Source organism: Pelobates fuscus, chromosome 5, assembly GCF_036172605.1.
Source record: "Pelobates fuscus isolate aPelFus1 chromosome 5, aPelFus1.pri, whole genome shotgun sequence".
In the NCBI taxonomy this organism is placed as follows: Eukaryota; Metazoa; Chordata; class Amphibia; order Anura; family Pelobatidae; genus Pelobates; species Pelobates fuscus.
In genome coordinates, this window is record NC_086321.1 from 334,467,155 (window position 1) to 334,539,243 (window position 72,089).

At 42.3% G+C, this 72,089-nt stretch overlaps 2 protein-coding genes across 2 annotated transcripts in view; both read right to left on the bottom strand.

The window, feature by feature from the left end:
- Positions 1–20,337: 20,337 nt before the first annotated feature.
- Positions 20,338–39,105, bottom strand: CHMP4B (charged multivesicular body protein 4B). The gene is made up of 5 exons (XM_063455726.1): positions 38,746–39,105; positions 29,552–29,729; positions 28,362–28,476; positions 23,106–23,232; positions 20,338–22,456 (listed from the first exon to the last, which is right to left on the bottom strand). The coding sequence occupies exons 1-5, from the start codon at positions 38,927–38,929 to the stop codon at positions 22,389–22,391; spliced, it is 672 nt and encodes a 223-aa protein (XP_063311796.1). The 5' UTR covers positions 38,930–39,105; the 3' UTR covers positions 20,338–22,388.
- A 28,827-nt stretch (positions 39,106–67,932) lies between these two features.
- Positions 67,933–72,089, bottom strand: part of ZNF341 (zinc finger protein 341) — a 16,418-nt gene continuing 12,261 nt past the window's right edge. Inside the window, exons 13-16 of the mRNA XM_063455727.1 lie at positions 72,042–72,089; positions 71,679–71,749; positions 71,305–71,492; positions 67,933–69,852 (exon numbers count right to left, since the gene is read on the bottom strand). The exon at positions 72,042–72,089 is cut by the window's right edge and continues 64 nt beyond it. Coding sequence (XP_063311797.1) covers positions 69,562–69,852; positions 71,305–71,492; positions 71,679–71,749; positions 72,042–72,089 — 598 coding nt within the window. The 3' untranslated portion in view covers positions 67,933–69,561. The remainder of the gene's footprint in view (positions 69,853–71,304; positions 71,493–71,678; positions 71,750–72,041) is intronic.

Consider the following 72,089-nt stretch of genomic DNA (forward strand, 5'->3'; position numbering starts at 1 on the left):
CTAAAAAAGAGGCGAATACTTCCTGCAAGGTGCTCCAGAAAGGGAGGGCCAATTCCTGAAAACATCAAATTGAAAAACAAGAAACCTGAAGTTTCTTCTAAAAGGCAGTCTTTGTTTGAAACAAGGAAGTGGAGACGATGTTTCGGCTGCAAACTTGATAAAGGCTCAGACAGGAGCCGAAACGTTGTCTCCACTTCCTTGTGTCAAATAACGACGACCTTTTAGAAGAAACCTCAGGTGTGCCTGGACATTTCTTTCTTTCCATACCGTAGAAGATCATGAACATTCAGAAGGAAACCCAACATTTCAATTAAAAAGTTTACTCAAACCATCATGACCACTACAGCCGGCTATAGTGGTTTTCATGCTAGGAGTAATGGAGAAATCTGTTTTGTAACGGATTATCCTCTTACCTGGGTCCCTGTAAAGATCCAAAGCGGTGGCAGAACGAATACAGAAAGGGCCCTGGTGCAAGGAATTTTAGGCCCCCCTTAGTGCAAGTGTGGCCAAAAGGTAGATCCTCAACTACAACCCCAACTATGCTTTTCCAGCTGGGGTCTACCATTTGCCTCTGAAAAATTAGCTCAATGACCATTCTTTCAGTGTAATGTGGTGGATAGGGTAGATAAGTTTAATATAGGGAAGAAGGTTGGCAACATGACTAGACATATATCAGCAAAGCAAAAAAAGTCATTTTTATTCAAGAACAGGGTCAACATATCATAAATCACTAAATTTTATGAGAGTCTGAAAGAGAGCCCCCACTTTAATCTAAAACCTCATTGGAAAAACTATGCAGATTTCTTTACTTGGGCTGCCAGGGCTACTCTGACATCACAGTGCTGCTCTGACATCACAATGCCCCTCTCAGCTAGCAATGCTGCTACTGCTTAGCAGACAGAACATGAGGCTAAGAGAGCAGTAGCAAATTCATTAACTGGTATTACACAGAAATTGACACCAGCTAAATATATCAGGCTAGATGAATGCCTAAGAAGAGTGAGCCCTCTGAGCGCTAGGAAAAATATCACCAAGGCCATCACCCCACATAATATGGACTGGAAGTTCACAAAAAACACAAGTAACAAAGTATTAAGCAGAAGGCGCTACTGGAGTGGGACGTGTGTGTACGACGTGGGAGATCGCCTGGCCTTCAAGGTGGGTGATTCTGGGAGATATCTTGTCTACACTAGCCTACCTGCTTATGGATTATTATTATTATCAATACCCACATCCATCTCCGTCAACCAGTCAGCCCTAGCGTAAACATGTTAAAGAACTCGTGATGTGTAACTGCATAGCCTTATTTTGGTTTCTAAGTCAAGCAAAGCCCCTTCTTCAAATTTTATTAAAGGGACACTGTAGACACTTTAGCAATTTCATCCCTTTGGAGTCATTATAGTGCCTGCAGTCCTACCACCCAAAACCCTTTAGTTCACTAATTAGAGGCCTTGGAATTGTGGCTTGCTTATGCAGCCTTAGCCACACCTCTCCTGGCTGTGACTGACACAGCCTGCATTAAAAAATAGTTTCATTTTCAATCAGATTTTACAGTCCAGCTCCGAAAATCAGTATTATAAATAAATGTATTTATAATGCTTGAGGATTCCATTAATGTGGCATAAAAATGTTCAGTAGTTTGATTTCTTCACAATTCAACTTCTGTTTTTCGTCTATGTGGGTTTTTTGGGGGGATTTTTGTTTCTCCCTCAATCTACGAAGCCATGCCATGTTTGTTGATACAGTATGTTTATATCTTATATGGTTTGCTTTTTCTAGAATGTCTTCTTGCAGACAGAAGATACTTTTACAGCTCATGTAGAGAGATAATTTAAAAAAATGGTTTCTAAAATAATCATACGTACATCAGTGTTACCATGGGTAATGAAGAATTCACATTGTTTCCTGTAAGAATGGAAGTAATAAGAAATACTGCCACATGAATTGAACAGAACCTGCTGAAATGTAGAAGTGACAAAGCAACAACGTTTATGAATTTTAAATTGTATTGTTTCGATGCACCGTCCTTTCAGCCGCATAACCTTTTATACATTTTATAGATCTGTGGTTCTTAACCTCTGAGTTGGAACATTAAATTGTTATATATCACATAACAATTGAGAAATGGGTGACTAAGATCATTTTACAATTGAACAATGGGTCGCCAAGGTAATGCCATGTGCGTAAGAATCACTGATAAAGATAATGCATTCAAAATGGACAAAGAAAAAAAAAGTACATTTAAAATTCCTGTTACTTCAGCTAATACATCGCAAGCAGTAAAAGCAAGCAGGCCCAGGGGTGAGGAATTCCTATCGCCTGAAGCCTGGAACGTGGAATTCCAGTTACCAGGAAGGCCTATTTTCCTGCTTTTAGCTGCTACAGGGGATGTGGGTGGTCAGTTCCAGGGCGGGGAGCCAGTGATCTGCACCTCCGATGCAGAATACACTAATCACTCCCTCACAATGTGGGCTTCACTAATGAGCCAAAGCGCAACCGCCGGTATTCCCAGCCAGCACTCTAGGTCAGTGAGTGCTGTGAATCCCAACCCACCCACAACTGGACCACCAGATAATTTAACCTCCACTAGACCACCAGAGATTTGGCTTTAATTTGTTACAATTTGGAGTTTAGTGAATAACTCCATGGCCATGTCCTTAGCTCTAGGCAGGAAACAAAATCGGAAATACTTTTGTGTTTTAGGACAAGTAGATTGGGCTACCGCTTTAGTCCCTTAGACAAATGAAGTTTAGTACATTTTAACATCCCTGATGCCCCTGCTGGACCAGAAAGAGGCACATTCTGCTCTGTGGGCATTTATCTTATCCATAAAGCACTATCCAACTGGAGTTAATGGCATAAGTAATTTAACCCCTAGTGTTTGTTCCTTTCTTCATGATTGTAACTGCTGGATGAGATGATAGCAGCCATATTGCAGCTGCCACAGCCTGTTCACAACATGGTTTTGTGCCGGTGTGTCCCTCACAGCTGACCACGCATGCAGTTCTGACTCAGGTGGGGGTAGGTAAATGGGCAGCTTGCGTTTGGCCAGTGAATGAGTTAGTTATATGTTGGACATCAAAGGATGAAGTACAATTCCTTTAACATCAGATCCCAGGGTTGAATTGCTGCATTTACAAAGCCACACTGTGCATCTGTGTTCTGATGCTCACCTACTTATACCCAGCTTCCTGGTGCCTCATTATGACATCATATGTGACATGGAACAATTCCATTGGTCTCATTTTATAATGTCAGTCTATGTGGCGTTTTTTTATGATGTATACACACTTATGACATCATGGCCCTCTGTAATCAATATCAACCCAGTATAGGGTATACATACTTCCTGGTTGTCCTTATTTCCTTGCCCTGTCAGAGTTCTTGTTACATGAGAGTGTGTTTATACTGTGAATTGGATTTACTGTTTTCTGACCTCATCTTGTTTGACCATTTTGGTCCCTGTAATCCTGACTTTAGCTTGACCTTTGATTCTATGTATGTCTGTTATCCTAGACCTCGGCCTGTCTCTCGTTTCTGCTTGCAGACATTTAATTTATCTGTCTTGGGCACTAGCCCGGACACTCTAAGGCCCTCCAGATGTTGCTGAACTACATCTCCCATGATTCTCAGCCTATCTATTTCATTCATAGAATCATGGGAGTTGTAGTTCAGCAACATCTGGAGGGCCGGAGTTTGGGGAAGCCTGTTCTAAGGACTGGCAAGTGTTCCTTTACTGTTTCCTTTAGGTGTGCGTGTTTGGGTATCTCCACTCCTGACAGGTTTGTATGTGTGATTACATGACTGAAAGCTGAATTATGTTCTATAAAGCGGAAAACTGCAATTTTTACTGTTTTGTTAACTGACAGGTTTTTTGAGATGGACCATGACAAGAGTAGACTAGCGATGAGGTTTAGTGATATGTTTTGATACTGTCAGACATGCTTGCTTGGTTTATCCTAAGGTTCCTGCATTTTGTCATGGGAATTTAACCCAGCTCTGTTTAGAACAATGGCGTCTATGCTCTTACTCCCTAATAGGAGTGGACATGAGGAAGAATGAGTTTGGAAAATGCACGGTCAAATTTTTGTTGGCACATTTCAGGTTACATAGTTACATAGTAATCTGGGTTGAAAAAAGACTAAAGTCCCCCAAGATTAACCTTGAAATCCATTATTTTATGCTGTTGATCCAAAGGAAGGCAAAGAAAAACAAAAAGCTTGCATCTTCACTTTTTCTAGTTCTGCAATATCCTTCTTCGAAACTGGTGCCCAAAATTAAATCACATATAAAGAGCCAAATTTTAATTATGATTATGTAAATCAATGCTCTTTTTAAACATGCATTGCATACAGTTGCATATTTTCTTATCTTTAATTGTTCCCAAGTTCTTTTCATTTAATGTTACCCATAAGTCAACCCCATTTAATGTATAATGTATAAGTGGCTTTTGGGTTCGTTATTCCAAAATGCATGACTTTGTATTTATCTGTATTAAATTTAATCTGCCACTTGCCTGTCCAGACCACCAATTTATCCAAATCCATCTGTAGATAAGTTATATATGTTCACACGGTACTTAATTACCAAGCTTTGTTTCATCTGTGAACACTGACAAATGACAAATGACTTACATCAAGATCATTTATAAACAGATTAAAGAGAGGCAGATCCAGGACAGAACCACTGTCCTGAAGGCACTCCACTTACCGATTTAACATTTTTCAACTTCAACTACTCTCTGCACTCTATCTCTAAGCCAGTGTTCTATCGAAGAACTTGATTTTTCATCTAAACCAATTGATTTTAGTTTTTTATAGTAACCTTTTGTGTGGAACTGTATCAAATGCCATAGCAAATTCCAAGTAGATCACATCCACCGGAACTATATTTCTACTAACTTCTTCATAGAACGCAATTAAAGCGGCACTGTCATGGCCGAATCCAGTTGTTGGTTTTTAACCCTCTTCTGACTCCACTACATCTAATTGCCCCCCTTGTCCCCCCCCCCATTGTCTTTAAGAGCCCCCACTGCCGCTCACAGGTGGAGGGAGGACAATAGTTCCCCCCATTGTCTTTTAGAGCCCACCACCGCTGCTCAATAGATCCCTCCCATTGTATTTTAGGGCCCCCACCAGCCGCTCATGGGTGGGGGCCAAGGGGGACCCTATGTCCCCCGTTTAGTTGAATAGCCCACTCGCAGGGCACAGGTGGAGGCTTGGAGTGGACACTATGTCTCCCCCTCTCCCCCCCGCTAGTTAAGAGATGCCACACCATGGGGCCATTAATTGGAATTAAATTTTGAACCAACCTAAAAGTACCGCTTGTCATCCTAACATGAATAAACAAACATCTTAATGGCAGTACGTTCGGGAAAAGTGAAAGGAGGCATCGCAAGATCACAGAGGAAATGTGAGAATTGTGGAAAATTTCTCTGACCACAGGAAATGGAGCACACTTTGTTCCTCCGCTGGTCATAGTTGGTCAGGAGTAGGAAATATACATAAGACAAAATAGTGCCTGCTTTGTCTTATGTTTTAAAAAAAAACTAGAGCAGACAGGAAGAAATTAAGAACAGATCCTGAGAGAGGGAGAGCAGAGGAAGCGATTAGGGAAAGGTAAGTTAGTTGCCTTGACCTGTTTTTCATAACTCCATGTTGATTCATGCTTATGATATTGTTGTTCAAAATTAATACTTGAGAATTATCCCTTAACAGCTCTTCGGATAATCCCAACCACAGATATTAAGCCCACAGGTCTGAACTTTCCAGGTTGGGCTTTTGAACCCTTTTTAAATATAAAAGAAAAAAATAATAAAACATTAAAAACAGTGGCATGTATGTTTCTAAACTAAACTTCCTAAGCCAGGAGAATGCAGCCTTTTCAGGCATTTCAGCTGCTAAGCACTGCATCTCCCCTGATGCTTTGCCAGCATTATGAGATATAGTCAATAACAACTGGAGTGCTGAAGATTGCCTACCGCTGCCCTAAGCACTTGTGGATAAGTACCATCTGGCCCTGGGGCTTTGTTTACATTAACTTTATTTAATTGCTGTAGCACTTTATCTTGTGTTAACCAATCACCCGTTTACTGTAAGGCTTTTGTAACAGGTACAGACAAAGATTTCATCTTCCCTATATACTGAAAGAAAAAAAAATATGTAGAATTTCTGCCTTTTTCTGATCCGACTTGATTAACTCACCCTTCTCAGATTCCAATGGACCAACACATTCATTCTTAATCTTTTTGGCATTAATGTACATAAAAAATCTTTTTGAGGTTTTGCTTTCTTTGGACTTTGAACATTTTATTTTGCAAGCCCTATTGGCATGTTTGTATTTGTTATAGGATGCAATCGACCCCTTTGATTTAAATGTTTTGAATGCCCTTTTCTTATCATTTGTTATTTGACTGACCCGTTTACTAAGCCACATCGGTTTTAATTTGCTTCAGTTATGTTTGTTCCCCAATGGTATGCATTTAAAAATGTACTTATGTAGAATTTGTTTAAAGACCTTCCAATTATCCTCTGTGCTTTTACCAGTATATAATTCACCATATGCTGGTCATATTATGGTCACTATTTTCGAAGGGCTACAGAGTTTGAAAATAGGTAAATTATTAGTTATAACAAGATCGTGACAATCTCTTCTCTGTGCGTCTAATAATTGAGACATGAAAGTGTGGTTTATCATGTTCAAAAACCTGTTTCACTTAGCTGAACTACTAGTCCCTCTGGCCCAATCAATGACAGGATAATTAGAATCTCCAATGGTTAGCAAATGACCCAGATGTGCAGCCTTATTAATTTAAGATAGCAGTTGCTTTTTGCAATTAGTATTAATGTTTGGGTACTGATAACATATTCCTACTATTAATGGATATCCCCTGTATCCTCCTATGCATATTTCTACCCATAAGGCTTTCACATCCTCACTTGTATCAACACATATAATTTGTTTAACACTTGGCTTCAAATTGGGTTTAATATAAATGTATACCATACCACCTTTTCTGTTTTTTCTATCATTCCTAAATAATATATACCCATTTAAATTAATAGCCCAATCACTTGTTTCATCCCACCAAGTCTCAGCAATCCCAATTACATCATATTGTTCATTGTGTGCTAATATTTCAAGCTCCCCTTTTTTCTTCCACAAGCTTCTTGCATTAGCAAGCGGACATTCCAGAACAGACATTTTAAGACATGTGTTTCTTGAACTCCCTAGTCCAGAACTCTTGTTCCAGACTGGCTAATGACTCCCCTCAAACCGAAACGCTGCACATACATACTCCAGGCACCATGATCACTTTAAATCACTGAGTTGGTCATGGTGCTTAGACCCCTATACCAGGGGCTTACGTGGTTATGATGCTTATCCGAGTTTAAGTTGAGATATTTAGGCTAATTTAACTAGTGTGGAAAATTCTCCAACTCAATTGCATTTACAACTTATCTATTTTAACCTAAATTTTCTAATTCTCTTTGTAGTTCATTACAAATCAGTGTTTGAATAAATCAATCAATGCTTTTATAAAAGCTCCTAAGAAGGAAACCAAGGGATATTAAATATATCTGGGAATATTTAAAGGGACTAGACTCAAGGTGGGCTGGAAAGCACAAATAGGGATGTGCATGGGGAAAATATTCGGTTCGGTTCGGCATTCCGAAATTCGGGACTTCGGCAATTTGGAACTTCGGGACCTGGGCACTTCGTACCCTATCCATATATCACTAAAACCGTCTCACTGATATATGGATAGGGTACGTATATAACCCTCAGGAGTTGATCCGTCCGGGTTGTGGGTAATCCGTATATGTGAAGATAAGAAGACACGAAAAACTGCCAATGGTGAAATATTGTAGCTCCAAAGGTAGAATAAATAAAAAGGAGGATAGTACACTCACATTTGGTGGAGCTTAGGCCAGCTCGCCCCAACCAACCCTTTTAAATCTTTCGAAGATTTTATTGATGTCAATAAATTCGTTTGAAAAGCCACTTTAAAACGATATTTTTGTGAAAAAAATGAAGAAAGTTAAATTTTTAATGACAAGACTGTAAACAACCCAATCTTACCTTCCTCTTCCCCTCATGATAATCATATTATTAATACGCATTTTAAAGAAAAATCTAAATTTTACCCTGCTTTTATGAAGACAGCTCCACTAACAGTATTTGAAAAATTGGTTACTAAAGATTTGGACAAACTACAGACAAATAAATATGACTCACATAATTTAACAAATACAGAAAGGAAAGCACTTAAAGAATTACAAGACGATACTGATATTGTTATAAAACCAGCAGGTAAAGGAGGAGGTTTGGTTATCTCATCTAGTGCTATGTATATAGAAGAAGCGCATAGACAATTAAACGACATTGATGTCTATGACAAACTTCTATCAGAACTTCTATCAGATCCTACTAAGACTATACAAAATATTTTATCCACTTTTTTAAATAAAGGTGTATCTTTAGGTATTTTAAACAAACATGAGTTTAACTTTTTGAACAAAAAATTCCCAATAATCCCGGTAATTTACTTTCTTCCCAAAATACATAAAAATAAAAAAAAATCCCCCTGGCAGAATAATAGTTCAGGTATAGGTTCGCTCCTCTGCAATCTTTCCCAATACATAGACACTCTCCTCCAACCTGCCGTTAAACAGATGAATTCATATTTACAAGACTCTATGCCCCTTTTAAACTTTTTTAAATTATTTTAAAAGGGGGTTCTAATTTTATTTTAGTCACTTGTGATGTCCAATCCCTCTACACAATTAAACATCATAATATTGGATGTGAAGCCATTAAAAATATTTTAACCAAAGAAAATAGGATCTCCGAAAAACAGATAGATTTTATACTAGAGGGCATATATATTATCTTAAATAATAACTATTTTTTGTTTTTAGATTCTTTTTATCTCCAAAAAAGAGGGATTGCTATGGGTACCAGGTTTGCCCCTAGTTATGCCAATGTATTTATGGCAGATTGGGAATCTACAGCTATCTATGATGGAGACAATCTAAGGGCGAACCTGGTCTCATATTTTAGATATATAGATGACCTCTTTTTTATTTGGGACGGGCCTGAGGAATTCTATTTATTCCTCTTCTCAATTCTCAATCCCACGGGATTAGGGAGCTATCTACTAAAAGGCTGAAAGACCTAAATTGGTCTTTCAGCCAAATTTACTAATACTAAGTAAAGATTACTTAGTATTAGTAAATTATGCCCCTACTCGCTATACCGCGAGTAGGGGCATGTCTAGTAAACAGTGAGCAGCTCACTGTAAAAAAACAACAACAAAGGGGGGCGGGGCCGGGCGGCCATGCCAGCAGGCTGCTAGTCACCACGGCTCCGGGGAAACGCGACGAATAAAGGGTGAAAACCCTTCAAAAAGCGGCTTCGAACCCCCTGGAAATGCGGGATACCTGACCCTGGAGTGTCCCGGTGCAGCTGGAGCACCTGATATCGGGTGGACCGGGTCCTGGTGAGATGCTCCGGGGCAGGGGAGACTGAGGCCTACCCGGGAACAGGGCGGGGTGGACGCCCGCCACCTCACCTTCTGTCCCCGGCACGTACCGAGACCCTTGACAACTCTGGGGCCCCCGGCCTCGTTTACCCCCCCCCCCTTTGGGCCGGCGGGGGTTATCCCGGCCTCCACCAGGCAGACATCACCTCGGCAGAGCTTCTGGGCGACTAACCGCCGACAGCCACCACGCGGCCCTCACAAAATGGCCGACAGCGAGGCACCTACTCGGCACACTGCTGAAGGAAGCTCCCACACCACTCAGCCAGGGCTATGACCACCCATGGCATTTAACAGCAGCCATGACGGGGAGACAGCGGAGACCTGCCATAATGCTGGACAATCACCCCACAAACAGCCTTGCACACCAGCAGAGGATCCAGCGCTTACCTGCACTGAGAGTGCCCCACTGGAGCTCTCGAAACCCCAAGCGACCAGCTCTTCGCAGCGCCAGCCACATCTGGGTGCTACGACCCATAAAGCAACATACCCGCATTCAAGCACCAGCTGAACACACAGCCGAGAAGGCCTGCAAACACATTAACCCACAGAGGGACCCACAGCTGCAAGGGATGCAGAGATGCGCTATGTGGAACACCTGGGTGCCGAAGAAAAGGACACTGCTCGACACCATCCTCAACTCTGAAACGACAGGTACCCCAGCCCCAGGTGACAGACGGCAAACACGGCAAAGCTGCTGGACCTGCTGCTAACAGCCTTACTCACCCCCACAAACCCTGGCTGTGAACACCTCCAAATGGACACATCTCCTACAGATAATTAGCGCAGTAATTCACATAATATGCCATAACCCGCCTGGTGGCAAATGTTTACCTGTGTAATCCTTCTTAGATAAGCTGCTGATACCAGTGAAACTATTGTTACTCTTAATAATGTTACCCAAGCATAATCAACATAATCTAACTGACGTTGCTCATTTCTCAGTAATTTAATCACATGCATGTTTAGCGTAGAATATGTAATACGACTACTAAAGTTACAAAGCTTGTAAGCGTACAGTTAATCGATAAGCTTGTTTCAAACCGTAACGAACACTCGACATGTACTAGCCTAAAACTTAAACGTTGTTCATTTGTTGTGCTTTTCAAACTCTCTAAGCAAAGTTCTTCATTACAGTATATCTCCTTACTTTAAAAAAAAAAATTGTGTGCAAGATCTCATGTCTACCCCTATGTTCGAATTGTACCTAACGTGCTAGAGGAATGCCTTTGGGGTACCTCATAAGCAATTGTTATCACTGTGCGCACTTCAAAAATAAAGAATTAAAAAAAAAACAAAAAAACATGTGCCCCTTCTCCCGAGCCCCAACCCATGCCGCGAGTGGGGGCTTATAACCTGAAGGGGGGATCTATTGCCCCTCCGGCCCCCACCCTTGAGCGGCGGGTGGGGGCCCTAAATTAGAATAGGGGGGGGACCTATTGTCCTACCCCCTGGCCCCTACCCCTGAGCGGTGGGTGGGGGCCCTAAAGTAAGGGGGGGACCTATTGTCCTCCCCCCCACCTCCACCCCCACCCCTGAACGGCGGGTGGGGGCCCTAAATTAGAATAAGGGGGGGACCTATTGTTTTCCCCCCGGCCCCCACCCCTGAGCGGTGGGTGGGGGCCCTAAATACCAATAAGGGGGGTCCTATTGTCCTCTCCCTGGACCCCACCCCTGAGCGGTGGCTGGGGGCCCTAAATAAAAATGTAATCCCCACCCCAGGTGACTAGGGGTCAAGAAAATTAATTAACCCCTACCTACCCCCCTCACCCTAAAAATAGTGAGGGAAGACCAATAACTAGGTACCTGTAAAAAAAATCCAGCCAATCAGAGTGCTCTGTGTCATTTTACACAGCGTGGGAACGTTCTTTGGAATTTTCCCACGCTGTGTAATTTGACTCATAACTCTCTGATTGGTTGCTTTCAATCAACTAATCAGAGTGTTGTTATGAGTAAAATAACACAGTGTGGGGAAATTCCAAAGAACTTTCCCATGCTGTGGAAAATGACACAGATCACTATGATTGGCTGGATTTCAAGCTAACCAATCAGAGTGCTGTGACAGGTAAATGTAGAGACTTACCTTATGGATTTTTGTTTGGCCTTTTATGGGGCACAAAAAAGAAGATTTTAGAAAAAAAGAAGACATCAAATTGTAAGTTTTATTTATTTTTTTACATGTACCTAGTTATTGGTCCTCCCTCACTATTTTTAGGGTGAGGGGGGTAGGTAGGGGTTAATTCATTTTCTTGGTAGGGGGGTGACCAGGGTTTTGGGGGGGTTACATTTTTATTTAGGGCCCCCACCCGCCACTCAGGGGTGGGGGCCAAGGGGGAGGACAATAGGACCCCCCCTTATTGGTATTTAGGGCCCCCACCTACCGCTCAGGGGTGGGGGCTGGGGGGAAGAACAATAGGTCCCCCCCCCTTATTCTATTTTAGGGCCCCCACCCGCCGTTCAGGGGTGGGGACAATAGGTCCCCCCCCTTATTTTACTTTAGTGCCCCCACCCGCCGCTCAGGGGTGGGGGCCGGGGGGGAAATAGATCCCCCTTCAGGTTATAAGCCCCCACTCGCAGCACGGGAGGAGGGACACGTTTTTGTTGTTGGTTTTTTACAGTGAGCTGCTCACTGTTTACTAGACATGCCCCTACTCGCGGTATAGCGAGTAGGGGCATAATTTACTAATACTAAGTAATCTTTACTTAGTATTAGTAAATTTGGCTGAAAGACCAATTTAGGTCTGTCAGCCTTTTAGTAGATAGCTCCCTAATCCCGTGGGAATTAGGGAGTTATCTACTTATTCATTTCGGTCATTCCATTGATAGGCTAAGTAACTTACATTTTATATGAATGTGTGTTACTTGATTGTTGTAAGTGTTGCAAATGCTTACAGCTGAATCCTGGCTATGTTTGCATACTTTTTATTTAAACTGGTATACATTGTAACATTCTTCATTCTTCCACTGGGTAGGTATATTAGTACTTCGGCAACTTCGGAACTTTGACACTTCGGAAATTCAGAACTTCGGCAATTCGGACACTTGGAACGAAACGAATTGTACATGTCTAAGCACAAACACTAATAATGTATATTTACATGAACTCATGCCAAGTGAAGGGTTAGATCAGGTAAGGACCATTTGTGCTCACGTCCCATAAATCTCTGTAATGCATCTGGTGGGGTTTAGCGGTTTCTGGTTTCTGAATAATCTTTACAAGAAGGGTCAGACTAGACTGCTAGGATACCAGGGGATTTCCTTGTGGGCAGCCTGGGTTAGTGCTGAATCCATAATTTAGTTTAGTTTTTTTTTTTTGTTAGTTTTTAATAATCCTTTTTATTTTATTTGTATTCTCTTTGTTGTCATTTTATAACAGGTGCCTCTGATAACACGAAGAGGAGCGTCTCTTAAAATTGTATACAATAGAAGCCATCTGAATGCCAGAAGTATGCTTAAAAGACCTCTAAAGGCACCCAGGCCACAATGAAGTGATCTTGGTGGAGGGTAATACATTGTAATTTTGTAGACACTGTAATGTTTCAATTGCAGGATTAAACACACCTATAGTGTCTTTATTCCAGACAGCAACAAGATTGGCTTCCCTGTGAGAACCGAGCCTAGCGCTGCATTGGATTGGCACAGTGCTTTGCTGAACATGCACACAAGCCTCCCAATGATTCCCTATAGCAGTGCTCCTGAACCCTCTCCTCAAGACACACCTTACAGTCCAGGATTTAGGGATTAACCGGGTGTGTCTAAGGTGCTTAGTAAAAGAGTCTAAGGTGTTATTAGTTTATTTTGATTCTAAACACCTTAGACACACCCGGGTAACCCCTAAATCCTGGGTCTCTCTACCATCAGGGAAGAAAAAGCTCATCATTCTCCTTCCCCTTACAATACTTCCCCCAAACCTCACTCCCTCTGCTGCAGGGCCGGCGCGTCCATAAGGCGGCACAGGCGGCCGCCTTAGGGGGCACCGGCTCTGGGGGCGCAAAATTCCAGTGACCGGCAGGAGGGAAGTGCTCCCTCCTGTCTGGTCACCTCCTGGATCCCCGGAGCGGCGCTGAAGTTGATTAGGAGGCGGCGAGGGAGCTCTCTGATCTCTCTGACCGGCTCCCTCGTGCGCCTTTTGCTGATGCCGTGGGAGCCGGAATATGAGTGTGTGTGTGTGTCTGTCAGTGTGTGTGTATGTGTGTCTGTCAGTGTGTGTGTGTTCGAGTATGTGTCTCTGAGTTTGTGTGTGTGTGTGAGTATGTATTTTTCTGTAAGCCTGTCTGTCTGTATGTATGTATCTGTATGACGGTATGCCTCTGTATGTATGTATGTGTCTGTATGTCTTGTACGTATGTTTCTGTATGTCTCTGTATGCATGTATGTAACTGGATGTATGTTTGTCTCTGAATGTCTGTATATATGTCTCTGTATGCATGTATAGAAACATAGAAACATAGAATGTGACGGCAGATAAGAACCATTCGGCCCATCTAGTCTGCCCAGTTTTCTAAATACTTTCATTAGTCCCTGACCTTATCTTATAGTTAGGATAGCCTTATGCCTATCCCACGCATGCTTAAACTCCTTTACTGTGTTAACCTCTACCACTTCAGCTGGAAGGCTATTCCATGCATCCACTACCCTCTCAGTAAAGTAATACTTCCTGATATTATTTTTAAACCTTTGTCCCTCTAATTTAAGACTATGTCCTCTTGTTGTGGTAGTTTTTCTTCTTTTAAATATAGTCTCCTCCTTTACTGTGTTGATTCCCTTTATGTATTTAAATGTTTCTATCATATCCCCCCTGTCTCGTCTTTCCTCCAAGCTATACATGTTAAGATCCTTTAACCTTTCCTGGTAAGTTTTATCCTGCAATCCATGAACCAGTTTAGTAGCCCTTCTTTGAACTCTCTCTAAGGTATCAATATCCTTCTGAAGATAGGGTCTCCAGTACTGTGTACAGTACTCCAAGTGAGGTCTCACCAGTGTTCTGTACAATGGCATGAGCACTTCCCTCTTTCTACTGCTAATACCTCTCCCTATACAACCAAGCATTCTGCTAGCATTTCCTGCTGCTCTATTACATTGTCTGCCTACCTTTAAGTCATCAGAAATAATCACCCCTAAATCCCTTTCCTCAGATGTTGAGGTTAGGACTCTATCAAATATTTTGTACTCTACCCTTGGGTTTTTACGTCCAAGATGCATTATCTTGCACTTATCCACATTAAATGTCAGTTGCCACAACTCTGACCATTTTTCTACTTTACCTAAATCATTTTCCATTTGGCTTATCCCTCCTGGAACATCAACCCTGTTACATATCTTAGTATCATCCGCAAAAAGACACACCTTACCATCAAGACCTTCTGCAATATCACTAATAAAAATATTAAAGAGAATGGGTCCAAGTACAGATCCCTGAGGTACCCCACTGGTGACAAGCCCAAGCTTCGAATATACTCCATTGACTACAACCCTCTGTTGCCTGTCACTCAGCCACTGCCTTACCCATTCAACAATATTGGAATCCAAACTCAAAGATTGTAGTTTATTGATAAGCCTTCTATGTGCAACAGTGTCAAAAGCCTTACTGAAATCTAGGTAAGCAATGTCTACTGCACCACCCTGATCTATAATTTTAGTTACCCAATCAAAAAAATCAATAAGATTAGTTTGGCATGATCTCCCTGAAGTAAACCCATGTTGTCTCTGGTCTTGAAATCCATGTGTTTTTAGATGTTCAACAATCCTATCCTTTAACATGGTTTCCATCACTTTCCCCACTACTGAAGTAAGGCTTACTGGCCTATAGTTGCCCGACTCCTCCCTATTACCTTTCTTGTGAATGGGCACAACATTCGCTAACTTCCAATCTTCTGGGACTACTCCTGTTATCAATGATTGGTTAAATAAATCTGTTAATGGTTTTGCTAGTACACCACTAAGCTCTTTTAATAGCTTTGGGTGTATTCCATCAGGTCCCATTGACTTATTTGTCTTTACTTTTGACAGTTGAAATAGAACCTCTTCCTCTGTAAACTCATGTGTAATAAATGACTCATTTATCCTTTTTCTTAACTGAGGTCCTTTTCCTTCATTTTCATCTGTAAATACCGAACAAAAATATTCATTGAGGCAGTCAGCTAGACCTTTATCCTCATCTACATACCTTCCTTCTTTTGTTTTTAATCTAACTAATCCTTGTTTTACTTTTCTTTTCTCATTTATGTATCTAAAAAAAGTTTTGTCCCCCTTTTTTACTGACTGTGCTATTTTCTCTTCTGTGTGGGATTTGGAAGCTCTTATAACTTGCTTAGCCTCTTTCTGCCTAATCGTATAGGTCATTCTGTCTTCCTCACTCTGGGTTTTTTTATAATTACTAAATGCTAACTTTTTGTTTTTTACTATTTTGGCCACATCTGCGGAGTACCACAGTGGTTTCTTGAATTTTTTGCTTTTACTGACAAGCCTAATGCAATTTTCTGTTGCCTTCAGTAGTGCAACTTTTAAATAATCCCATTTTTTTTGGACTCCATATAAATTGCTCCAGTCTGATAATGACTCCTTTACACATATTCTAATTTTAGAAAAGTCTGTTTTTCTAAAGTCTAAAACTTTTGTTTTTGTGTGGTGTGACTCAGTCACTGTTCTTATATTAAACCACACTGACTGATGATCACTGGATCCTAAACTTTCACCTACAGTAATATCTGATACCAAATCTCCATTTGTTAACACTAAATCTAGTATGGCCTCTTTACGAGTTGGCTCCTCAACGACTTGTTTTAGAGACAATCCCAGTAGGGAGTTTAGAATATGTGTGCTCCTGGCACAAGTAGCTATTTTTGTTTTCCAATTCACATCAGGAAGATTAAAGTCACCCATGATGATAACTTCCCCCTTCATTGTCATTTTAGCTATTTCTTCAACTAGTAGATTATCTAACTCTTCAATTTGTCCTGGGGGCCTATAAATCACACCTGTATGTAACTGTATGCCTTTATGTCTCTGTATGTACGTATGTGTGTGTCTCTGTATGCCTGTATGTCTTTGTATGCATGTTTCTGTATGTATGTATGTGTCTGTATGACGGTATGCCTCTGTATGTGTCTGTATGACGGTATGCCTCTGTATGTATGTATGTGTCTGCATGCCTGTGTGTCTCTGTATGTATGTTTCTTTATGCCTGTATGTATGTGCCTGAATGTCTTTGTATGTATGTGTCTGTATGACGGTATGCCTCTGTATGCATGTATGTCTTTATATGCCTGCATGTCTCTGTATGCATGCATATCTCTGCTTGTATGTCTCTGACTGTATGTGTCTGTACGTCTCTGTATGATTATTTCTGTCTTTGTATGACAGTGTACCTGTATGACTTTGACTGTGTGACTGAAAAATGATGCCTGTGTGCCTGTGGCTTGGGAGGAAAGACACACAGGTGAAGATGCATTTTTTTTTTTTTTTAATGAGGGTTGGGGGCGCCAAAATGCATCTTCGCCTGTGTAACTAAAAATCCTAGCACCGGCCCTGCTCTGCTGCTCTATGTTTATTCGCACCCGCTACAGCAGAAGAGGTTTCTGCTCTGCTCTGGTCCTCCTGCCCCACCACCTGCTCCCTTGATCCCATTCCCTCGCATCTCATCTGTACTCCTTCTCTTGCTCTACCTCTCAGTAAAATTCTCAATCTCTCCCTCTCTTTTGGCACATTTCCATCACCCTTCAAACATGCAACTGTGACACCGATTCTAAAAAAAAAAGCTCAAGCTTAACCCTAATTTCCCATCCAACTACCGCCCTATCTCACTACTGCCTTTTGCATCCAAGATCCTTGAAAGACTTGTGTATGTGAGATTGACAGACTTCCTTGAGACCAACTCTCTGCTCGACCCACTTCAGTCTGGTTTCCGCACTCAGCACTCTGTGGAAACGGCTCTGACAATCTACTCGCTGCAAAATATTGTGGTCACCATTCTAACCAAATTCTCCTAGACCTTTCCGCTGCTTTTGACACTGTTGATTATCAACAGCTTCTTTTCATTCTCCATAATCTCGATCTACGAGATATTGCTTTCTACTGGTGCTCCTCCTACTTCTCCCAGCGCTCTTCTAGTGTTTTTTTTTATCTGGCTCTTTCTCTTCCACCCAACCCCTCTCTGTTGGTGTCCCCCAAAGTTCGGTCCTTGGTCCCCTACTATTCTCAAACTATCCTGCCTCCCTTGTTAAACTCATCAGCTGCTTTGGCTTCCAATATCACTTCTATGCAGATGACACGCAAATCTATCTGTCCTCTCCTGATCTCTCCCCGCCCCCTCTTGACTAGTGTCTCTGACCGCCTCTCTGCTATTTCTAACTGGATGGCTGCCCGCCCGCCCGCCCACTTCCTTAAAGGGACACTCCAGGCACCCAGACCACTTCTGCCCATTTGCCAACTCCCACCGCCCTTAACCCTGCAAGTGTAATTATTGCAGTTTTTATACAATTAAGTCTTCCTCTAGTGGCTGTCTATCAGACAGCCACTAGAGGGACTTCCGTGTTCTTAGAACACGAAAAGTGTTTTAAACTACACTGGACGTACTCACACTATGCATAAGGACCTCCAGCGTCGCTGGAATCCCCATAAAAGCATTGAATAATGCTTTCCTATTAAAACCCCTTCAGCCTGGGTCCCTCAGCGCTGGGTTAGGCTCCGCAAACGCTCCTCGCGCGCATTAGACCTCCCCATAGGAAAGCATTATTCAAAGCTTTCCTATGGGGATTCCGGCGACGCTGGAGGTCCTCATGCATAGCGTGAGGACATCCAGCGTAGCTTAAAACACTTTTCGTGTTTGATTCAGGTAAGTCACTGAAGGGGTTTTAACCCCTTCAGCAACAGGGTACGGGGTGTGGGAAGGAGAGGGGCACTGCAGCGTCCTGCAGTGCCAGGAAAAATGTTATGTTTTCCTGGCACTCGAGAGTTCCTTTAAGCGCAACTTGTCCAAAGCAGAACTTCTGGTCTTTCCTCCCTCAAGTGTTGCTACTTCCGTTTCTGTCTCCCTCCACGTTAATCGCGTTACCATCAGCTCCACCATGCAGGCTCGCTCCCTAGGTGTTCTCTTTGACTCCAAACTCTCCTTCACACAATCGCCAAAACCTGCCACTTCCATCTCAAAAACATTGTGCACATCCGCCCCTACTTTTCAGATGGCATAGGGACATTAGTATTGAGCATATACCAACTTTATATCTCTTACTAGTTTGTCTCTACCCTGGTACTTGTAAGCCAGTTTATTTTTCCACGCTACATTACTATATATTAATTCCAAGCAATGCAGACAGACTGGGGTTGGTTATATATCCTTAGTCTGCCTGCGTTTATTCTCTTTTCTGTGGCAATTTTAAAAGTTTGCCTTCTTCCAGGGTATCCAAGGCATTGTTCCTTGCCTCCTTTCATCTCTGAGCTAAGTCTGGTGGTGTAGGGCATAGATCAACTATCAGCCAATGAGCTGGCGCTTCATTGCAGCTTCCATTTGGAGTGGAGTCCGAGTGGAAATGGGAAAATGTCCGCCAGACCAATTTCAGAACTTTTAAAAAAGAGTTTGATTACTGGGAGGGGAACCAGAGCAAATGAAAAGAAATTAAGAATTTGATTTACAAATTCCCAAATATATTTTTTCTTCTGTAGCTCTCAAAATGCATTCAACTATAGATCATTCCCACGCAGCCTAGCTTTTCAAATCTTGCCACTTAGGGGTTAAATCACTTTGTATAAGCTGCCTTAGCCACACCTTCCCAGGTTCCCTAAACATGTCCTGAAAAATAATACCTTTATTTTAGCTTCCCTTATCGCACAGTGTGTTTAATTCAGAAGTTTAGGTCATCTGCTTTTATCAGGACGTTTGGATTTCCACTACAGGGGTATTTCACCCTGCAATGGAAAAAATGGCAGTTTCTACGAGAATATTTTACATTGCAGGATTAAATCTATAGGGCCACTGCACCCAGACCACTTCATTAACATTAATATACATACTACAATATCTGATTGAAGAAAGAAAAAAAAATTTTTTTCTCTTTTCATGGAGATTGTGCAATTCACAGCCAGGGCGGTGTGACTAGGCCTACAGAAGCAAATATGTATAACTATTACGTGGTAGAGAATTAAGCTGGAAGGCAGCAATGACATTATCTATATACCAAAATACTACATTAAAGTGTCTCGGCCACTGTTCTTACGTGAACCTGTCCTCTTGCAGCCGCTGCCATCTTCTTTCTGCCAGTCTTCTACAGCTCCTGGCGCTTCAGCTGCCAAGATCAGGCATCAGTGCTGTACACCTGCACGTTTGGGAGTAAAGCACTGAGGTCTATGGAGAATCCTTCAAGTTCCTCTATTGACAGAGCCTTTCCCCCCCTCTGTCTTCACTAGTGATGACGAAGGGCTTGCCTTTTGCAAGTGTAGGAAAAATACTAAAACAAACAGACTAGTCCTTACTTTGTATTAGTATGTCTTTGACTGTGTTGGGATTTCAACAAAATGTGAATATTTGAAAGATATTTTCTTTATGGATGGGGTGGTGTGGGCGAGACAGACGCACTGAAAGACAAAGTTGCTTTGGTGCTTAAAGTATTTTGTTTTGGTGCTTTAAAGTCCTTTGGTGCATTGTCCTGTTAATGTTAAATAATGTGACGCTGGGAAACTTAAAAGCCTTCTATCGCCATGGGAATGATCGCTGTAGGTCTAATACAGTTCTTTTACAACGCTGTTCAAAGTAAAAATGATCAAATGTCACATTTTTCTAAAACGCTGCCAAAGAAATGATGTGATTGTTTTGAAATATATTTATTTTTCATGAGTAAGAGTGAACGCAGTTTTAAACTAATAGGAAATGTTATAAACAGGGACATACAGTATGCAAAATACATACACTCATTTACAAAGCGTAAATTGTGCAGCCATTATATCTATATATTATAGGTTATTCCAGGGATCTTTTCCACAGTAGTGTCAGTCCATCCTATGGTTTAAACAGTTAAAATGATCTTGCCTAAACAAAACAAAGAAATTGAAAGAAAAATGAATGTAGATTGTACATTAGAAAGTGCAAAAGTTGCTAGCGGGATATTTAAAAAGGAGATAATGCTATTTCAAAAATGTGTTACTTCCACATTAAAAGTAAATTAATTATATTTCTCCCATATTAAACTATTTGCTGCTAGTCTGTGTAAACTGCTGCCTTATGGCCAAACCAATACATAAGGCTGTTTTCTAGTAAGAGTTATCTCGTGAAGATCTGATTTGAAAGTATCACTGCAATTTTACTTTACATCTAAGTAAAATTACTGCTCAATTGCAATGATTATTTTTTCCTTAGGAATGAGGTTTGAACGTGGGTGATTCAATGATCGTAAAAGGAAAGAAAAAAACAAAACCTTCCTCTAGACACTTGTAAACGAGAATACAGTATAACTATTACGCCCTCTACTGGTAGCAGCAGGACTACAACAACCCTACATGTGCACGCAATGATAGTTTTTGTGGTTAATAAATATACAGTCTTGGAAATGACCTTTCACAGATATCCTAGCAGAATAACACAGTCCTAGGTCGGTTTTATATGAATCTGATGAGTACGAGTCCATGTAAACAAAATTTCAAGAGGGGGCCTCGCTCGACTTGTGAACCAAGATAAGGCTATGCGCAATTACACATCACAAGTTCTTTCATGTTACACTAGGTAGATGAAAATTAATGTGAATTTTTTAAAATAATTTAAACACATTCAAATAAATTTTATATATTTAAGTGTCCAGATAGGAAACAGATCCAACAGTATAAATGTTACACACTACAAAAATATGGCTAAATGCATTTTAATATAGGATTATGCTCACATTAAATAAAAAATAGTTTTACTCCTACAGCAAGATGCATTATTCATCACTATCCAATTCAGGTTCTCAACTTGCACAGGCCAATTGTGCCAAAGCCAAGGGATACTATGGTAAATTTAGTTTCATATGATGGCCTTCAATGGGAAACGTTTATATATTAGAATCCTGATGTGAAGGAAAATTGAGATTAGAGATACTTTGGCTAAAATATCTGCTATTTGGAGTATAAGAAAAGAAACAGGTTTATTAAGCACTGATGTAGATTACAGATCACATTAGACAGAGTATATTTGGTGACGTGTTTGTAGGATTTCTATCACCTCCCTGAACATGCCTTTTGGACTTCTTCCTTCCTGTCCTGAATATCCTCCACATTGGTTGAAGAGAAACGTGGCTTATCCAGCACGATATCTTGTGCATGCTGGAAAAGATGGTGGCATGGCTCGTCACACAATAATACTCTGAAGTGATGCCCCAGTGAAAACAGAATCCGTGTCGTTAATTTAAGAATACAAGGCCTCCATACACAAGAATAAAAACTCAAAATTCTCTAACAAATGAGTGTGGATGGCATGTGGCTATTTTGCAGATTTGATGTTTATTGTAAATGCTGGCGAGTGTGGCAAAGCAGCAACACAAAATGAACAATCCAGGATTTCCTTGATGCCGGCCACTCGGCGTACCGCTAGAAGTTGGCGGAAGAGGGTTGGTGAAGCCCTGCACTTACAGTTTTGACAATGGGTTTAAAGTGAAGCTGATATTTCGATTTCTCCAAGTCAAGTCACTTTCGGTTTGCTTTATTGAATGCCCAATGCCAAGCTTAGGGCAGAGAAAGTAAAGAAGGGCAAAGAGATAAACATTTCAAGTTGCGTTTCTGACCGCTTTCCTCCTCCCCGATCTTCCCTGACACATCATATGTACACCCGCTCCAACTGTTAAAGTCTTTCCACCCGGGCGACGTTCTAGGGCATTTGAAAAATCTAAATCGCTGAAGCCCAGCTTTCTAGTTCTCTCATATCATCGTCATCCTCCTCTTGCTTTTTCTTGACTAAAAAAAAAAAAATAAAGTTATAAAGAAAATGGTTAAAGGCAAACAGTAATCTTCTGATCTAAAAACGTAAAATTCCAACACACATCTTTTGAACCACCGTGCAAGAAACAACCTTTAAATATTAATTTCTGACATAATTTATTTTTTAATGTATAAGCTTTTTGATGGTTGAAGCACTCTTGCTGGAATATATGGCAGTGTGGGATTTAGAGCAATCGCGTTTTAATAATTGAATGTTGTTTCGATTCTTCTGTAAAGGCAGACTTGTGGCAATACAGAGTGATGAAAGCCATCTCAAATAAGTTTGCACCATATGAGGATATTTAAAACACAGCAAAGTCCTTTTTTCTATTTTTCTGTAGCTCAGGTCATGAAACTCTGTGTTAAACCGTTTTTAGTTCTAATGCTAAATGAGAATCCCCAGCTGCCCATCTCCTCTGTCCTGCTTATGAGGAAACATTACCCTGACCGGCAATAGATGGCAGTGATTGAGACAGCTGACGGTCTTGGCCAAACATTAAATGTTGGGGATAAAATAACATAATATTACAAATCCTGAGACAATACAGATCCACTTTAAGAGTTCAGGGTCAGAACAGGTTGAGGAATCTATCTCTGGTTAACTGAATATTAGAAGCGCTATTACCTGGCTTTGCTGGTAATGATGCTGCAGGCACATTTGGTAGAGGCACGGTCTCTGGACCATGAACCTCCAGAAGACTCTTCTCTAAATCCTCTTGTTCCAGTTCCTCCAATTCAGCCAGCAGATCATCCTAAAGTAATAAAAAAAAAAAAATTAAGAAAGATATAAACATAAAATCTATTTTACATACAAAATGCCAGATATCCATAGATATTGAATACATATGGAATACAAAGTAGAATATATAGAATCAAAATATATTATGAGCTATTAAGTATGATAAATATAAATTAAAATACAATATGGTTACAAAACACGTTTTACGATAATTTTCTTCCCACTCATATCAGCCAAAACACAGCAAGTTACTGATATCACTATGAAATGCTTCACATTAATGCTGTCATTAGGAAATCATTAGCTAGACTGAAATAAGAGTTCCAGACTGGCTAATGTGACCAGGCTAGGAAAGGTTGATCTAACGAAAAACAGTGTTTTAAGAATTTGTTTTTAATTTACACACTGCGCTAAGGGTTACTATAATAATAATAAAAAAATAAAATAAAATAAAAAAGCACATTGGTTCATTAATTCCTGGGATGAAAATATAATTTTGCCTCTTTATAAATCACTGGTAACACCACAACTAGAATATGCTGTGCAAGGTTGGGCTCCTGTTTTAAAGAAGGATATTACGGCACTAGAAAAAGTGGAGAGACGGGCTACAAAATGGATAAAAGGAATGGAGCATTTTAGTTATAAAGAAAAATGAAATTTAAATCTGTTTAATTTAGAAAAAATGGTGCCTCAGAGGGGATAAGATGGCAATATATATTTGGGGCCAATACAAACCACTGTCTGGAAATGTATTCATAAAAACAGGATGACACCTTTAGACTGGAAGAAAGGAGATTTAGTCTAAGGCAAAGAAAGGGTTTTTTACAGTAAGAACAATAAGGACGTAGAATTTTCTGTCTGAAGATGTGATTTTATCAGAGTCTATACAGATTTTAAACAGCAACTGAATGAATATGTTTATTCCTGACACTATAGCCCTAAAGTGGATGTTTACGTGAATGGCCTCTGTCTGGTCTCAGTATAAGGTGATTGTAATCACTCACTTTTCCTCCTACTCCGCACCAGTATAGCTGCGGCTGGCCCCTGCCTCCATTGTTGAGATCATCAATCTTGATGATCTCAGCCAATATCATGCTTTTCCCGCAAGGATGGCAAAATGACACGCTGTAGCAATCAGCATCTCCTCATAAAGAGATGTTGAATCAATGGATCTCTATAGGCAACGTTCAGTGTCTCCATGCAGTTTGTGGAGATGCTGCACACTTTGCAGACTAGGAAGCACCTTTAGTGGCCGCCTGAGGGACTGCCACTAGAGGTGTAAGTAGCCAGCAATGTAAACGCTTCATTTTCTCTAAAAAGGCAGTGTTTACATTGAAAAGCCTGCAGGGACATACTATAAACACAACAACAAAATTAAGCGGTAGTGGTTCTGGTTACTATAGTGTTCCTTTAAAGAACACTTATTATAGAATGTTACCACAGACAAGCTTCTGTTGCTATTAGAATATTTTCCTCCAAGGCTAAATTAACTGAAAATGATATAGCAGATATGTGTAACTGCTTGCCAGCAAAAATTGTAATGTTACTACAGCAAAGCAATTCGGTCATTCTTGTGACGTGCACGTAATTATGCTGTAGCACTACGTGGGAGAATAGTGTCTCGTGTTAACAAAGCCCAATCACTTTCCTCGTGTTCTAATCCGAGGAAGCTATGCCTATCACATGGAATAAAGCACAATTCACCAATTTGCGAGTATGGAGAACAAAGTCAAGGGAATGATTACACTATGTCCTTCACAGTATGCAAATTTGACACAACAAAAGCGTGCTCTTTAAACAAGCAGAAATACCAATAAAGTAGTCTGCTTATGTAGTTACAGGAATGAAGGTGACAAGCGTTTGCAAATTCAGCTCTGGGTTAACATGTTACTATAGAAAACAAGCAGAAGGCGTGTTGTGTAAATACTGGCAATAAAATGAGTGCTAAACTTACACCCACTTCAAATAACGACGTGCGCCTTTAACCCCTTCAAGACAAATGAGCCGCCAGGGCTGTCATGACCGTTTTATTTTGACACATTTAAAACTGATCTGTTCTTTTCTTTTATGCATAGCACACATCTTAAGATGTTGTATAAATGGACTTCTTTACATTTACAGGTATCTTTGTTTTGCTTTTTGTGTTACTTTACTGATGGTGGCGCAACATGAAGCCAACCAGTCAAATTGCCAGTGACGAGTTGGCAGAAAAAAGAAGTTGGGGTAAGATATGGTGGTCCATTTTTCTTGGCAATAAGTTTAAAGCAGAGCACATGTATCACAGCTATATCTTTATTTTCTAAAGATTATTATTCAGCTAAAACATGTGAAAAGTTTTTCTTTTAAATGATAAAACGTGCAGGGACAGAACAGGGTTAAATAGTAGGGGCAAAACCAGAGAGGATGTAGATGCAGGTCACTAAAAGTCTACCATATAATAAAAGTACGGTAGACAAATCATTTTTTAATTCAGTAATAAAACATGGCTGTGTGGGTGTTTTTTTTTTTTTTGGTAGGAACACTATAGCATAGGAATACAAACATGCTTTAGCGCTGGATTGGTTAGGTTGAAGATTTCTTCCCCCTCCAAATTAAGTAAAAATGTCATTTTGGGGGAGGAGCCTAAGCCTCACGCTGAAAAGACATGTATCGGGCAAGCTCCTGTTTGCCTCACCGATTATGACGGATTATTACCCACCACTGCATCCAAATCGGGGTGATTACACGCAGCCTAAACTGGGGGTCCTGGTCCCTGCCAAGCCGATCCACTCAGTCCTGATGCCATTCCGGACAGGCCCTGCAACTAAAGAGCACATCCCCATGCCTGCTAAAATGGCGGGAAGGCCTTCTACGACAAAGCAGAGCCTGATACCAACCTGTGTTGAAAAGAGAAAAAAAAGCAGCGGCATGGAAAGCTCCTTGCAGAATCTGGAAGCAATATTCCAGGATTTCTAGGCCCGACTGGAAAGGCGCATGGCGACAGCCTCGCTGCAGCCTACAGATCAAGCACGAGGACAAAATCTACTCTATGGCAGACAGCCTAAGGGAAACAGGCTTCAACAGCATCCTGCCCCTCTCCTAACACACAAACCCAAGCCGCAGAACAACAGGGGCTCGACCCCTACCAACTTCCAAGAGGGAAGAGGGTTGAACCTCCCAAGCTGAAACGGCATAGAGCCACAGTTCAACTCCAGCGGTGGCAGGAGACCACGTTACAACACAGGCGGAGAGCCATTGTCTCAGCGCAGATCTGCAAGTCATCTGCACCGGTAACAGCATTCAAGGGCTACACAGACCCGGTTTCTCAGCACTTGAGAACGCAAGGTAGAGCCACCGACATATACCCAAGTCCGAAGAAGGGTGGATGCCCTGACCTGACTTTGCCAAGCAGCAACCCCCCCTATGGACTGCCGTACTTCACACTCGGCCTGCCGATAGTGGGGGTAGGCAGACGCCTCAACCCCAGCATAAGACAGGCTCGCAGCTCGTGCATGTGTACCAGTGAAAGGCCCAGAGGCAAGTTTGTTAAGATTTAAGTAGTTCCACTATATCCAATTGCTCAACTAAACCTCCTACTACTCTTATAAGGTCAATGTTGTAAGAACTGCCTGTTTATTTTATGCCTTATCTTTGTTATTGAAAGCCCATATGCTAAACAAGCTTAATATAACCTAAAATAGCAGAATGTCACCAATTTCTCAAGCATGATAGCAACTTTTATTCAGACCATAACTTTTATTCGTCAGTTTAAGTAAACGGTTATGAAAACACTTCTGATATCTCGCCACTGACAAACTTCAACTGCTTGTTTTATTATTCTATATCTAACCTGAATCTACTGTTAAATCTTGGTATTTTCTATTATAAAATTGAGCATGCCTTCTCTAATCCCCAAATGTAATGCATGATACTATGCCTGAGGATTGCCTTTGGGGTACCTTAAGCTTGTCTGTTATCTAGTGCACTGTAAAAATAAATATTTTTTTTTTTTAAATGGTAATTTTACTTTTTAATACCCTCGCCGCACTGGTCTTGTCAAGGTCACCCTGCCTCCCTTGCTGAAATAATGAGTGATGAACTCACCCAATCAAATGTTAGCCCCACAGGAAAGCATTGAGAATCTAGTGCACATACGCTTTACGCTGCACCAATCAAATGCTTTTAATGAGAGACATTTAATCTATAGCAAAGTTTGCAACTCTAGAGGCTGTCAGGAAGAGGGTTAACCTTGCAATGGAAACGTTGTTGTACTTGCAAAAATGGCAATGTTTTCATTTGAAGGGTTGAAAAGACAATGAGATGAAGTGATCTGTGTGCATTTTTTTTTTTTTTTTTTTTTTTAATATTAGCAATCAGAATACATGACAGTGGAGTGTCCCTTTAAGTAAAGGCAACCAAGTTAAACTCATTTAATGATAGGAGGGAAATGAAAGCTTAGCTTTATAAGTGACACACATGTTAAAATTACATGTTCATACATTTAAAAGGTAATGAAAAATGACTTTATAGCTTAATTTAAAGTCAAGACGCACTCCCTTATCCTTGTCAAGCATCATGCAGAAAAGGCCAAACAGCTTTACGGTGCTTATTCAGCTTTTATTTTGGTATTAAAGGCACCATACTAACTAATGGTAATACAGTTGTTAGGGTGCCAAGAAGTCCCTGGGGCCATCTTACCTTTAGGGGTTAAATCATCCAGTATTCATCACCCAATCGCTCTGCCCCAGTCCTGCTGCTGCTCAGATTCTTGAAGGAGGAATTCGGGACAGGGTTGCTGCTGATTGGCTCCCCATTCACGTGTACTGAAACATATGCATTTCTCTGAAGATTTCCCCTTTCAAGCATCTGAGCAGAGCAGTTAAAGGACAGGGGGAGAGGGAGAGTAATGGGTACTGTATACTGGACTTCAGGGTTAAACCATTAATGAACAGTTTAAACTCCTAAAGATAACCCTGCATCAATTGTTCAGTTGCTGTATGCAGGTTCTTGTAACTTGACCGGGTTGACTGGCTGACAGGCAAGTTTGGGATCTTGGCTTTCACAATCAAATAACACGATAACCTGAACAAAATGCATTCTGTGCATCCACCATTAGTAAAAGATGCACAGTACAAGCTGGAATAGGTGCCAATTGCTACTCACATCATCAAACTCCTCTCCAAAGCCAACTGGTTTAGAAATGGCATCAGAAATTTCCTGTGCCAGCTCCTGTTGATCGGCAATGTCTTGCATGAGTTCATCCACCTTATCAATATCCCTGGCAGAAGGGGGAAAAATACATGATAATAATAGGAGAAAGAAAAGTTTGCAAAGATTGTTCTAGGCAACAATCAAACAATTACTGCAAGGAACACTATAGGAACTAACAATCTACTTGGTGTAAAAAAAAAAAAAATCAGAATGGAGACGGAACCTTCAAACAGTCTGTGATGTCTGACAGTGGGAAGTATACGCAAAACTCATGAGCTCAGTCTGTGTGTCCACAAATTCTCAGCAGCTGACTACAATGATTTGGTTAGGCTGATTGTGAGTCAGCCATTAGTATCTCTGACATCTCAACTAGTTAAACAAATCTTTCAAAACGCTTAAACTACAATGGTTTGCCCTTTTACCTGGGTCCCCGTTGGAGGACGACTACCTTCACTGATGCTGGGTTATGCGCATCTTGCTTCTGCTAGTCACTTGTTCCAGGCTAGCTAATGATGTACTAACGATGCTGATGGAAGTGGAGTTACACCTTTGACAGCAATATAAAATATCTATGAAGGTTCATGTTTCCTATTGAAAAGCTCTACATTTAGACTCCAAGCACCATGACCACCTTAAATCACTAAAGTGGTGACCGTGATTGTAGTAACCCTTTAACCCCTTAAGGACCAAACTTCTGGAATAAAAGGGAATCATGGCATGTCACACATGTCATGTGTCCTTAAGGGGTTAAAGGCAACATGTTTGTGTGTTTACATAGATTTACAAAACAACAACAGGATTAAGGTCTTTTTCTGAACACTGTATATTTCATAACATTTTCGCTGAGAATAGGTGCATGTTATCTCTACAGACTCTATTTCAATTAACTAGAATTCATGGAAGTGATTTACCAAAAATGTAAATACTGCATGAAAATACAGCCTCATGCTACATACGGTAACTAAAAACTATTTCATACTCAATAACCTTTTGGATTATAATCCATCTGAAATAGAAAACTCTCTTTAGATCGATTTTTCCTCCAAAAAGCATTGTTGTGTTGAAATCTGATTTGTATTTATTAATCAATCATCATCGTATCCATCTTCACATTCACACATACAACTCCAGATCTTACTTACATGTTATCATGAGCTGCTTTCATTGCTTTGGCTGCAAAGCCCATGTTTTTAAGAACTTCTGTGTTTGTGTTGGCATTTTCTAAGGCTTCCCGTTGGAATTCAATGGTAGACAAAGTCCCGTCAATCTGCGCCAATTGTTTTTCATATCTCTTCTTGCGTTTAAGTGCCTGTAGTGCAGCTATGGACAAAAGCAAGCTGATCAGTACAAGCATACTCTTATGGAGCCATAATCGTATTTGAAAATTATACTGTGAGGTGTATCTCATTGTTGAGCACAAAAGGTTAAAGGGACACTGTAGGCACCCAGACCACTTCAGCCCATTGAAGGTGTCTGCGCGCCAACTCCCATGACCCAGAGCCGCCACAGGCTCTAGGCTGTGACAGATGGCTAAACGTCTCAATATCCCCAAAGTGCAAAAGATCATCAGATCCTGATGAAAGTCCTGAGAGAGGACTGAAACGTTGATCCTGGCATTATGTTTTAAACTTGCACAATAAAAGAAGATTTTTAACCTGAAGACCGTGAGTGCTACCTATTCTACCTATACTTGGATACTTAAAGTCCCAGGGTGTGCACCCGGCATTTATTTTTCTATTTATATATGGACAGCCTGTGTGCAAGGATTTTGTGTGTGTGTGTGTGTGTGTGTGTGTGTGTGTGTGGATAGATAGAGATAGATAGAGATATATATATAGAAGCTTTATAATAATAGGTATCACTCACCACCTTTTAGTTAAAGGGACTCTCCAGTGCCAGGAAAACAAACCGTTTTCCTGGTACTGCAAGTCCACTCTCCCTCCCACCCCATCCCATGTTGCTACCCTTCAGTGACTTACCTGTATCCAGCACCGATGTCCCTCGGTGCTGGGTCAGGGTCCACCCACGCTCCTCCACGGCCATCCGGCAGGGGGAGACCTATTGAGCATGCGCGGCCGGGGGAGACCTAATGCCGCATGCGCTTTAGACTTCCCCACAGGAAAGCACTGAATAATGCTTTCAATGCTTTCCTATGGGGATTTCAGCGACGCTGGAGGTCCTCACATAGCGTGAAGATGTCCAGCGTCGTTATAGCACACTTTTCGTGTGCTGTGAACACGGAAGTGTCCTCTAGTGGCTGTCTAGTAGACAGCCACTAGAGGAGGACTTAACCCTTCAAGGAAAATATTGCAGTTTATGAAAACTGCAATAATTACACTTGCAGGGTTAAGGGTAGTGGGAGTTGGCACCCAGACCACCCCAATGGGCAGAAGTTGTCTGGGTGCCTGGAGTGTCCCTTTAATATTGATATTTTAGCTTTATATTGTCCGTGTCACATGTTTTTTTTCCTATATACACTATATTTTGGTTTAATCTTAGAATCATGTAATCACACATATGAACCATTCTGAATCTGCACGTTGAGATGCAAGTCACATGGGATGAGCAATCATTGCAAGGAGATGTCTCCTCCCAGTGACCTAACATTTGCTTAACAACAGCCCTTCCTGTAGTTTTCTATACAGATATAATCTCCAGGCAGTACAAGCCCTACCATGAATTTCCTTACTGCACCTGTTAGCTATCGCAATTAATCAGGCACAATGCAGTGGCTTACAGTACTTCGTAATATGGGATAAACACTCCTCACATCAACAGACTTTACTGAATGAACAGGAACTAGCTTCTCTGCTTCTTCAAAACAAAGATATATATCCAGTTTGAAACCATTTAATAAAAAAAAAATAAAAAGGAAGACAAAACTCAAAAACCACAAACGTGCTATGCAGTGAAAATGTTATGCATATTTTGAAAGAGTAAAAATATGGATTTTGACAGATCTTTAACCCCTTAAGGACCAAACTTCTGGAATAAAAGGGAATCATGACGTGTCACACACGTCATGTGTCCTTAAGGGGTTAATAAGGAATGCATTTAACGGCTAGATGAAAAAGTAATTACCATATACATTCTGTGAACTAGAGAACTTTAAAATTTAAGAGAATCAGCATCACTTTTCAAGGTCAGTGCACCGACAACCCCCAAGTAGCTCATCGCAGAGGTAATGGTGTGCCCACTTGGAAAAGATTACTGCTGTTGGATTACAGAGTACTCTAACTACCATAACAGCCAACGTTCAATGCAAAAAATATAGCGCGTTCAATTTCCTGACCTCTGTCTTCTTGCACAGTGTGGCTTTGTAAATTCAGCAAACTAACCCTGGGATCCGTAACATTAACGGAATTAAACTTCAACCTTTGATATATTTGGCCAACTCATGCTCTGGACAGGAACAACCTGTTCATTTACCTACCCCCACCCGAGTGAGAACGGCATGCATGTATGGTCAGCTGTCAGGGATACGCAGAATCGTGTTGTGAATTGTGTTGTGGCAGCTGCAATATATGGCTGCCATTTGCTTATCCAACTGTTACAATCATATTCAAAAGGAACAGAGACTGGAGGCTAAATTACTTATGCCATTAACTCCCGATAGACAGTGGTTTATGGATAAGATGTGCCCACTGAACAGAATGACAGGTTCTTGTCGGATCCTCTTCCTGGTCTGGTAGGAGCCATGGAGGTGCGGAAATTTACAAAATTCTTCTTGTCCAAGGGACTAAAGCGGTAGTCCAATCTACTTGTCTATAATGATGATCTACTTGCCCTGATACACAAAATAATTTCAGATTGGGCCCCTGTCTAGAGCACTTAACACAGACAGAATTATTTACTAAACTCTGAATCCAAAACACATTAAATCCAAATGGGAAAACGGAAATAAAAAAAAACTGACCTGGAAAAATTCTCCAACCCAGTTTTAGTTTCATTCAGGCTTAAAGGGACACTATAGTCACCAGAACAACTACAGCTTATTGTATTTGTTCTGGTGAGAATAATCATTCCATTCAGGCTTTTTGCATTAAACAGGTTTTTTAAGAGAAAATGCAGGGTTTACATTACAGCCTAGGGATACATCCACTGGCAACTCCTTAGATAGCTGCTAGAGCCTGTCGTCCCTGTAGACATTTCATTGTAAAAACAGTGTTTACATTACGGTCTAGTAACGCCTCTTGTGGCAGTCACTAAATGTGCTTCCTATCTCAGTGCTGCACAGTAGGCAGTAACTACATTCAGTGTCACCACACTACATAGAGCCACTACCTTTTGTCGCACATGCGCAATAGCCTCCCAATGCTTCGTGTAGGAAAGCATTGGCTCGCCCGAGATATTCAAGATTGATCTCAGCCATGGAGGCAGAGAGACACACTGAAACAGACATTTTCTCACACACTCACAAATATGTCCATCTAGCCTCCCTACCTTTGGGAGAAACTAAGTGGATTATTTCCCCGGGGTACAGTGGGGCTTGTGTAATCTTCAAGCCCTTCTTGCTCTGCTCCCTCTCGAGGTGTGTAGCGATGCGGGGTTGGAGTGACGTCATATTCCAACATCACAGCAGAGCGAGGGAGCAGAGCACAAACAGCAGGAAGATTTCTGCTCCCACGCTCCCCCCAAACGACCGCCTCTAATCACCCTTAGGCAAACACCCGGACGCCAAGACAAAATGTCCAGTCGCCATGATGTCCTGGTGTAATGTGTGTGCCATGGCTGTGTACCATGAGAGTGTGTTCTTTGTTTTGACACCACCCACAGCTTTCTGTAGGTAGTGGGCTATAGGATACATGGTGATCTAGAGGGGTTAAATTCCCTTGTGGTCCAGTGGGAAGCATGTGATGCACCACACAGTACTCACTGAGTGCAGACTGGGAATACTGCCGGTTGCGGTCTGACTCGTTAGTGAGCTCTGAACCACGAGGGAGTGATTAGTGTGATCTGCAACCATAAAAGGTGCAGAATACAGGATATCTGCCCTGCCCCTGATCACACATATCCCTTATAGAAGCTAAAGGTAGACAAGAAAAAAACTGCCTTTTTGGCACCTGGAATTACATGTCCCAGGTGTCAGGGAAAATGAATACCCCCACCTCTGCTTGCTCCTTCTGCTTACAGTGTATTAGCTAAAGTAGCAATAATCTTGAATGTATTTTTTTCCTCTGTCCATTTTGAATGCATTATCTTTATCAGTGATTCTAACGCACGTGGCATTACCTTGGCGTCCTATCCTTCAATTGTAAAATGATCTCAGTGACCCATTTTTCAGTCGTTATGTGATGTATAACAATTTTATGTTACGACGCAAAGGTTAAGAACTACAGATCTATATAATAAGATTTTAAAGTACTGTACATTCAAATAATACAATTTCAAAGTATAATTTTAAATGTACATTGCTGTTTTGTCACCGTTCAGCAGGAACACAAAATACCACATGCCAAGAGACTGTTGGCAGTATTTGTTATTACCTCAATTCTTACACAAACAATGTGGTAAGATATAAACAGAATATTGCAACACACAAAGCATGGCTTGGTAAATTTAGAGGGGGGGAAACTCACATTTGAATTGGATTCCAACTACTGTAATGAACATTTTTATGCCACATTAATGGAATCCTCAAGCATTATAAATAGATTTATTTAAAATTCTTAAGTGTTTGAGTATATGCCCTCTGCCCCTCATGCACGACACCTGCAATCCCTCTCATAGAAAAGCGTTACATCTCTTACAAAATATAAGAGCATACTCACAGGTGTCTGACAACTGGCAGGGTGAAACTTTGTCGTTTTATAAAAGAGCGGATTTATGTTGAAATTAGCACTTTTATAAAGTGTTAACCTGAAGTGCTGCTCTAAAAGGTAGTATGGTGACTCACCTAAACCTCCAAAATGGGTATTTCATAACATCTTTATTAAATACTCGCATTGATTGTGTTGTGATTTCACTGAAATTCCAAAGCAGCCAAACAATATACTAAGAGAAAGTTGGCACTACTTTGTCTTCGGAATTTTCCTGTACTTGACAAAACTTGTCAAGGCGGTGCTACCTTTTGTCAAGCTTTGTCAAACACCCAGGATTCTCCATAGACATCAGTGTTATACTCTCCCACATACGCGAGTACAACATTGATATGGGCTCCTGGTAGCAGAAGTGCTAGGAGTTGAAGGAGACCGGCAGGAAGACCACGGCATGAGGGACAGGTTCAGGTAAGTATAACTCACCTTCCCCTGCACCCCGCGGCAACCGGACACCCGGTAGCAAAGTTAGCATCGGGGGTCTTTGCAAAGAATCTAGATGCTGACAGATCCGCTTTAAGAATAAATTAAGCATATTTAGTTTACGTGGTCCCGAATGAAATGTCAGAAGGGCAAATAAAATAGGGGAACTTTACAAAACAAACCTGGTTTGAACTGAAGCATTTCAACAAAAATAGGCTAATCCATATTCTGCTCTGATTCAGCACACAAACAGCATTTTTCATGTTGCACAAAAGTCAGATGTTAGGATATTTGTAAAAATGTTTATTATTTACGCATGTCTTTAATCTATGGAATGTTATGTAACAAGAAATATAGTATGCTAAATGCAAATCTATAACTAGTGAGTTTTTTTGCACAACTCAATAAGAGTTAACTATAGGTAGTGCTTTTTAATGCTTTAAATATTCCAATTGTATTTATTTTTATACTGTATGCCTGGCTGTCCTGGCACTTAACTTATACCTTTAAGCAAACTTTACATTACAGGCCCATTTCAACTGGAGTCAGTATGTACATTGTATAATCTACTTGTGATTGTTTTCCTACATTCATCTTCTGTCCTGTTTACCTGCTATAAAACATTCACAATAGGTGAACTCAGGGTCTTTATAAGCTGATACTGGCTATTTTTTGGAACACGTGCAGACTGTAAACTCATGGGCTAGACATTCAACCTGTTTGTTATTGCCAAGTTATGTTGTGTCCAGATTCACTTTGGCAACTACCTAACCTCACGGTATAAAACTGTGAAATATACCGGTGCTTTACCAACAATCTGCAAAGCTATTCTTCATGGTTAGCAATGTTCTGAAATGTCTGGTACAAATTGCTGAACGTGGTTATTTTTAAAGCAACGTAATTGCTGGGATTAAGAACAATGTGGTATAGCTGGCTGACCTCGAGAGTTTTGTAAAGCTCTAGCTGGACTGAAAAGTAAAGACATATAAAACAGCTTCACCTCTCCCCCCATGGTATGGCATTGCCAACATATACCGACAACAGTTTGGCAACACCGGTTTACAATTGCAGTTCACTACATGAAACCTGAACAGTAATCTGGGTGTAGTACCTCTGCAAGGTTTATATTTCAGGGTTAAAGTCCACCTCTGGATGGGATGAAAGCGAAGTAAAATTGCATTTTTTACTTTATACTTACATGTTTGTATTTCTAACGCTTTAGTGTTCCTTTCAAAGGGATACACCAAAACAACTTTAGCTTAATGAAGCAGTTTTGGTGTATAGATCATGCCCCTGAAGTTTTACGGTTCAATTTTCTGCAGTTTAGGAATTAAATCACTTTTTTTTTTTATACAGCCATAGCTGCATGTGACCTGCACAGTCTTCCTAAACGCTTCCTGAAAAAGAACCGGGTTATTTTAGGTTCCTTTATTGCACAGTTTGCTTAATCTAGAATGTCTTATCTACTGCTCTGTTAATAGCCTTCAAGAGCCTGCAGGAGCCTCCTGTGTGTAATTACACATGAGCAAGAGTACAGCACTGACGTGGGCGACAAAAGCTGAAGACAATCTCCCTGAAGGGAGATGGCAGCAGCCACAAGATACAGCTTTGGAGAAGTAGAAGATTTTATTTATATTTTTATTGTAAATACACAGCTTCATATAAGCAAATTCTACCTTCCTGCTGCATCCCAGAAAAATAATGAGCAATGTGAAAATCAGGGGTCTTTGTAAAATATGACACTAGAAGGTGACAGAGGGGCTTTAAATAAATTGGCTAAAAAGTTACCGTATATAAAAATGTTTTAAAAGTCATGCATACAAGTCAGTCTGCCTTACCATCTGTACTTATAACATACAAAGAGTATTTTCAAAGCAAAAAAAAACTCTTTCCTAAAAAGACGAGATGTACTTAAAAACCAGACAAAATAATATAGTACCATCTATACCAGCAACCAATGAAACCAAAAAGACAAACAAAAAAGCAGCAGGGGAATGAATATGTTTGTAGAAACTGTAATGCAAACATTACTATTAAAAATAAAAAATGAAAACATGACAACTCAGACGCAAGATGCTCATGCTGACAATGACTGTACTACTTGCCAATAAATTTACAGAATTGTAACACACTGAGATTGTGAGAACTCCTCATACTATCAAGCATTGTGTCCTATACAAGCCAAGCGCATTCTGGTGCTTGTAATCAGAAGCAGGAAATGCAGCTCTAAGAAAGTGATATTTGAGAACAAGTCGAAGCAAAAGACACATGGCCTACTATGATTAAATAAACAAAAACTACATCCCTCTAGACATCTTATGATAGCCTGGTCTGCAGTGCCAGCATTGATTTTCACTAAGTCTCTCTTACAGCCCTGAGGTTTTTTTTGTTTTTTGTAACCAAACCCTTGCTTTCGCTAACTAAAACTCAAGGGTGGGGGAAGGACGATTCTAAAGTCTGAAGAAACAAAGCATATCTAAACCTAAACAAGTGGACTCTGGCCCCAACTTAAAGGATTACTTTAAGCACCATAACCACATCAGCTAACTGCATATGTTATGATGCAAGATTCCTGACTTTTTTTTTTTTGTAAATTATGTATTCTACGTGTAGCTTTTTCCAGATTGATAATCTGGCAAGCCCAATGGGTTTCTACCTTCTAGTGTTAGACTTAACCACCTTTTTGTGTAGTGGGATGGGCTCTTGTCATTCAAAAAAAGCATGTGCAAAGAAATAAGTACTGTTGCTAATTGAAAGTAACTTAAGGGGAAATAATGAGGTTCTGCTAAATTTAGTAAATACAGTACTTTTTTGGTTAAAGGGCAATTAGTTATGTGCACTGAAAAATAATAGGTCTAGTATATTTTAAAACATACCAATAATCATTTGATTTGACAGCTTTATAAATGCTGCTTGACCTCTGGCGTGACAGATTCAGAGCAGTCTCTAATGTGAAATCAGCACTGTCACATTAGATCAATGACATGACAATGGCTGGCAGTACTTAAAGTTGTACTGTCTTTAGAAATGTCATACATAACCATGGAAAATAAATATATTTTTACCCCACCCCCTTACTATGGAATATTTGGTGTAGTTTTTGTTGTTATTTCCTGAATCTTCTCTGTTAGCCAGAGTCTAGGGCCCTATTGCATTTCCCTATACCATGTCCTCATACCTTCCTTGGGCCCCTAGATGTGCCAAACTCTTGTGTCTCCACCCACTGTCTAATCCCTCGTGTTTGCCCCGTCTCATCCTTATTATTGTCCCTACGTTTAGTTTTAATGTCACTTAACATAGTTGGAGGTAAACTAGGAACTTCAAATTTATTAAATCACTCGCTGGCCAAATTTAACATCTCTACTCCCCCAATCTTCCACCTTCGCCACTTGTTGCACCACAGTCTGCCCCCATCACCACTTGTAGCCCCCACACTCCCCCCGGCACCATCACCACTTGTTGCCCCCTCCCCTGGCACCATCACCACTTGTAGCCCCCACACTCCCCCCTCCCCCCGGCACCATCACCACTTGTTGCCCCCTCCCCTGGCACCATCAACACTTGTTGCCCCCTCCCCTGGCACCATCACCACTTGTTGCCCCCTCCCCTGGCACCATCACCACTTGTTGCCCCCTCCCCTGGCACCATCACCACTTGTTGCCCCCTCCCCTGGCACCATCACCACTTGTTGCCCCCTCCCCTGGCACCATCACCACTTGTTGCCCCCTCCCCTGGCACCATCACCACTTGTTGCCCCCTCCCCTGGCACCATCACCACTTGTTGACCCCTCCCCTGGCACCATCACCACTTGTTGACCCCTCCCCTGGCACCATCACCACTTGTAGCCCCCACCCCCCTGGCACCATCACCACTTGCTGCCTCCTTCCCTGGCACCATCACCACTTGTTGCCTCCTTCCCTGGCACCATCACCAATTGTTGCCCCCCACACTCCCCCCGTGGCACCATCATCCCCTGTTGCCCCACCCCGTGGCACTATCACTTGTTGGTGCGCACAATCGGTCAGCACCCCCTCTTGTACCCCCGGCCTGTCACTCCCCAATCTGCCCCCTCCCCTCCCGTTGCCCCCAGTCTCACCCCTCTTGTTCTTGGTGCCATGTTTCTTGGCTGTCAGCAGCTCCTGCTCGATCTTCTTCTCCAGGAACTCCTGTTTCTTGGTGAGCATCTCCTCGGTGTCCCGGAGTTTCTGTATCGCCTCCTGGGGGGTCGGGCCTTTCCCACCCTTCCCCCCGGTACCGAAAAGCTTTCCGATCAGCGACATGTCTCACCCGGCGCCCGTGTATCCCCCGGATTGTGCTGTAAGTTACCGCCGCCCGCTGGAGTCACCTCGCCGTCGCTGCTGTCACGGCCGAAGCGACCCGAACACTGAGCGGCCGCTTCCTCACAACGACGCCAACAACCGTACTCCCACCAGTCTGCCCCTGCGCGGTGACGTCACGGAGTCACGCGAAAGCCCGACCGCTCTGCGAGCCTCACGCGCACAATTCGCGGCGGCCATTTTACTTAAGGGCATCTTTTGCATACAAAGCCACATGAAAACGCGTTCTTACGTACATATGTCCTGCTGAAACAATTACGCAGCCCTTTCACATTTGATGGTAAGCTAGCGCAAAGACTGCTTCTTTACCGGCCCTTTTGTTGGATTTATACAAGTAGTTGCCCAAATCAAAGATGGCCGCTGACAGTTTGATACGAGACAGGAGTGCTAAGCCAGCCCCTCCTATTCTGAGCTGATGACGTCTACTTGTAGTAGTTATAACGACAAGTAGTGACTTAAAAAGTCATATTTTAAGAAGCCACCATTGAGAGTATTATTAATTTAACTTTTCATTGCGCCTGCGGACACGCGCTCTTCATTTTGTAGAACTACTGACGTTTGGCAGCGCTGTCTCTAGTGTTTAGAACTCTCTCGTTACGCAATGCTGGAAGTGCCCTGCCCGCTGAGGGTACGCAAACAGCGCATTGAGGAGGGGGTGGGGTTTGTGACGTCAGAGGGTTACTCTACAGCAGGAACTCTCAGAGATGCACATGGGCAAGGAGCTAGCGAGGGATGACGTGAAAGGTCATGTGACACAGCCCTGACCCATGACAACACAGCATTAGTGTTAGTACTAGCATAATTACTCTATATTTAGACATTGCTCACAATATTTTCCAGCAGTTGGGAAAGTTTTTTTTTTTTCCATTTTATATCTCAACAGTTTATGACTGGGTTGGACTGTTCTGATTTGAGATTCCATTACTGAAGGATTTTTTCATTAGTGCCCTATTTACTTATAAATAATAATAAAATAAATACATATATATATATATATATATATATATATATATATATATATATATATATATAATACATCAATGTGTGTGTGTGGTGTAACTCTAAAGAGAAATACAGTACAGTGAAACAGTAATGTTCCTTTACATTATATTAAATGTGTTAATATATAAAAAATATTACAGGAACACTATAACGGTAGGAATACAAACTGCATTTCTAATGCTATAGTGTCCCTGTCCCTAGGTCTATGTAAGCTTTACTTACCTTTTTCCAAAGGTGAGTCTTTTACTCGCCTCCTGGGACGCCACAAAGGTGGCATGGCCTCTTCTGCGATGGTCCAATCCATTTCACCTCATAAAGAACCCTCATAAAGAACCTAATGATTATGCACGGTTAGTGCCTTGCGCACATTCAAACTTCCCCATAGGAAAGCATTGAGTCAGTGCTTTTCTAAGGGGGCTTCCAAGTCACCTGTCCTAAAAAAAAACAGCAGATGAAGATGCGATGATGTGGTCTGAGTGACTATAGTGTACATTTAAATCATTTATTACTTTGTTAGGGGAGCTGTATGCACTATAACTACTACAGATCATTATTCTATGTTGAACGTTTTCCAAGCAGTTTCCCACAAGCACAGGATTCCTTAGGTGCGGTAAACCTGACTCAAGCTTGCAGTATTGCTTAACCCCTTAAGGACCAAACTTCTGGAATAAAAGGGAATCATGACATGTCACACATGTCATGTATCCTTAAGGGGTTAAGACTAAGTGGAAGTTACATTTCGACATTAGCAATGTATATTTCGTCTCAATTCCACTCTTAAAGCGGCACTGTCATGCCGAACTTACCTTTCCTCAATCTCTTCCTCTTCTCCCCCTCTCTCAGGATCTGTTATTCTTTTCTTCCTGTCTTCTTTAGTTTTCTTTAAAATCATAAGACAAAGTAGGGACTCTTTACCTTATGGAGGATTCCTCCACTTGACCAGCTCTGACCAGCGGAGGAGCAAAGTGTGCTTCATTTCCGCTGGTCAGAGCAATTTTCCCATGATCCCTAGCTTTCCTCCCTGTTCCCACAATGCTTCCTGTCATTTTAGCCGAAACTGCCGAATTGCGTTATAACTGAATGAGAACAGTATGTTTGTTTGTTTTAGAATGCAATGCGGCACTTTGTTCGGATCGCAATTTCATTCGAATGAATGAAACTCCGATCCTATTTGTGCTGTGGCTGCATCTTGCAGCCGCTTAGTAGATAACTCCCTAATTCCCACGGTATCAGGGAGCTATCTACTAAAAGGCTGAAAGACCTAAATTGGTCTTTCACCCACATTTACCAATACTAAGTAAAAATTACTTAGTATTAGTAAATTATGCCCCTACTCCGCGAGTAGGGGCATGTCTAGTAAGCAGTGAGCAGCCTGTGGCTGATACTCAGTGTTTGTTTGTTCGTCTGATTTTTCTATTCATTCATACGTCTGTCTCATGAATGAATGAATAGATGAAATTCACGTTTGCACGTCCAGGTGTTTCACTGGGCATGTGCAGGAATCTCAGTGATATCTAGTGTGGGCAGATGACGTGTCCCACAGGGACTTCACCTACCCACACAAAGATGGCGGCGCCCTGAATATAGATCGGGGCAGAAAATACAGATTAATAAATAGGTCATCTGGGGGGCTTAGGGGCATTTGGGGGTGACTAAGGGGTCAATTGGATGTAGTGGAGGCGGGAGGGGGGTTAAAAAAAAAAAACGGGATTCGGCATGACAGTGCCGCTTTAAATGGCTTAATACACAACCAGGGAAGGCATCTGCAGCCTAGTCCTGTAGTGTTTATGGAGCTTAGAGTGCCCCTGTATTAGGAAGTGGAGGTTGGTTTATTCACTTCCTTATTAATGGCTGGAGATGCAGCTGGATTTGATCAGTGCTTGGCATCTAATGGGGCTATATGGGTAGACTTAACAAGTTGGGATGTGCATCTTCAAACATCACCAGCTGCCACTGGCACTAGGGTTACTGTGTGTTGCTACAATTAGAGATACAAAGCTAACTGCCTTTTATATTGGTTTGTTTATATTGTATTGTATTTTTCCAAATCGTACAGCCCTGTGGAACATGTTGGCACTTTATAAATACCAGTAATAATAATAATTAAAATGAGTTCTAGAATAATTATAAAAACAAATCGAAATTTATAATGCATCATTATTGTGTGTCAATTCTTAAAGGGCCACTCTAGGCCATATGTGTATAGAATGTGTCCTCTTTTTTTCTTCCATTTGCAATAGAAATGGTCACTTTTAAAAATTAACCTAATTAGACAGCCAGTCCCGTTGCTTCCTAGTTCAGTGGAGCTAAACTCAAGAAACAGGTAATTGCTCAGAGCTCCGCACCTTTTGCAAGCTGTTTTAAATATAACCACAATGAATAAAAAATAAATACATATATAGATGCTTAAACAGTGATTTATGTATAGGGGAGGAGGGAGTGGGTGTATTTGGGCAGTGAAATTACCCTTTTAAAGTTTCTCTTTTAAGCAGGAATTCTTTCAGTCTTAGCTGCATATACACTGCATTGTGTATATAGTTACTTAAGGCAATGCCGTCTGTTAGTCATAGCAGGAAGTAACCTGATTCTATTTAGCTGCAGTTTCAGCAGATACAACCAAAGTCACATGCTCTGTGACCTAATCCTCATGTGACACAGAAACATTGGCAAGTGATTCAGACAGAGATATGGCAATCTGGTCCTGCACCCCAATTTACAGAGGGTGGGGTGCGGTGAACAGAATATTTTTTTGTGGGATGATTAATTTTAACTAATATATATATATATTTTTTAAATTCTTTATTTTTGTAGTGCGTACGATTATAACAGTTTCTTGTGAGGTACCCCAAAGGCAGTCCTCTAGCGCATTATGAACAGTTTAAACATAGGGGTACACGTTAGATCTAGCACATATTTCAAGTAAAGAGATAAACAGTATAGGTTTACGTTGCTTAGTTATTTTCAAAACATCTAATGGAGTAACATCGCTTTGTTTTCTTGATACCGGAGAAACTGACGGAAGCCAAGCACAGAGAGATGGACACAGGTTTCTTCAGGAAGGAAGAGATTCTTTATTGGATCACCGATCGGGACTCAGAGGGACTAGCGTCACCAAAATACCACAAGTTCTGAGCCCCGGACAATAGTGCAGGCTCCTTATATAGGCATATAACTCCTCCCATATTAAGCTCCACCCGCACATTCTCTTAACCAATCAACACAAATAAGAATTAACTTCCTGTTTGACCGCAAGGCTTGTCCAGCACAATGGAGGAGGGGAATACTATATCCTGTATTCTTGCACATGCTCCGTACACTACTGATCGTATCTTGCCTCGTGCAACCAACTGATCGATACGTCAGCATATGCACGTACACATGCCACGTGGTAATCTCGGCCTACTAAATTTATTTTTACCGAGATTCCACCACATTCCCCCCTTTGATGCCTCTTGATATTTTACAATTACTTGAGGCATCACATAACCTTAGTTTTGCTTACACCGCAAGTTACCTTGAACCAGACCAGACTTATCTTATGATGTGAATCTTTTAACACTCATCTTCCTGCATTGGTTCTCCTTGATCTAGAGCCTTATACTTATATATCGCCATTATCTGTGCAGCAGCCTTCCTCTCTGCTATACTTCCTATCAGGCTTTGCACAGACCTAACTACTAAGGGTATAAGACACGGTAGGAGTAGACACAACAGTAAAATCAGCAGGACTCCACCTACCACTGCCTTAAGCCCTCCAAACCACTCATACCAGCTACCAAACCAACTACTTGGATTATACCCTTTCCATACCTGAGTAGGCACATGCGCTAGTTTAACCATATGGCTAGTAAGCTCAGCTATTGTCTGCCCTTCGTCATCTATTTGAAGACAGCAATTGCTTAGGTTAAACTTCCCACATACACCTCCCTCTACTGCCAAAAGGTAATCCAAGGCTAATCTATTCTGGTATACTGCTGTCCTCATCCTGGTATTATGTTTCACTAGGAGGTTGAGCGCTTGTGATGTTTCATTAGTGATAATCTCAACCACCGCCTGTAATCTTATAATGCGGTTGAGCATATAAATAGGGGTTCTATAACCAAAGGTACCATCTTCTGCCCACGTGGCTGGCCCATAATAATCTATGATACGCTGGGGAGGCCATTCATTATCTTCCCAGGTGCCTATCTCTAAGGGTCCCCTTTTCTTCCTATGATTCACATCATACACTTTAACACCTAAAGTCTCACCTGTTTCAATCGGTAACAAGAAGAAGGATGGTTTGAGCATACCCAACACACATGCCCCTTCCCAGTCCTGTGGCAACTCCGAATAGGCTTTCTTACCACAGATCCAGTACAAATTTGCTGGGGCTCTCCAGGTAGATGTGATGGATAAATCAAACCACACATCCTTTAAACTGGCATATCTAGCAAACGGGTTAGATGGTTCTGAGACATTTGAAGCCGACCACCAAGTTGTATTTTTAGTATCATCATCATAAGCTTTTTGCCCTAGACAAGTTAATTCTCCTACAGAAGTATTATACATTATTCCTTTCCTTGCTATGCAAACATAACCTATGATGGAGGTCTTTAATCTCCACTCAGATTTACCTCTAACACTCAAATGATAATCGGCTTGTGTAGATATTAGTTGGTCAACTGCCTCAGAACCGGACATTACCTCCTTTGCTTCCCAAGGCCATTGGTCTCCCATGTTAGTACCTCCACACACATAGCAGTTGGTAACATTAAGACTACCGGCAATACTTTCAGCTAGGTCAATGAACAGGTTTTTAGCGTTATGGGGGATCTTATTATCTATACTCATCTCTTCATAAAAGGAATGGTATACTTGATGAGTCTGGGAGGATACCGTATCAGTCTCTATTCCTATAAACAATAATGTCCCAGGATCTAAACCCGTCCCGTATATCTGAAACCCAAATAAATTTCCATACTTATCTAGGAACTTGTCGGGGTTATTAATAAGTATATGGACTGGGTTGCATTCCATAGACTTACAATAAGGGCTAGTCGGCAACTTAGTCACTATCATGTCTTTATCTACTGTCTGTCCCCAAGTCGCCCACCCCACACAAGACCAATATGGGCAAAAGTTATAGTCTTTATTTGGGCATCTAGGACTTACATATTTATTTTTACTACTGGGACAAATATATTTATCATTAGACCCATACGTCCTCTCCCATCTAAGATCCCCACATACATTCCACGGTTTTCTACCACTTGATATCGCCTTACATGCATCAAATAGCAGAACACCCGAAGAATATACGGATTCTAACACCGTCTTATTAATTAGGGTCCCCTGAGGATCTCCATTCCTGAGGGTCAACCAAATTGTACGAGGTTGATACTCTGGACTGAAGCACTTAGGTTCTCCTACTCCTAAATGGCACACACTATAGTCTATATTTAGGTATCTACATCTTGATACCTCTCCTTTACATTCGTATTGTGAATGCCAAATTAGGGTTTGGGAAATATGGTTACCTGTTCTCGTAGTCTTAATGCATACCTCACAGCTAGGAGTGTCGGTACCTCTACCTTCCTGAATATAAAAACACATGTAAATAAACACAATCAAAAGCACATCTTTCGCCGTCATCCTCAGTCTTCGTCCGTGCGATGGAACCTCAGCTTCCAGGATGTGAGGGCTGCAGGGAATGGAGTTCTGCTCGTCTTCACAGGTGTCCCTTCGAGACTTTCCTGGCTTATACACTATGTGTTGGTAAGCGGACAGGCTTTATTATGGCCTTCTCACTCACACCTGTAACAATAAAATTTGTAATCCACAATAATTCCTCGTTACTCCGACTGAGTAGTGCGTTTCAACCGGATCTTGCAGGGATTCTCTGGATCTGCTGTAACTTGCCAAGAATCGACTGCTGCTGGTTTAACCCTGGAGTGATGTATCCACGGAGTCACTTCGGCCACTTTAATCGCTGTAGGGGTAGACAAAAGAACAACATAAGGACCTCTCCACTTGGGCCCTAACGGTACATTATTCCACTCTTTAATCCACACTTGGTCTCCTGGATGATAACTATGAACAGGGGGATAAATATTCACAGGTAATCTATCTTGTACCCATTTCTGTACCTCCTCCATAGTCTTACCCAACTCTACAACCTGCTGCCGGGTAATTCCTTCTCCCAACTGACTCAAATCCCCCCTTAAGTTACCAAGTACGGGAGGTGGTCGCCCATACATAATTTCAAAAGGAGAGAGGCCCATCCTTCTGGTAGGGGTACTGCGGATTCGCAATAGAGCTATAGGTAAGAGAACGTTCCACTTAAGTTGGGTTTCCTGACACATTTTAGCCAACTGGTTCTTAATAGTTCTATTCATTCTCTCTACCTTACCAGAACTCTGGGGTCTATATGCGGTATGAAGCCTCCACTTTATACCAAGCATATGAGTCAGTTGTTGTAGGCACTGATGAACAAAAGCTGGACCATTGTCCGATCCTATAGAACAGGGTAGTCCATATCGGGGTATTATTTCTCGTAGCAGGAATCTCACAACTTCTCCTGCTTTCTCTGTACGAGTAGGACATGCTTCTACCCAGCCTGAATAGGTGCACACAATTACCAACAGGTAACGATGTCCACCCGATTTAGGCATCACTGTAAAGTCTATTTGTAGATCGGACATGGGGAGTCCCCCCATAAACTGGACTCCTGGTGGCTTTACTGGTCCTTGTCTTGCATTATTCTTAGCACACGTTACACATCTGCGTACAATGGCCTGAGTCAAGTTGGACAATCTTGGTATGTAGAAATGTTTCCTGAGAGATTCTTCTGTACTGTCTCTCCCAGAATGTGTCCCGTTATGATAGTTCTGGACAATTTCTACTGCTAGTGATGCTGGTATAACTATTCTTCCATCTTCTAGCTGATACCACTTGTTCTCCAAATACTTTCCCGGTTCAGTCTTTAACCACTCCTCTTCTTGAGTTGTATAAACTGGAGTCCATTGAGACAGTGGGGTTGGTATTAGAGCAGCTATATGCCCCACATACTCCTGTCTTCCTGATTCAGCAGCACGCTTAGCTGCACTATCTGCCATCCGATTTCCTTTGGTTACATCACCATCCCCTCTCAGATGCGCTCGACAATGTATAATACCGACTTCTTTCGGCTCCCACACTGCTTCCAATAGTTGTAGGATTTCGGCTGCGTATTTGATTTCTTTGCCTTCTGAATTCAGTAGTCCTCTTTCTTTATACAAAGCTCCGTGGGCATGAGTGGTCAAAAACGCATACTTAGAGTCCGTATAGATATTTACTCTTAAACCTTCAGCCAATTGTAACGCTCGTGTTAGTGCTATTAATTCTGCCTTTTGTGCTGATGTTCCTTTTGCCAGTGGCCGAGCTTCTATCACCTTGTCTATTGTTGTTACTGCATATCCTGCATAGCGGATCCCTTCTTTCACATAACTACTGCCGTCGGTGTAATATTGAACATCGGGGTTCTGGATGGGAAAATCACGAAGATCTGGTCTACTTGAAAATACTTCATCCATTACTTCCAGACAATCATGTTGACTTTCAGTAGGTTGCGGCAAAAGGGTAGCTGGATTTAAGGTGTTTACAGTCTCTAAATGCACTCTTGGGTTTTCACACAACATTGCTTGATACTTGGTCATACGGCTGTTACTAAACCAATGATTTCCTTTGTAATCCAACAACGTCTGTACTGCATGTGGGACTCGTACATAAAGTTCTTGACCCAGAGTGAGTTTATCGGCTTCAGCTACTAGCAGGGCGGCTGCAGCTACGGCTCTTAGACAAGGTGGAAGTCCGCTGGCCACTGCATCCAGTTGCTTAGACATGTAGGCAACAGGTCTTTGCCATGATCCCAAGTACTGTGTCAATACTCCCACAGCCATTCTTCTTTGCTCATGTACATACAGGTAGAATGGTCGTGTGTGATCAGGTAGACCTAATGCTGGGGCACTCATCAAAGCCTTCTTCACATCTTCAAATGCCGTTTGCTGTTCTTGGGTCCATAAGAAGGGGTCGTGCTCTGTACCTTTGATGGCTGCGTACAGAGGTTTTGCCAGTATCGCATAGCTGGGACTCCATATCCTACAGAAGCCTGCTGCCCCCAAGAATTCTCGCACTTGTCTTCTATTCTTGGGTATTGGTATTTGGCAGACAGCTTCTTTTCTCTCTGGCCCCATAATCCTTTGACCTTCAGAGATATGGAATCCCAGATACTTGACAGTTGGCAAACACAACTGAGCCTTCTTTCTAGACACCTTGTATCCTGCCTTCCAGAGAATATGTAGTAGATCGTGCGTTGCTTGCTGACATTTTTCTTTTGTAACTGCTGCTATCAACAAGTCATCTACATATTGTAACAATACACATTCTCCTGGGATAGACTCGAAATCCAGTAGATCTTGACTTAGAGCTGAACCAAATAGGGTAGGTGAATTTTTAAACCCTTGGGGCAGTCTTGTCCAAGTCATTTGGCGTTTTGAGCCCGTTACAGCGTTCTCCCATTGGAAAGCAAAAATACATTGACTTTCTGTGGCAATTCGGAGGCAAAAGAAGGCATCTTTGAGGTCTAAGACTGTGAAGTAAGTAGCCCCGCCCGGAATTAAAGCAAGCAGGTTATATGGATTGGGCACGACTGGATGTATACTAACAACCGCATCATTGACTGCTCTCAAGTCCTGCACAGGTCGATACTCATCTGTACCGGGCTTTTGAACAGGCAGCAATGGGGTGTTCCAGGGGGAAGTACAGAATTTTAGGATACCATACCGTATGAACTTATCCAGATAGGATTGAATGTTCTTCTTAGCCTTCTGCGGGATGTGGTATTGTCTTAGGCTTACTGGATAAACCCCAAGTTTTAGTTCAATTTTTATAGGTGGAATATTGCGGGCCAGTCCTGGTGGGTTGTTCTCTGCCCAAACTCCTGGTATGTTGAACAATGTCTCATCACTCCTAGGGTTTTGGCTAGTCAACACTGTATAAAGTCGCCACTCTTCTTCCTTTGGTACGGATAAAGTCATAATACCTGAAGGTCCATTAAACTTTAAGGATGTTGTTCCATTTGGTAGGAACGTAATCTGCGCTTGTAATTTTGATAGCATATCACGTCCCAGCAATTGGACTGGACATTCAGGCATATAAAGGAATTGATGTTTTACTACGTGGCCTCCCAATGTACAGAGTCGACTTTTAAGAACCGGTTTTTCAGCACTTCTTCCAGTTGCTCCTATCACAGTAATAGTCCTTCCAGATGGAGGAGCAACTAGATTAGTCACCACTGAATGTTCAGCACCAGTGTCGATCATGAACGCACTCCTTTTTCCCCCTATTGATACATCGACCATAGGCTCCGCTCGACCAAGGGGGATGGAGCCCGGTCGGTATCAATAGTCCTCCATGACCGTGTCAGCCAATCCTACAAAGTCCCTACCTTCTCTATCGCGGGACCTTTGCGCTGCTGGAATATACCTGTCTTCCCTAACACTTCCTCTGTTCCCATTACTCCCTCTATAACCATTACTCCCTCCGGGGCCTCCTCTACCTCTCGCTCTGCCTCTAAAGTTTCCGTAGCCTGCCCTGGGTTGGTCTCTCTCGTACTGCTCTCTTTGCGGACATTCGTTCCTCCAATGCCCTTCTTCCTTGCAATACGCGCATTGATCCCTACTCAAAGGCTCCCTACTCCATCTATTATTGCCTCTATCTGGGCCCCGTTTATCTACGCCTGCGATCGCTACCGCTAGCATATCAGCCTTTTTACGCATCTTGCGCTCTTCCTCTTTCTTACTTTCTGTATCCCTGTTCATATAGACCTTATTTGCTACCTCCATTAGTTGGGTGATGGACATACCTGCAAACCCTTCTAACTTTTGTAGCTTGCGCTTAATATCTCCGTAAGCTTGGCTGACAAAGGCGGAGTTCACCATTCGGGAATTGTCTGCGTCTTCCGGATTAAAGGGGGTATACAAGCGGTATGCCTCCAATAATCGGTCATAAAAGACACTGGGCGCTTCATCGCTTTTCTGGATCACCTCAACTGTCTTCGACATGTTAATGGCTTTCTTTCCTCCTGCTTTCATGCCAGCAATTATAGCGTCTCTATAGGCTCTGAGTTGAACCATATCAGCACCATTTACGTTCCAATCGGGATCAGTGTTGGGATAATGTGTTGCGGCCCATGCTGCTGGATTAGCTTGGTTCAAAGCACGGGCTCTATCCTCTAGTGCTTTTATGGCTGCTTGATTTATTCTTGTCCTTTCCTCATTGTTAAATAAAGTCATTAGTAACTGCTGGCAATCAGCCCATGTCGGATTATGCGTCTGTACTATTGAGGTGAACAGATCAGTCATAGCTTGTGGTTTCTCAGTATACGAGGAATTATGGGTCTTCCAGTTTAAAAGATCGGTTGTGGTAAATGGGACATATACGAAGACTGGGTCAGCGTGTGCCATTTGACCTGCGGCATCGATATAAGCTGACCCGGGATTCAGACAGGCAGAGGCATCTGATAGTGCTTTAATTGTTGGGCACCAGTCAACTGTCGGGTTTGGATGGGGCTACGTAGAGAGGCGTCAGTCATGGGTTCCGGTCGGGGAGAGATAGGGTATGGGGAGTAAGGGGGCGGCAAAGGGATCTCGGACTCAGGGGGCGTGTCCAAAATGGGCCTAACACCAGTCCTAGTGGACGAACAAGTCCTAGCTACCATGAGGCGACACTGCTCCTCGTGGCATGTCTGGAGCCATTTTGGCGAGTCATTTACGGCCTGTCTCCAACAGTCAATATAAGGAAACTGGCCGTAAAGTTCAGGCCTACCTGATACAGCCACGTGTAAGCGCTGTACCAGAGTTAGATCCAAACTGCCACGTGGCGGCCATGCCGCAACCAAAGTAGGCCACTCCCTAGTGCACAAAGTAACTAAACGCACAGGAGACATCTTAACCCCAAAATCACAAGTTTTGAATCCCTTTTTAAAATTCTTCACCATACAACCTAAGGGATCCGGAATCGTTGACTGCGACGCACCCATACTTAACAATGGAACGTCGTTGACAACGAATACTATACACGCGTACTATTCAACAGTCACACCCGTTTCCTCTGGCAACAGCCCCACGTGGTACGGTTACCAAGTGAAACGTACACAATAACAATAAACACTCAGGGAATTCCCGTACACACACAGCTGTTACACCAGTCACTATATAATCAATATTATGCCCTTTGGCGAAACTATACAGTCACCCACGCTATAATTCTCTATATATGAATTACCCGTCTATAACACACCCCAGTAACATCGTCTTTTACAAATAGCGGTTACAGTACGGTTAGCATAGGTCAAAGCACAAGTTAAGGTCACAATACAATTATTAGTGGTTATGGTGTTAAACATGCAATGGACGACAGTGATTAGTACTTATATACAGTGTCAGTAAATATACAGGGTTATGGTACCGTGCACTATAATACAGCAACACACTATTAACACTCTCGCTAGACGGCTGAGCTCGCGCTATCTAACAAGATATACACTTTACTAAAACAATCGTTAACACATTTACAATTCCCAACTAAACTATTGGCCAGTACCTTGATGGACTACCTAAAACTATATACACCCGTTTTGGTTAGCCACACTGCCCAATCACCACATATATAGCGAGCTAGAGAACCGAATTTACACAGGCGCCTCTTAGTCGCACTATCAAAAGTCTAGTGGGTTCCAAATTTACACGCCTTCCCACTTAGCCCAGATAGGATGAGAACTAGCGAACCGAATTTACACAGGCGCCGCTTAGTCTCCCGGTCTCTCCGACCTAGCGAACAAAATGTACACCCTAGAACGCTAGTCTAGACAAGACACCGGTGTCCGGCTAGGGCTATTTACACCAGGACCCCGCCTGACTAACCAAATCAAACGGTCTGACTAAAGAGCGTTCGATCGAGCGGTGCGCCTTCGCTCCTTCCCTCCGACAGAGGGGGCAGATACACAGATTCAAAAACCCCTTTGGGTCTACCGCACAATCGGTATACCCCTAGTGGGTCCTGCCGTCTAAAACAGCAGTTGTCTTACCTCCTCGTTCCTGAACCTGAGTTCACACTCATCGACGGGGACACCCCAGCACTTCTCACGTAGAGGCCGATGATCTCCTGGACAACGGCCCAGTGGCGCCGAGACGAAGGGAGGTCCACGCAGAAGTTCAGGGGTGCAGCCGTAGAGAACGTGGGCAAAGATAGACCGTCTCACGCCTCTGCCTCTCAGCTACCGTTAAACGATGAGCTTCCCGGCCAATGCACCAAATGATACCGGAGAAACTGACGGAAGCCAAGCACAGAGAGATGGACACAGGTTTCTTCAGGAAGGAAGAGATTCTTTATTGGATCACCGATCGGGACTCAGAGGGACTAGCGTCACCAAAATACCACAAGTTCTGAGCCCCGGACAATAGTGCAGGCTCCTTATATAGGCATATAACTCCTCCCATATTAAGCTCCACCCGCACATTCTCTTAACCAATCAACACAAATAAGAATTAACTTCCTGTTTGACCGCATGGCTTGTCCAGCACAATGGAGGAGGGGAATACTATATCCTGTATTCTTGCACATGCTCCGTACACTACTGATCGTATCTTGCCTCGTGCAACCAACTGATCGATACGTCAGCATATGCACGTACACATGCCACGTGGTAATCTCGGCCTACTAAATTTATTTTTACCGAGATTCCACCACATTCTAGATAGTAGATTAATATGCTGTGTCAAAAGCTAGTCAGACAATGAGTAAGTAGCCACTGGGGTCTGGTGTGAACTGAGTCTATTCTCTTTTTGATATGCCCAATTTTGCGGTTTCGTAGACATTAGGTAAACTAGGCTGGATATGTGTTATTCATGTGACAGTGTTGGTTTTGCTTAAGCTTATGGTAAAACATGGAAATCACCCGCTAGGAAGTAGTGAAAATAAAATAAAAATTAAAGTAAGCAATTAGTTGCAGCCCATGCCTGTACGTTTTATGTGTATAGCAAGTGGGGTTTACAGTTTTAGTGCCAGGCATGTGGGTCTGTCTCATGAGAAGTGCTAAGCATAGCATAAGTAAGGAGCATGGCTAACATGTGAAAGTAGAGTAAATCAGTCTTACAATGTAGATTACCGTATATTAGCAGGCTAAGAGAACGATAGACATATGAACAGTGTAGCAGTTATAGCATGGGCGGTGGGGTTATGTCTTTTCACCGCTAGTCCGCCTCCGGTGCTGTCCATCTGGATTATCCAATGCCGGCTTTGGATGCTTGGCAGACGGGCCAGGTGCAAAGTCGGTCTGAGCTGTCACGCTGCGGCAAAGCCTCTGGTCTGGGGCAGGTGAGTCGCCTCTGAGGTAGTCCTCGGGGTCTCTCATTTTGGCGCAGGCTTCGATTGTGGCCTCATGTGGGAACCTCTTGGTAGTTTCTGCGTTGTCGCTTTGAGTGAGGAGCGCTGCTTGATCCGTCGCCATATTGGGACTCTCTCCACTGACGGAGCTGGGGGCTTGGAAGGTGGACTCCGCGGCATGCGGTAAGTGTCCGTTGGTGGGGCAGGGCAGCTCATCAGCCGCTCCAGTCGCCTCCAGAAGTTGGAGAAAAGTCTGTCCAGCCTGGAGAGGATGTCCTCTCGGTCAACGCCAGGTCGTGGTGACCACGCGGTGTCCGCCATATTGGGTACTGTGCCGCTGTCTACTGTCACCCAGGCTGAGCCTCATAGGCCAGCCTCCGTCCAGACTCTGCATTCCTCCCGAGCCCTATGCTATGTCACGTGACCGCAAGCGATCGCGGTCACGTGTCCTTCACTTCTCCTTCCCCTTCCGGTCTCCCTGAACGCCACCAATATACTACACCTCCCAATAAGCATTGCGACATACCGGGATCACATGACTATTTATTTTATCCTTATTGTAACGGACCGTTTCAGCATAAAAGGGAATAAAATCCGTTTAGGCGATAATCCCCTTTCCTAGAGACAGGCACAGCTACTGCAGAACACCAAACTCCCGATCTGGATACGAAATAACACTCCGAACTGGAACAGCTGAACAAGAAAAGCATACAATCCGCTTACACTCCTGGCAGTCAGCTTACAATCCAATTCCCCCCAAGAACGAGACGACACTTCATTTTGAGGGTTAAACAGGAACTCTGGACTGGCTCATCCAGCCTGGCATTTATTTCCAACTCACACATACAGGCCACACCCAGGGGGAGGCATAAAAGAACCAATGACATAGATGTTACCTCCCACACATCCCCTCCCCTTAGTGTGACACATAATCCCATTATGCATACAGTGTAAAATATACTTTTACACAACTTTCATAACTTTAAAACCATACATCACATTCACATAAAAATACATATCCACAATCAATCCATTCAGGGGAACAACATATTAAAAAATGGCATGAATCCGACCAGGGGTTCAAAAGTTACTAAAAGTATCTTTTGTTCCTTTCTGGCTGGCAGAAAAACATCCCCACAATGCACCCTGGTTTCCTCCCTTCTGCCCTGGAGTTAATTGGAGAAGTAATCCAATTATCCAGGACTAGAGGCAGACTCCATTAACCACATGGTTGCAAAACGACATAAAACACTTTAAAATACATAAAGTCACATTTACACATAACACACAGACATTTCACCTATCCCCAGATAGCTGGGATCTGCACGCACAAAACTACCGAATAGCGCGCAGATCCTACTCACACAGTACAATTGCCATGGAGCTAAAGTCTTTCCCATAGTCTTTCATTATATGAATAGGCTCCATGGTATAGCTATCTGGGGTATCACATTCCCATAAAGTCTGGTCCATAGTCCAAAGGCAAGAGGCAGGCAAGCAGCCCCCTCCAAGGACACGTGGCGAGGTCGGTTTCGCCACACTTCTCCCCTTTTCCAAATAGACTAACAGGGTATCTGACCTCCTGCCGGTCAGTGCCCTGGTTAGTCCAGCAGCCCACCCACAAAACAGAAACAGCAGTACAGCCCACCCACAATAAACGGTTACTACACCTGGGTAAGGGAGAATCTGGTCCATGTCCAGGTGCCTTACCACGGCTGTGTGGGGGACTGGTAGGCTGCCTTGGTGGGTTGCTGAGGGGGCAGAGACCAGCGGTACTCTGTCCTGGTGCCCGCACTACCACGGGAGTAGTCTGGTTGGAGCCTGGTTGCTGGAGACTGACTGTCTCCCCTTTAGGTGCATAGCTCGGCTGCCGGAGGGAGAGACCGACTGTCTCCCCTTTGGATACACCGCTCTGTGGCTGGGGGACAGGACCGACCGTCCCTACCCCTTGTGCTGTAAGTGCAGAGACTACGGTCCCATCTGCACAGTTGTGGGGCTTAACATCTCCCCTTGGTGGGTTAGGCTGCCGTTGGGGAGAGGGTGTAACAAGCTCCTCTCTCTGGACGGTGAACTGCCGCTGGGGAGAGGGGTTAGCAGGCTCCTCTCCCTGCCACTCTCTCTGCTGGTGGAAAGGGAGACCAGCTGTCTCCCCTTTCATTCTCTTGTCCTGCTGCTGGGGTGCGAGACTGACTGTCTCTGCTCCCTGCAAGACACACTGCCGCTGGGGAGGATGGTGTCAGGATCGGGACAGGGATCCAACACGCAGAGTACTAACAGTAGAAAGGTACGTATACCGGGCCTTAGAATGGCCGGACTAACGTACAGAGAATAGTCAGAGACAAGCCGAGGTCGAGGGAACGAGAAGACAGGTAAGCGAGAGACAAGCCGGGTCAGAGGGATAACAGAGATAAGCAGAATAGTACAACAAGCCGGGTCAGAACCAAAGAGCAAACTAGAATACCAGAGCACTGAGTGACTAGACAAGCTAGAACCACGACAGGGCAATGAGCTGACGAGTGAGGCAAGCTTAAATACCCTGAGTCCGGAGAGTAGACACGCCTCAGCTGAGTGCTGATAGGATAAAGCCAATAGAGTGGCAGGTCGCTCGGGATAGCGTCACGACGTCACGTATCGAGCGTCATGTTAGAAAAGGAAGCGGATCCCTTGCGGCCAGCGTTAGAAAGACTGGATGGACCGCGAGGAACGGGAGATATGGCGTGTCTAGACGGATAAACAACTAAGTCTCTACCCTTCTCAAAGGTAGAGACCTCAGGTACCCTGACAGATGGACGACACCATCAGCTCCCTGGGGTACACACTGCCGCTGGGGAGGAAGGACGGCACCATCAGCTCCCTGGGGTACACACTGCCGCTTGGGAGGAAGGACGGCACCTTCTGCTCCCTGGGTTACACACTGCCACTGGGGAGGAAGGACTGCACCTTCTGTTCCCTGGGACACACACTGCCGCTGGGGAGGAAGGACGACACCTTCGGCTCCCTGGGTTACACACTGCCGCTGGGGAGGACGGACGACACCATCAGCTCCCTGGGTTACACACTGCCGCTGGGGAGGAAGGACTGCACCTTCTGCTCCCTGGGACACACACTGCCGCTGGGGAGGACGGACGACACCATCAGCTCCCTGGGGTACACACTGCCACTGGGGAGGAAGGACTACACCTTCTGCTCCCTGGGGCACACACTGCCGCTGGGGAGGATGGACGACACCATCAGCTCCCTGGGGTACACACTGCCGCTGGGGAGGAAGGACTGCACCTTCTGCTCCTTGGGGCACACACTGCCGCTGGGGAGGGAGGACGCTGCTCTCCGCTCCCTTCACTTCACACTGCCTTCTTGGCGTCTCACTTTGCTGCTGGGGGGCAGGAACAACTACCTCTGCCCCCTGTAACTCAGCCTGCCGCTGGGGAGGATGGACGACACCATCAGCTCCCTGGGGTACACACTGCCGCTGGGGAGGGAGGACGCTGCTCTCCTCTCCCTTCCCTTCCCACTGCCTTCCTGGCATATCACTTTGCTGCTGGGGTTGCTCACAGGACCAGTCTAGGAGATCTGCTACCTCGGGTACTGCTGGTTGCTGTTGGGAAGGAGGACCGGTTGTCTCTTCCCAGGCTTCAATGATGAGTCGCAGGTAATCCCCCTCCAGGTTCCATTCCTTGGCAACCAAATACTGTAGGTCTGCCTCGAGGTCAATAGCGCTAGGGAGACCCAGCATGTCCTCTCGGTTGTAGTACAGGTCCCAAAAACGAGAGTCGGTCATTTTCCCAAAATCCTCATCGTCATTATTATCCCAAAATCGGCCACGGCCAGTGTAATCTCTGCCTTCTGGGAACTCATACTCCGCCATCTCGGGGACACACTGAGCTGCGTACCATTGTATCGCCTTGTATGCGTCGTCTAGCGCCCGTTCTGCATATACTAGAATCTCGAGTCTAGTCACCCACTTTTCCTCGGCCTGTGTTCTCAGGAGGGGCCTCCGCTCTGCCATTCGAGCCAGGATTCGCTGCCTTCTGCTGCGGCGCTGATCCCCTCGCGAATACTGTACTTCCTCTAGGGCTTCGACCCACAACCCGGCTCTGACCACCTCTCTGTACATCAACATGTACTCCTCTGAGACTGCTCCAGACTCCGGGACGTAATCGTTCAATCTGACTTGAAACTTCTCCTCCATTTTCTGATTTCCTTTGTAGATAGGGTCGCTGTACGGGTACTAGCGTTGCCCTCAATTGTAATCCCGGAATGGTGTTGTCCGTAGCTGTCCTTCTGGCTGTAGGAACGATCCCGCCGCTTGCCACCAATTGTAACGGACCGTTTCAGCATAAAAGGGAATAAAATCCGTTTAGGCGATAATCCCCTTTCCTAGAGACAGGCACAGCTACTGCAGAACACCAAACTCCCGATCTGGATACGAAATAACACTCCGAACTGGAACAGCTGAACAAGAAAAGCATACAATCCGCTTACACTCCTGGCAGTCAGCTTACAATCCAATTCCCCCCAAGAACGAGACGACACTTCATTTTGAGGGTTAAACAGGAACTCTGGACTGGCTCATCCAGCCTGGCTTTTATTTCCAACTCACACATACAGGCCACACCCAGGGGGAGGCATAAAAGAACCAATGACATAGATGTTACCTCCCACACATCCCCTCCCCTTAGTGTGACACATAATCCCATTATGCATACAGTGTAAAATATACTTTTACACAACTTTCATAACTTTAAAACCATACATCACATTCACATAAAAATACATATCCACAATCAATCCATTCAGGGGAACAACATATTAAAAAATGGCATGAATCCGACCAGGGGTTCAAAAGTTACTAAAAGTATCTTTTGTTCCTTTCTGGCTGGCAGAAAAACATCCCCACAATGCACCCTGGTTTCCTCCCTTCTGCCCTGGAGTTAATTGGAGAAGTAATCCAATTATCCAGGACTAGAGGCAGACTCCATTAACCACATGGTTGCAAAACGACATAAAACACTTTAAAATACATAAAGTCACATTTACACATAACACACAGACATTTCACCTATCCCCAGATAGCTGGGATCTGCACGCACAAAACTACCGAATAGCGCGCAGATCCTACTCACACAGTACAATTGCCATGGAGCTAAAGTCTTTCCCATAGTCTTTCATTATATGAATAGGCTCCATGGTATAGCTATCTGGGGTATCACATTCCCATAAAGTCTGGTCCATAGTCCAAAGGCAAGAGGCAGGCAAGCAGCCCCCTCCAAGGACACGTGGCGAGGTCGGTTTCGCCACACTTATGTACCATTAATAAGACTCGTTTTTACATTATTTTTATAGTATTTAGAATATTGTTTTATCATTAAACCATGCTTCAGTTACTTTTATGTTATGTTTATGTTTTCAATATTTTTGTATTACTCTCATTATACTGATGACGTCATTTTGGCGCCAAAATTCAAACAATTATGTATCCTCTAAGCTTATATAAGCTTCATTGTACCAGGTTATTGTATATTATTGCCAGTTGATAAAGCCCTGTGTGGCGAAACGCGTTTTGGCATATTTTATATATATATTTTATTTGTACTAATAAAGGAATATTGGCTTTTTCACCATGCATTTGCCATATACCTTTTATTCTATTTTTTACCTTTAATTTTAAATTATACGTTATACGTCAACCTGGTTATACGTCATTTTGGAGCCGACAATTGTTCAAAGAATCCTAGGTGGGGATCAAACCACCCACGCCATCAAAGTGAGCAGTATATCTTGCTCATTTAAATGTGAGTACGTCCTTTACTTTTAAGTTTTATTTTTATTCTATATACAGTGAGCACTATATTTTATCTCTCTTTTACATCGGGGAACTACCTACATCTATGTCCCGCCAGTGGGGGGTAAAACGCCACTGAATGCTGATTACACTTGAGCAAGTATATGCTCTTGCATAGGTGAGTAATATACCTCCCCTACATCTACTTTATTTTATATATTTTTTTATACAGTGAGCACTATATTTTATCTCTCTTTTACTTCGAGGAACTACTTACATCTATGTCCCGCCAGTGGGGGGTAAAACGCCACTGAACGCTGATTACACTCGAGCTAGTATATGCTCCTGCATAGGTGAGTGAAATACCTCCCCCTACATCCACTCTATTTTATCTACGTCTATACAGCCTGCACTATTGGAGTCTATTTGTCTTTTTATTTACATGATCATCATTGAGCAAGACTACCTACACCATAGAAGACTCAGCCTTCCATCTACTACAGTATCAAGTCTCCATCAGCCTATTGGAATCCACTATATATTGGGACTATTACGCACACATTTATATTTATTTTATTCTATGTGTATATATATGAGAGTAAACTACATATTTATTTCTCTTTTTATTGGATTATTTTAGTATAGCGCGACCTATTATTCTGTTTTTGTCACCCAGGCTACCTCTGTTGGTGCTGGGTATTCCTCCCAGTGGGGACCGGGATCACCCCCCCGGTCCATGGGGGGGAGTAACGGGGCCCTGGTATATGCTCAGTTGCTTTCCGGTCTCTCCGGTCCAGGGGCTCGGCCGCGTCCCCCGCCCGGCCTACACCAGGCCGCATCTGCCACGGTGAAGCCGCAAGTCCCCCAACAGGTCTTTTAACGATTCTCCGCTTGGTCGGTATGTTGGGTTCATAGGGCCTCGCTCGGGTTCCTCCCTTTGGAGTAATAACAGGCTTAGTTTTGCTCTTATTGCCAAAGTCGCGGAGGAGCTCCTCCGTGGCACATCTGCTCTCCATGGCGGTCAGGCCCCGCCCCCAATTTTAACTAATATTTTGTTGGGATTTTGTATTTAAAATATTTTTTTTATTGAGAATGACCAGAGAGTTACATGGAATGCAATGCACAACGATTATATATTTAATGCTCTCTCTCCCAATATTTTATGTATTTTTTTTGTAAAAGGAAAGAGTTTTTTTATTTTATTTATTTTTTATTCAATACTGTTTACTATAAGAGTACTGGTGAGCCAAAACAAATAATATTCTTTTAATATTATGTTTACGTATTCCCTATATTTAACAGGGACAGACAGATTTAGTACAGATTACATTTGTGGTGAAGAAAAGATAGATCACCTGATGTTTCTTTTGCATCCCTTTGGAATTCTTTATAATGACAAAGCATCATGGAAGCTGTAGTTTTCCAACGGCTGGGGCTTTACCTTTTAGGCAACTCTGTTGTAAATGATTGAGTTCACTACATTTATAACCACTTTGATGTTGCAAAACACAAAGCGGTAGGTCTACTAAGTGATACAAGCTCTAACACCTGTGAGGTATCCCCTCATCTACGCTCCACCTATTTGTGTGTTATACTTTGATGTTGCCCCTAATTTCTGTGGTTTTGTGTATTTTTTGCATGATTTTTATACACAGTGGTTTGCTGTACTATTTACGATCTCGTTAGCTACCACATTCCTCTTTCTATAAATCCCCCAAAAAACTATAGGTCAAAATGGGGGGCACAACTGTTTAATTACTAAAAAAAAAAAAAAAATTCAAAATGGTCTAGTCTCTAAAAAGAAAACGTAATAGCAGCATAAAGCATATCCCCCCTCCCAGTCCTTATATACATCACCATTTAGTCCCAAATGTTCGCCAGCTGGTTTTCAATTTTCGCTGCATTTTCCCGGTGACGTCATCACGTGTGCCGCGATGTTTCTCCTGATGACGTCATCACGTCCAGCGTGTGCGTTCCATCTTGCGTTTCACAGACCCGGAAGATGGACGCACACGCTGGACGTGATGACGTCATCAGGAGAAACATCGCGGCACACGTGATGACGTCACCGGGAAAATGCCGCGAAAATTGAAAACCAGCTGGCGAACATTTGGGACTAAATGGGGATGTATATAAGGACTGGGAGGGGGGATATGCTTTATGCTGCTATTACGTTTTTGCACTTTACTGCACCAAGTCCCTGAGGAAGTCCATATCCAGGACGAAAAGCGTAGGACGTGCATGGTGACAAGCCGTTTGTTTTTTACCTATATGTAAGTCATTAAATACTTTTTTATTCAACTCTGGAAGTGTACTACATTCGTATATATATCTTTTTCTTTTGAGATACATACATTCTGCTCTGAGAGGAACATGTGAGGAGGGACAACATATTGGACACTGAAAGATACCACTCAAGGCTTTTTTAATTCTGCAAATCTGTGAGTGACCAATTGTAACTATAAATCAGTGCCAGTCCCCACACAGTTAAACGCTATGTTTCTTTATTGTATTTACATTTAGCAGATTTTCCCCTAATCTATGTGCATATATCTATTGAAGACAAGAGGAAGTCTTCGGGGAGTTATCGGGATACTTCACCTGAAACATTAAGGGAAGTCCTGGTTTGCTTTGAATCACATATATATAATTTTTTTCACTGGGTTGTGTTCACATATATTGTTGTTTCTAAAAAGAAAAACCTGTAAGACAAGGGGGGCAAAGACAGTCACTTCCCTTGCAGTATGTCATATACCATCATGGCACATCCCTGCATGTCACAGATTACGATGTGCTGGTTTTGTAGCTTTGTGCAGCCAACACATTACAGAGTTGTGTTTTTTTTTCCTTTTCTGAAAACACCTAACTGGGCAATCCCTAAATCCTGGACTGGTAGGGTTGCCTTGAGGACTGGTTTGGTAACCCCTGGGATAAGAATTGGATTTTGTTTAATCATTCCTGACATTTTCCTACAGCTCTGAACTGTAGGAGATATTGCTGGACTATAGAGTATATATGCACATTTGTGCTCCCAGGAATGTGACTGTTCCCCATTAAGACAAGACCACTAATCTACTGTAAAGTGGTTAAAATTTAATCCAGAGAAAAACTTTATTAAAAAGGAATTGTTCGCTTTGAGTGGTGGTGAGTGCCTCCATCTTTTATGTTTTAAGCCCTTTGCACGTGTCACAGATTTAAATAGTGTACCTCACATCATTTCAAATGAAACAAGATGGACACTTTAATTTTAGAGATGTTTTAAGGATGTGTGTGAAGGTGTGGCTTCTGAAGAATTTTAGGTGACTTCCTAATAATTTATGTAAGTAAAGTGTAATTTAGAACATTATAACGCATCTTGTTTACATATACTGATTTCTAAACACATTTATTGTAGTCTAAAGACACACTACTGTGAGTATTATAGCTGTGGAGCTCTGCATACTCTCAGACACCCCAACAATATGGAGCTCTGGGAAAAGGGTCATTAGTACAGGCCATATGGACAGAGTTCAAAATAGTGACCCAGACCACTTCATCTCATTGAAGTGATCTGGGTGAAGTGGCCCCTGTCCCCGTAACTCTGCAATATAAAACATTGCAGTTTTAGAGAGGTGCTACCTGGTCTCTAAAAGAGTTTTACTCCTTGAAACGGCATTAGACGTCCTCATGCAAAACATCTTCAAAAATCCCCATAGGAAAGCAAATGTTTCAATGCTTTCCTACGGGGTAACCCTAATGCGCGCGGCACTTGTCACTCCTGTACATTAGGTTCCCCCGTCGGCATGATGTGGGAGGAGAAGAATTTTTAGCCCTTTCACCACCACAGGTGGACCTAATAGGTAAGGGACTGGGCAATTTTTTGTATTCTGAATACAGTTTTTAAATCCTAATGCTAAAGAATAGAGTAACATTGGGGGGTATGGATATGGAATGGTGAGAGTGATGTAGATTAATTTAGAAATAAACAAATATGTTTAAATGTCTATCTGTTCCTGTCCAAATCTGAGATGATTAAATTGCGTATACGCAGAAGTAAGTTCACACTGACACATGGAGTTCAGGTTAAAAGCACTTCGAGAAAATGTAATGGCATCTGGTTAAAAGCAGGCTTGCAAGCTCTTTTAAAGGCAAAATTACATCATTGTAAAATCAAGATAAAAAGTAAGAAAACATTGTCAATTGGCTAAAGGTGTAAAGTGGTCAGTCAAATGCCCTCCCTGTTGGGTGTTACGTCTTATGTCATAACTAACGTCATGATGAGCTCCTCCAGGTTTCAGCGCCATCTTTGCTAGCACGAGGGAGCTTTCTCGATGGGAGGGGGGCTTGGCAGTTTTCCATAAGGAGTGACTGGTACCTTAGTCTTTTCAAGGTTAGCATCTCGAGGCTTCTTTAGCAATTATACACTCTATCAAGACTATCTGCTACAGAGTTTCATTTAATCAGAAGATTCTAGCACTTTCTGCTGACATGCTGTTTCTACGAACAAAGGAATCTTGTAAAGTTTAAACTATGAGGCCTGAGAGCTGAATATGAGAATATAGTATTAAAGGGGCCCAGTAAGGATTATATAGTTTATAAGGGGCCTATTAATGGTTATAGGTTATAAGGGGTCTAATAATTCTACAACAAGAGCACACATACTATGCAAACCTTCTTTCACTTTACCTAATGAGACACTGGTTGAGACTGTTGATGTGAAGGTGCAGCTCCCTCCTGCCTGCATATTCATTTTTTAATATTATGTTTTCCTTTGAATATTTGGAAGGGGGTACTGGAATATTAAAAATATTTAAATTAATACAAGATGAATTATTGAGATTAAAAGTGAAAGAACAAGGGGTGGGGAGGGGGGTTAAAATAAAAACTTGTTAAATGCTTGGTCTAAAGTCTTTTTTTTTATTTTTCCCCTGGTGAAAGCGTTAAGTATTTCCAAGGCAGCAAGCCTAGTTTGCATTATCCTTTGTAAATGTTCTTATTTGTATTCACACAATAAGATAATTACACACCAATGTTTCTGTTCTGACTAAACTCATACCTACATCTTTTAGTTCTGTGAAGTTAAGAACAAACCATTCCAGTCTGCACATTTGCTCAACAGAAATTTGTGCCAGCAATTATACACTCCTCCCTCAGTTGTAGTGTGTACTTACAACAGTCAATGGTCACTAGACAATTTATGCATGTAAAAAAACCTGTGTGCAAACATTTCTACTCATTCCAGTTTGGTTTGTTGGCAGGCAATCTGCACGCTACAGCAAAAGATTGTAATAGTGGGTTGTAATGTTTGTCTAATACCCAATAAACACAATAGATCACTAGCTCTTTAAACTAGAAGCAATTAAGACTACATTACAGTGCTTGCTTAAACCACTTACAAGTGTTACATCTACCCAAAAACAGGGTAGATTTAACACTTGGCAACCTTTGGCCTGGATACAAACAAAAAAAGCCTTTTTAAGTTTGTACACAAATCTCTGCGATCTTAGCATGGATGGTCCTTACTTGTGTGGGGGACACAGTATATAAATTTAAGAGGTGTAGTCTACAAGGTGTAATATGTCCTTTAAAGGGACACTATAGTCACCAAAACATCTTTAGCATAATGAAGCAGTTTTAGTCTATAGATCATGGCTTTGAAGTCTCACTGCTCAATTCTCTGCCATGTAGGAGTTTAATCACTTTTGTTTCTGTTTATGCAGCCTTAGCCACACCTCCCCTGGCTGTGACTGATACAGCCTGCTTGAAAACAACATGGTTTCATTTTCAATCAGATGTAACTTACGTTAAAGTTTTTGTTTTTTTTAATTCTTTATTTTTGTTGTGCAAAGGTTTGACATACAAGCTGGTTATGCCACGACAGCAAATACAGGTATTGCAAGAGGTATAAAACTGTGGTATGTGATAGAACTGTAAAAAAAAATGTAAGTAATAAACAGGCTGATACAAGTTATGTCAGCTAGTGAGAGGGCAATAAGGTTGAATCAGACATATTATTTAGGCTGACATTAATATAGTCAAAGAAATGAAAATAAAATAGTGTAACACGCTAAACTATAGTTGATTCTGTAGCTTAGTAGCCGCTGAGTGCTATTCTCGGTGCAGGAGCCTATGAGAAGAACCAATTTAAATATAAAAGTTAAACTATCACAAGCTAAGATTTATCAATGGCAGCAAAAGGAAAAGGAATGTCTGATAGGCTGGTGTGGTCTGGGACAAATGCCTCTAAGGGTAGGATCCCACGTGGGCCAATCTGGCTATTTCAACTAAGGGAATCTGAAGGGCACAAGAACACAAAACCTTAACGATAAACAATTATAACAATGAAAATTGGAGGCATTAACCACAGGTTATGCAGTTGTACAGTGCTTGATAACAGTGGTGAGTAATGCAAGTCCCCGTGGCTGTTCGCATCAGTCAGCCGATGCCCACAGTGGGGGCCTGAGATGCCAGCCTAGTGTGGAGGTGCAGCTTAAGGGTATGCTGCTTTGCAGTGGTGTGGTGGAATCTCGGTAAAAATAAATTTAGTAGGCCGAGATTACCACGTGGCATGTGTACGTGCATATGCTGACGTATCGATCAGTTGGTTGCACGAGGCAAGATACGATCAGTAGTGTACGGAGCATGTGCAAGAATACAGGATGTAGTATTCCCCTCCTCCATTGTGCTGGGACAGGCCATGCGGTCAAGCAGGAAGTTAATTCTTATTTGTATTGATTGGTCAAGAGAATGTGCGGGTGGAGCTTAATATGGGAGGAGTTATGTGCCTATATAAGGAGCCTGCACTATTGTCCGGGGCTCAGAACTTGCTGTATTTTGGTGACATTAGTCCCTCTGAGTCCCGATCGGTGATCCAATAAAGAATCTCTTCCTTCCTGAAGAAACCTGTGTCCATCTCTCTGTGCTTGGCTTCCGTCAGTTTCTCCGGTATCAGTGGGTCAGCCAGTGGGCATAGAAAAGCAGCTTTCAGTCCTCTGCTGAGGTGTTAGGCCAGGGCAAGCTTCCACGGCTTTCCTTCCAGGACTGTGGCTTCAGGGTGTCGACGTTTTTCCAACGCAAGAAGCAGCATAAGGCCCTCTGTCGTTGTACTTTAAAAGTTTTTATTTCATGCTCTGTAAATTGAACTTTATTTACATGCAGGATGCTCTTGTAGCGTTTAGCAAGCTATTAACAGAGCAGGAGATAATAAATTATAAATTAAATAGAATTTGCAGTAAAGGAAGTGTAAACATTAGATGACTCTTTGCAGGAAGTTTCTAGGAAGGCTGTATAAAGTGATTTAACTCCTAAATGGCAGAGACTTGAGCAGTGAGATTGCAGGGACATGATCTGTACGCCACAACTGCTTCATTAAGCTAAAGTTGTTTTAGTGACTAGTGTCCTTTTAAGGTATATATTCCTTTAAGGTACAAATAGCCAAACTGGAAGAAATCTCTAAGTCAGCTTTTCTTTCAGTTTAGCTGCTTTGGCCTTAAATCTGAAATTCTCTTTGAAATCACTCTGTGAATAACCTTGTATGTTTCTCATGACTTCATTGCCACCAACAGGAGACTCTTGTTCAGAGAACATCTGTGGACACTAGTACTATTCTTATATATCTGCTCTGCATCCCAGATTAAAGGAACACTTTAGTTTACATTTTCTTTTTTTGTTGTTGCCAGAAATCACTCATTAAGATGGAGTAATTTTGGTGCTTAGCATGTTTCTGTGATACACAACAGTCCTGCACACTGATATAATTTCAAGGTACTGGACCATCTTATTCTTCAAAAACAGCAGAACTATGACATTTATAAAAACAGTGGAATCAGAATGATACCGGAGAAACTGACGGAAGCCAAGCACAGAGAGATGGACACAGGTTTCTTCAGGAAGGAAGAGATTCTTTATTGGATCACCGATCGGGACTCAGAGGGACTAATGTCACCAAAATACAGCAAGTTCTGAGCCCCGGACAATAGTGCAGGCTCCTTATATAGGCACATAACTCCTCCCATATTAAGCTCCACCCGCACATTCTCTTGACCAATCAATACAAATAAGAATTAACTTCCTGCTTGACCGCATGGCCTGTCCAGCACAATGGAGGAGGGGAATACTACATCCTGTATTCTTGCACATGCTCCGTACACTACTGATCGTATCTTGCCTCGTGCAACCAACTGATCGATACGTCAGCATATGCACGTACACATGCCACGTGGTAATCTCGGCCTACTAAATTTATTTTTACCGAGATTCCACCACAAGAACTGTGGTGTAGTAGTTTGGCTCTAGAATCCAGTGCAGAGTGGTTAATAGTTTGTCTTACCACAGTCACACTTCCTATGTGGTTGCATCATAAACACTCTAAAATAGGGAAGAGATCTACTAAGTATAATGCTATAAGTTTCATTTCTCACTGTCTCACTTTTGTTGTATATACCATCATCCTACCTCTCTCTGCTCCTGACACGGATCTTGATTTGCTGCATTCTACATTATTTTGCATTAGTGTCTAGTTCTTGGGTCCTAGGAGAAATTTTACACAGTAGTTATGGATCTAACTACAAACACAAAATTCATATGTTTATATATATATTACAAGAAATATATACTTAACCCCTTAAGGACACATGACATGTGTGACATGTCATGATTCCCTTTTATTCCAGAAGTTTGGTCCTTAAGGGGTTAAAGGTAAAACTCAAACATTATGAATAAATATTTATTTATAATGTTAAAGGGTTACTCCAAGCACCATAACCACTTCAGTGTTTTGAAGTGGTCATGGTGCTTGCAGTCTGTATGTGAAATGCTGTACATACCGAGATAGTTTATATTGCTGCTGCATTAGTATGTAATTAGCCAGTCCAGAATAAGTCATATTCCATGTACAGTGGCATTCATTTGCAGAGAGAAAAAAAATGTATCAAGTGATGCATGTCCCTTTAATTCTAATTGACAAACATTACCCAACATTTTAAACAGTGTTGTATATATGTTGAATACATTTATACACAATTGTATAGGTACATCATACATGTAAGAGAACATGTATGTATATATTTTAAAAAATACACAATATACAATATATTTGAAGCACACAAAACATATATACCCTTCTAACGAGGGTGAGAAATTCAATGCACTGAGTGGCATTGGTTTTAGTTAACAGATGATCATTGCTTTCTTCTTCACTGTAGAAAAAATGGTTATAGTCTTTACTATTATTTGCAAAGCTGGTCTCAGCCCTTTTGATAAACGAAAGTTGAATGGGAAAAGGTGAAAGTGACAATGTTTGCGCTTACATATTTAGAACTCTCAGAAGCTTGACCTCTTTCCATGTCAAACCGTAAAATCAGCGATTCACTAGTTTAGCCCTGATGGCTCGGTAACAGTCATGTTTTTAGGAAAATCCTGACATACAGTTTCGTATCAGAATCTCTCATCTGTGTGATGCAGCCTGCACAGTATATCCTGTATAACGCGCTCTCACACGGTCTCCGCTGATAACTTCAGTTTACATCAATGTAGTTGTGATGAATACACAGCAAAAATGTGCAGCTAACATGATGCAGAATCTAGCACATTTAAGACCAGAATCATGGGGGGCACCATGCCATGTCATAGTTCTTGCCATTTGTTAGTACGTTCGTAATTTTTTGGGAGTTATTTGTGCTTTTGGTTTAGCAGGCCCTGACTACACTGATATCTGGTATGCTGACCTCTGGCCTTGTTAAATCATTCAAGAGTATTTCAAGAAGTTCTAGAATCGCTTACGTAGTCTCTTGGCCGTAGGCTAGTTTTGACTAGGATACTCTCTTTCCCTTTTGTCTTGCCTTTTTCGAGTTCCTAGTGCTAAACCTGGTCCATGCTATGGACCATTAAAAAGCTGCTATCATGTTGATCCTTTTGACATCCTGACTAGGACTGATCCATAGTTGCATGCTGGGATACTCTTGCTCCTGACAGTATGTCAAGCAGTTTCTTTATCGAGAATCAAGGAATAATATCCTGTAATTTAGGACCAACAATGCCCAAAGTAGATACAACACATTTCTTGACCCCTATATTTTCGCTTTCTGCTCACGTTGATCTGACAGGGATCCCCCAATTTCCTTTCTTTACCATCAAAATTTTAAGCTAATATTACAGTCAGAAGTGTATGGGTAATAAATGCAGACCCGGAGTAATATTGGAGAGAAATCCAATGAAGATTTGCGTTTTTTCAAATCTTTGTCTCGGTGGATAACAGGAATTGTAAGCAGCCCGTCTTCTGCAAAGACTCCAAGACTTTGATTATTTTAACTGTAATTATACAGAGCTCCACATCTACTAGATAACGTTCTAGAATTCATAGTGAGAAGGGCAGCTAAATTGCTAACATAATCTAATCCATCATCTCAGCTCATTCTGGGTTCTGGATAAATATAGGTACTGTCAGCTCTGCTAGTGTCACAGTGGTTGGGGTCATACTGTCTACAACAGGAGGCACTGTCAAGTTCTCATTGGGGCCACCAGCACCACTGACCACTATGGAAAGTACAGCGTCCGACTGCTGAAATTGCTCCTTTCTTTGGCCTTCAGTATTATCAAGAGTTTCTGTACTGCTCTTTAATTCTGTCAGTGTCACCGTCATCTCTGGTACACTTTCATCTTCTGGTTTCCCTCGTCCTTTCCGCCTTTGGATTTTCCTAACCTGTAACAAACACACAAAATCAAAGGAACACTCCAAACACTGAAAAATTAACATTCCAAACACCTAGCTGTCAGGCAGTTGGTCCTGTTTAACTCAATGGAGATATACTAAAGAGGCAGCAGTTGCTCAGAGCACCTGCCTTGTAAAGACTTCTCATTGAGCTGCATTGGAAAGTCTGTAATTGGACAGCCATAGAAAGTTTGGCCTGGGAAAGAAGGGGAGGATTTGCAAAGGTTTTGCAAGCTGTTTTAGAAAGCCTATTGAAGATAATGCATAATTAAATGTATGCATGTTTTCTTTGGGTATATACTACTAATAAATTATTTAAAACAAATAATAGTAATTTTTAGTCGGACATTGTGTTGTCCCTTTAAATGAGGTATCATAACCACTTCATCTCTTTAGTGGTCAGAATGGGTGTAGTACCCTACCATTGTCCATTTACTTACCGTTTAACAGTGAATTGGGGTCCTTGGCCACCTATTGTGCCTCTCCACCCCAAAAACCTTCCCTTAAGTGGAGAACACATTTTTTATTATTATTGCCATTTTTATAGCTCCAACAGATTCCGTAGCGCTTTACAATATTGTAAGAGCCGGGATTTAACTATAAATAGGACAATTCCAAGAAAACTTATAGGAACGATAGGTTGAAGAGGACCCTGCTCAAACGAGCTTAGTCTATAGGAGGTGGGGTATAAAACACAATAGTGAGCATATACAATCGATTCCTGGATGATGAATTAAAGCAAATATAGTACAAATAAGTACTGTTACACTACTATACCATAACAAATTGGAAACACAACAAATACATGTGTATACTATACCCAAATGTCTAATTTGAAAATGCAGAGAAGTGACTTCTAGCACCAGAACAAGTTTGATTTTGTTCTCAGAGAGCTATCAAATTAGCTAAATTATTTTGTACGCACAAATGTGTGTAATTAAAAAAAAAAACAAAAAAAAAACCAAAGACTCTGCACGTTAAAAATTTTCCCCCTCCCCATTCTAAAAAGATTTTCCCCTTACAGCCTGTACAGACAGACCAGCCATGGAGAGCACAGACGCTGTCTTAGTGAGTGCACTAGATGGAATCAGGTATCTGCAGCTGAAAGACCATTTAAACCAGGACTGTCCAACCTGCGGCACCCCAGATGTTGCTGAACTACAACTCCCATGATTCCTTGGCTATCTGTTTCATTAAAAGAATCATGGGAGCTGTAGTTTAGCAACATCTGGGGAGCCGCAAGTTGGACAGCCCTGATTTAAACGCTACCCTCTGCTGCACTGACTTCACACCCCCACACATTATCTGTGTGTATCAAAGTGCTTGCTTAGAAGCATAGCAGGCATGAGAAGTAAGGACTTCTAAGGGACATGCTATAGAGTTTGGGACTGATGGCCTAGAGTTCCATAACAGAGGTGGTCTACACTTGATAAAATTCCTCACCTGTTCCTTCTCGTTATCCTCCTGCAGTCTGCACTTATGCTCTTTCATGTACTTCTGCCGTGTAAAACCTTTGCCGCAGTCTGGGCAGCAATACCGATAATTGCCAGTGTGGCAGCGCTGGTGCTCCAACATGTGCGCTCGTCGGCTGAAAGATTTGGTACAATACTGACACTTGTGTGTCTTCATGCCTAAAAAGAAGAAAATATCACATGGGTAAGTATCCAACACTACAGAAATTAGCACACACAAAAAAATAAATAATAATTCTGCCTAAATTTCAGATGCTCCCAGATCTTCAGGTTAATGAGAAATCTGGATTTTTGTGTGTATGTAATCTTCCTTTTAGAACATAATCATAACCATTGGATACTCACCGGAATGCGACAGGATATGAGCTTTCAGTTTGTCAGGGCGATTAAATTCTTTGTTGCATCCAGAGTGAGATCTGTAGGGATTTAGATGCAGACATTATTAATCTATCTAGCTATCTAACCTGTATATTCTTCAGTAAAGGAAAGTGAGTGAAGTTGAAGATGTAACCTCATATATACACAGATGCATTCAAACTTGGTTCAACAACTCCCATCACCACTAACCAAACAATTGCCTGGCTGGTGGTGATGTCAGTTGTGATCCACATGCTAGTTGAGAGTGAGCCTGAAAAGCACAGATAAACCGCCTTTATGTTCACAACTGGAGAGAAAACAGTAAAAAAAAAAAAAAAGATATAGACTTACGCAAAGGGACACTTGTACTTTTTGTATGGCTCGTGAATCAACATATGT

Excerpts from the sequence above, each read along its gene's own strand:
- CHMP4B (XM_063455726.1), bottom strand. The coding sequence starts at position 38,929 with ATGTCGCTGATCGGAAAGCTTTTCGGTACCGGGGGGAAGGGTGGGAAA. Across the intron at positions 29,730-38,745 it reads TGGCACCAAGAACAAGAGGG|CTGCACTACAGGCACTTAAA; the intron begins GTGAGACTGGGG and ends TTTTGTCCATAG. Across the intron at positions 23,233-28,361 it reads TTGGAGAGGAGTTTGATGAT|GATGATCTGCTGGCTGAATT; the intron begins GTGAGTAGCAAT and ends TTATTACTTTAG.